This window comes from Crinia signifera, chromosome 9 (genome assembly GCF_055691185.1).
Source record: "Crinia signifera chromosome 9, ASM5569118v1, whole genome shotgun sequence".
NCBI classification, from domain to species: domain Eukaryota; kingdom Metazoa; phylum Chordata; class Amphibia; order Anura; family Myobatrachidae; genus Crinia; species Crinia signifera.
The window spans coordinates 150,126,477-150,198,565 of record NC_139225.1 but is presented as its reverse complement, the minus strand read 5'-3'; the positions used below and the strand labels follow the sequence as shown (position 1 = coordinate 150,198,565).

General features: G+C 46.2%; 4 protein-coding genes across 4 annotated transcripts; all 4 read left to right on the top strand.

Annotated features, from left to right (window-relative positions):
* The first annotated feature begins 4,350 nt into the window (after positions 1-4,350).
* On the top strand, positions 4,351-5,319 carry LOC146036982 (olfactory receptor 10C1-like). The gene has a single exon (XM_083160807.1). The coding sequence runs from the start codon at positions 4,351-4,353 to the stop codon at positions 5,317-5,319; it is 969 nt and encodes a 322-aa protein (XP_083016933.1).
* A 14,533-nt stretch (positions 5,320-19,852) lies between these two features.
* Positions 19,853-20,821, top strand: LOC146036981 (olfactory receptor 6F1-like). The gene has a single exon (XM_083160806.1). It carries the CDS (start codon positions 19,853-19,855, stop codon positions 20,819-20,821), a length of 969 nt encoding a protein of 322 aa, XP_083016932.1.
* Positions 20,822-33,902: 13,081 nt separating this feature from the next.
* Positions 33,903-34,871, top strand: LOC146036980 (olfactory receptor 5AR1-like). Its single transcript, XM_083160805.1, has one exon. The coding sequence runs from the start codon at positions 33,903-33,905 to the stop codon at positions 34,869-34,871; it is 969 nt and encodes a 322-aa protein (XP_083016931.1).
* A 30,321-nt stretch (positions 34,872-65,192) lies between these two features.
* On the top strand, positions 65,193-66,158 carry LOC146036978 (olfactory receptor 1L4-like). The gene has a single exon (XM_083160803.1). It carries the CDS (start codon positions 65,193-65,195, stop codon positions 66,156-66,158), a length of 966 nt encoding a protein of 321 aa, XP_083016929.1.
* Positions 66,159-72,089: the final 5,931 nt, after the last annotated feature.

The following is a 72,089-nucleotide window of genomic DNA, read 5'->3' as shown; positions in this document are numbered from 1 at the left end:
CGCCGGCGGAGAGGGGATCATGCGGGCGCCGGTGGAGAGGCGCTCCAGCTGTCTGAGATGCAGGTGCGTCTCAGACACTCCTGCGTCTCAGTAATTATTGCGGCAGGGTACGGCAACCCTGTCTGTGTCTGCTTCAGGGAGATGGGGATAGGGGGTTCAGTAGCATGTGCGTCTCCTGCACAAAGGGGGTTATGCGGACGCAAGTGCGTCTCATGCACAATAAAGGAGGCATTTGCCAGTGCTCCATGTTACATACCGTCAAATGCCTCCATTTGAAACCCAGACTATCCACACCAGCCTGAAGCGCGGCAAGCGCAGCAAGCCCCGCCAGGGGATGCGTTACGCGTCCTCCTGACCTTTTCATACCTCCACTATCCACGTCAGCGTAGAGTTGAATTCATAAAGTGTGGCGAGCGCAGTGAGCCACCGAGCCCAGTGAGGGGTCGCGTATTACTTTATTCCGCATCCACTCGCGGTGCTCGCTGCGCTCACCGAGCTTCTGGCTGGTGTGGATAGTGGGGGTGTTTCAGGAACACATTCACACCTGCCATATCGTACATCTGAGACAGTAATGACGACATGTGTTAACTGGTAACTGGATTTTAGTTAAGAAGAAGAAAAATAAAGCAACTTAACAAAGTATAATAATATCAAATTATCAAGAAAGAAAAAAATGAAACCGTTATTCTTCTGACTCTGCATTGACAGAAACTGCAGCAGAAGTGGATACAGTTGTGTCGGCATCTGTGTCGTCGTCTGCTTTGTCAGCCTGTGGGAGCAGAGTTAAGGCATAAAGAATACGCTGGAAAGCGTTTTCTGCGCCCACAGTCTTTGGCCAAATGAATTCCTGTAGGTAGGAACCCAGATTCTGGCGCGCGGTGCCCCTTTGACGTCTGTTACGACCCTTACACGATCCCCAAAAGCGTTCAATATTTTGGGTGTGAACCCCAGTGTCCGGATCAACAAAATTATAGTGGTGGTTCACCCGTGCATGGTGGTACCCTGCCTGCTCCAGCTGTTTGGTGTTATATGCACACCAGCAATCCAAATATATAGTTGTCCCCGGTTCTATATATTTGTTGATGGCGGCCATCAGGGTCTTTCCACCGGCGTTATGAAACAGTCACCGGTGTCTCTGGAAATGCTTCCAAACAGCCGCTGTTGAGGCAGCACTCGTCCGACATGACTTTTCCTCTGTACAAACAGACTCTCATCCACCTCCACTATTTTTCCTGGACCACCAATCCGACGTTGGGGCTACGGTGCTAAGAAATGGGATTTGACACCCCGGGAACCAATGTGCCGCACGGAGATTGACCTTCTTATGGCAGATTTTAATGCGGCAGCGCCATATCCGCTCCTTCATACTCAAGCGCATGGGGTGTCCATTAACACAGGTTTGTGTCAGTGGCAGCAAATGGTGCTGCTGAAAAAAGCCACCGACTCCTCCTCTGTCTGCGGCAGGTTAAACATCATGAGAGGTTCTGCAGCCATTCCTATATAACAGCGTCACTTCACCTCTGACTGACTGCGGTAACTGTGTAATGCTACCTCTGCAGCCTCCCCTGGTCAGGAGCCATGAGGCAGAACACTACCACCGGTTGGCCCAATTCCCACTACACCATTCCTGCATGTAACTTTCCCTCATCCTCTCTGCTCCCTGAGCCTTTGATGCACAGCTACCCCCTCTGTCAGCTGTCTCCAGGCTCTCTGTGCTTACGGAGCTTCTGAACCTTCCGCCACATCCTGTGCTGGCTTTGACCAAGAGTTTATATATTTTTTACCAACCATCCAATGTTATAGGAGACTAGTTGCTGATTAGGTGACTGTTCCATTTCCATTTTTCAATTCATTGTTATATCATTTCAATTTTCATGTTTTATTTTAATATAATGCACTTATTTATCAGTTACAATGTTTTGCGGTTTATGTCATTTCCTCAATTCTATTGTGTGGTTGTATTTATAAGCAGTATGCATAGGTTATTTTCCCTTACTGAGCCTGATTCACTACAGCTCGCTAAGCAGAGGTCGTTCGCTGCTTGGCGAGCAGCTCAATGCCTCCCACCGGAAAAAATAATGCCCTCCCCCTGCTGTCCCGTGAATCCCCTCAGAAACATGTGAATGGAAGTGTATGCTGACAATCAACTGATTCCCCCCCCCTCTCTGAATTGACTGTTAGTTGGCTCGGAAATGTCTGAGAACAAGGCAGGCACTGTCATCATGTGGCATTACCCACCCGCCCTGTGCAGGCTTTGACCCGGCTGCGTTCACATGGGGATGCCCAGCGTTTTACTGGGTGCACCCACCATTTTTGTGGGCACGTCCCCATGCACCAGCCCCCTGTCTCCCCCCTGCCTTCCCCCGTCTGTGCAAATGCCTCAGTGATGGTCGCTAAAAACATTTGCACAGGAATCCTGCACATGCGTATAATCGGCCATACGCGTGCGCAGATCCGCACCATCGATCCCCGTAGTGAATACGCCGGGACCCAATCCAACATGAATCAGGCCCTCTGTTTTTACATACTCGGGATAGTTACTGCGCTCATTGTTACTGATTGGGCAACTGGTCGCCTTTGCCGTGTATTTGGCCTATAGTCCTATATGTAATTTACAAACACCTGTTTTATTTCTTAGTTTTTGGTTTCTTTAGGTCTACCTTAAAAGCAAAAAAAGGCTCAATTAAAAAAAAGAATGCCAACTACCCCACATTTTAAAATCCCTTTTGTTGCTCCCCAGACAACGCTTTCTATTTCCAATGGACTGGGTTGAATGTTTGGTTGACATAGAAGCAAGGGCATCGAAATGTTTCGATATCTGGTTACCGTATGTTCTTTCACTTGCTGACTCTGATGAAGACCGTATTCGACCATTTGTTAGGCTCTCCACTTGGTATAACATGTCTCGCTTAGAGCAGGGATGCTCTCCCTACTGATTTCATATACACAAACCCTTTCTATGATGCTTGTTATTTCTTCTCTACTTTGTTCGGTTATCTGTTGTTCTTTATGATGTTATGTATCGATTACCCTATTATAACATGGAATGTCACATTATTACTCCCGGCTGACTCTGTAATCATATTACCCTACCATCAGAGGTGTAGCTAGGTGCCACAGTGCCCGGTACACTCCCGCTTAGTGCCCCCCCTCCATTTGTAGCAGGCCAACACACCCTCCCCCCCCCCCCCCCGCCTCCCTATTATATTATTATATATGCACCGCCGGGCTGCTCCCCCTGTATTATAATAATAATACCAACATGACCCCACAGGCTGCTCCCCCTGTATAATAACAGGACACCACAGACTGCTCCCTCTAAATAATAACAGGACCCCACAGTCTGCTCCCCCTGTATAATAACAGGACCCCACAGTCTGCTCCCCCTTTATAATAACAGGACCCCACAGGCTGCTTCCCCTGTATAATAACAGGACCCCATTGGCTGCTCCCCTGTATATTAACAGGACCCCATTGGCTGCTCCCCCTGTCTATTAACAGGACATCACAGGCTGCTCCCCCTGTCTATTAACAGGACACCACAGGCTGCTCCCCCTGTCTTTTAACAGGACACCACAGGCTGCTCCCCCTGTCTTACCTGATTCTCGACGCCAGACAGTGGAAACCAAGGCGGACAGCAGTCAAGTAGCGAAGTAGGTGGAACGCACAGGCCGGAACTAAGGTGGAAGCACAGCCTGTGTTCGACACATGCTACTTCCTGCTACCAGGGCAGGTTTGTCCTGGCCCAGCAAAACCCACCACAGTCGGAAGCCCCCTCCCTCACCTCTGCTCCGGCGTTAGTACGCTGGAGCTACCCAGCCGCCGCTGTACCTGCAGCCTTAGCCACCGGCCTGTACATTCAGCAGTGGCGTAGGCGGCAGGCTGGGGGATGTTCGCAGCGGCTCGGGAGGACTCGGGTGCCTGAGCGCTCCTGAGTCCCCCCGAGCCACCCCAAAATCCCTGAGCCTGCCGCCTACGTCATTGCTACTAAAAGTATGGTGACAGGCGGCTGGGGGAGCGGGGTTAGAAGAGCTCCGGCGTGCGATCGCTGGAGCACAGGTGATGGGAGGGTTGGGGAAATGACTGGGGGGGGGCTCTAGAGGTGCTGCGCCAGTGGTGCACACCTGGACACCCCTGGCGTGCACCTATTTCATATTTGTGGTATACCTGGAAATTTTCCGGGACAGCCCACTGCGGCAGCGCAGATGAGAAAATTTCCGTGCATATCAGTAAGGGGTTAACTAGTATATTAATATTCAGTCATGAAAGTCATTTGCACACAGGAGAATGTAGAATTTATAAGTAGAAAATATGCTGCGTTAACTACATGCTAATTGTCTTCAAGGGATAATGGTAAAAGCCAACAATGAGAGTCGCACTATTGCCTCTTCTTTTATCTTTGTGGCATTTGAAGGCCGGGGGGAGCTGGAGTTGGTCTTATTCTGCCTGTTTACAACCATGTACGTCCTCACTGTGGGAGCTAATTTTCTTGTCATTACACTGGTGGCTGTGGACCACTGCCTCCACAAACCCATGTACTTACTTCTGGCCATCTTCTCCATGCTGGAGGTCCTCTACACCACTGTGACTGTTCCAAAAATGCTAGATGTCTTATTGACCCGACGCAAAGAGATTTCTTCCCAGTCTTGTTTGGCTCAGTTTTACTTCTTCATTGGTTTTGGAGCTGCAGAAAATTGTCTCCTTACTGTGATGGCGTATGACCGCTATGTGGCCATCTGTTGGCCTCTTTATTATGCCACTGTAATGACTGGTAAAGCCTGCTTGAGCTTGGCTCTTGGAGCTTGTTTTGGAGGTTTGTTGGCCGCCTTCCCTCATTCCGTGTGGCTCTCTACCTTGACATTCTGCTTTCCCAACTTAATTGACCATTTCTTATGTGACTATGCTCCTCTCCTGAAGATCACATGCGAGGACAATTCAGCAGGAGAGTTTGCTTTTATGGTCATGTCGTGGAGTGTTATTATGGGCTGTTTTCTGCTCATCATAATCTCCTACACACTCATTATCTCTGCTGTCATAAGGATCCCATCAACAGAAGGACAGAAGAAAGCATTTAACACCTGCGCATCCCACCTTGCTGTGGTGGCCATCTATTATGGAACAGTCATTTTCATGTATATTCGCCCTAGCTCCCACATCAGGTTTTCAATGGACAAGGTGGTCTCTGTCTTCTACTGTGTGGTGACTCCACTGATGAACCCCATAATATATTGTCTTAGGAACAAAGAGGTGAAGACATCAGTAACAAAAAGTTTTCGGATCTTGGCAAGTAATGTGTATGACAAAATAATGCGAGCATAGCTGGAGGGGCGTAAAAACTTTCCAGAAAGTTCTTATTTTCTATATCAATGAAATATTCTGTGTGTATGATATCACTCTGTATATTACAAACATGGATATTCATACTGGTTAACTTAGAAACATATTGAAGTATTCTATGTGCGCACCTCAAGATAGAAATGTACCCACAAGTTGAGAGACATTATATATGCCTGTTATTGACAGCGATATTACTGCGTTTGCTGTCATTGTTTCACTTTATATTAGTAATATTGTGTATTATTTTATGTATGCAGTTGTAGCTCGTAATAATAACATTTGGGAGGCTATTGTCGTTCATGTCTTTCTTATGGGTGAGTAGTCATGCATCTTCTGCCCCCTACAAATTGTTTCCTGTCATGTTGCTGGTTTAAACACACCTGTTAAAAGGAAGAGGGTCACAACATCCTCTTAAATGTTTTCACCCAGATGTAACTTTTCTTCAGGAAACACATTAGGTGACCGAGGAAGAAAATACGTTGAAGGCCACTTGGCCTGGGTCTTGTATTACAGCCCCTTTTCATAGAAAAGCTAGAGGTGTTACTATACTGTTTCGAAAGGACCTTCAAGTATTTATTTTATCTGAAGTTATTGATCCTATAGGTAGATATATTATTTTAGATATTGAACGCTATAACACTACATACACTTTGGTCGACTTATATGCCCTTAATATCAACACCCATATGTTTATTCAAGACTTAGAATATAGAATTCAAAGTGGAGTCAACAACTCTTTGATAGCTGTGAGGATTTTAATATGGTAGAGGATTCTGCAGTTGATAGATCATGCCAAAGCCAGATTTTACAATCTGTAAGGGTCTCCTTGGTTCTGTCAGACCCATGAAGACTATCCGATAGGATGCATACACATTTATTAATGGTACATGTCTCTCTCTCTCTCTCTTGTATTGATAAAATCTTGATAGCTGAAGAGTTGATGTCTATTGTCTGTAGGGTTGACATTTATGATATTGTAGTCTTTGACCATGCACCCATTTTGATAGATCTCACTTATCTATTTATGTGTCCAATGGACAGGAGTTGGAGATTTCCCCACCATTTCCACTACCATCTTGCCTGCCGAAGTGGGGGACCGGCACTTAATAAATCTACCCCTCAAGCTGGTAAACAGTTGGCAGCTAGTTCTAGGTCACCTAGAAGGCGCCCTACAATAACTATGCTGAAACATATGATTTTTAGAACTGTCATAAGTAAATCCTCTGAGATTGCAATGCAATTTCCAACTTATTTAGAAAATGTATTTGCTTCCTCACATGTAGACTCTGAAGCTGAACGTCAATTTCTTAAGGATAAGGTACAGTATTACCACCTCTTACCCTTGACCAAAAGATGGCACTTGATGGTAAAATTACAATGGATGAGGTTAATCTGGTTTATAGACTACCTCTGGGTCCAGATGGCCTCTATGGTGAATGTTACACCATGCTGCATGCACGCAATTGCTAAAAAATGCCAAAACATCATTTATTTTTACTTTAACAGTCCAACCTTTGATAGTTTACAACACTATCACTCAAATATGCCCGTCGTCCTCTTAACTATGACATTTTCCTATAACACCTTAATTGTACATTTAGCCAGACATAACATTATTGGTATGGTATATATTTAACACAAATCAGACATCAATCATTCAATTGATAAGGATAGTATAGGGGGAAGGGTAAGACAACCTTTACATGCGTTTCGCTGATACCTAGGACCATTGGTAGGATGTGAGAACTTCATCTAACCTACAAAGGATGTTTGGGGATTTAGGGGCAAACAAATTTTTTCGATGATGTCTGGTGTAACATTCATTAAATCTGTAATTATGTATGGCTAAATCTATTCACATTTCTTGATGGAGCCAATAGGAAGATTTAAACAAAATCAACATAGATAACTATATCCTCCACCAATGAGCAGTAATCCTCTAAAGGATGTTTGCTTATCTCAAGTAACATAGATTAATAATTAGTGTAAATACCAAACGCCTATGATACCCTGTAACATATTTTTCTGTGGATCATCTGACACTAGACAGATGCAAGTGCGTGTTATTGCCAGTAACAAAAAGGGATATGGTTCAGTTTGGAAAGGATAATTACATAGCAAGTGTATCAAAGGGTCTGACATGTATCAAATCAAAGGGTATGAAAGGGTTGAGAAAAGCGTTTCTCTCCTGCACCATAGGTAGATGGGGAAGAAACCTTGTCTTTGTTGTATGCGTAACTATGCAAAGACAAAAACAATCTTCCCCTTTCATCATTGGAAACTAAAGCCTAGAGTTGTTTCTTTGCACCCTCATCCAGTTCAGGTCATCTGGTTCAGTTCATCTGCTTCTGGTCATCTGGTTCCTTTTGATCATCCTGGAGTCCATGCAGTCATCTCAGGAAATATCATCTGTCTACAGCTGGGCTGATAAAGGTCCACAGGACCGAAACGCATTGGTAGAACCAGAGTGTGAGCAGCCATATTTTTATCCAGACACTGGTCATATGTATTTTTATTGTTACATGCTTTATTTGGACTTTATTCTTATTTTTGTATTTTTTTATATAATTTCACATTTACATTTTTTTCCTTTTTTTTTGTGTTTTGCCTTACGGACTTTATTTAAGCCCAGTTTGTAAATTGGGCTTCCCCCCTTCCTTTGTGTGGAAAAGGGAACCTTTTTTAAGTATTAAACTCATTTTTGGATCAATGGTGTCTGAAAAATCCTTGGAGGAGATCATGTGGTATTGACGCAAAGAAACCTTGGGTTCTTGTGTAGTTTCACAGAGCCAGCATGGCGCCGTGATACTTCCGGGTTCTACGCTCGACAAACTATCTAAAATAAAGTAACTTAACTCCATGCCAACGTGGATAGTTCATACCCCCACTATCCACGTTGGCATGGAGTTGATTTTAGATAGTGTGGTGAGCGTAGCAAGCCACCGAGCCCGCAGCGTGGGCAAGTGAAGCGAGCCCCGCAAGGCGTCGGGAAACTACACAAGTACCAGACCTTGATATGCTTGTATACAGTCTGACTCTGTGTGAGTAATGGTATGCTCTATTGGGTATTGAATACCAGTAGATATTTGTATAATCTAAATAACGGGAATCGAGCAGAAAAAAAACCACTATATGTGTTGACCCATTATTACTTACTGTGAGTGGGGTATGATACCCAGTTTTATATCTTCCCATTGAAAGATACCTTTACATATTTGCTTATATTTTTTTCACATATTTGCCAAGCAACGCTCACAATCAAAACACTAAGACCACCAGCTATATTGTGGGGACAACGCAGGATTCCATTTTCCCTCCATCATCAGGACCAGAAAGGTTCCTTATTGCTCTTAAAATAACTTTTCACCACCGAATTTGAGAGATGTAATACTTTTTGATTCATATTTTGATGTTTTATGTTTCACATGTGTCTATTACTTTATTTTATTTATTTACAGTTTCTTATATAGCGCAGCAGATTCCGTTGCACTTTACAATTGTTTTATTCACTTATTTTAATTTGCTCCAATAGATCAAGTTGATTCCACTCTTTTTTGTATACTGTGTTGTAGATCAGGTAATATCTATTTAAGAATCGACTGATCTTAAGGCAGCTCTGCGCCCAGAACTACAGTCACTATTCCCACTTCTTTTCAATACATTTACCCGGTTTGCCTGTAAACTCATTCCTTCCTCTCCTGTTGCCACAATGCCAAATTATTTGTATATTTCACTAATTTCTTTTGAGATTTTACTTTTGATATTTCAGTTCCAACCTGATCAAACTGCCGACCTCTCATTCCAGGGTTAGTTTTTCATCCACTTGTTGCAATACTTGATTGCCACATCCCCACATCTTTTTTTTTTCCAATAAATTTTTATTCAGATTTTCACATAACAAACATTATAAACAAACAAGAAGGTAATATGAGCAGTAACAGATCTAGTGAATTAGGTCTCAGCTATAGTACTAACATATACCGCAAATAGAAAGGATCTTAAGACCTGAAGTAACGACTCTGGAAATCCAGTCATGCTGCTTTCAGACCGCAAAACTGGCTTTGACCCTGTATTTGGAAACGTTTCCAAAAACGGGTCTGCCAGGTAAAACCCCTTTCACACCGCATCTCTTAAACGGTATATTACCGTTTAAGTGCGTTTTTTTTTACACTGGCAGACCCGTTTTTGGAAACTTTCCAAAAACAGGGTCAAAGCCAGTCTTCAGCGCGCGCCGCCCCCGCCCCCCCTCCCCCGGGGGTTAACACCCCCAAATCCCCCCCACCCCAGGGCTAACACACCCCCCCCCCCCCCCTGTGCAGCCGGTACCTCCGTTGCGTGATCCGGCACTGCAGTTGGTCGGGGAAGCACTTATGAAAAAAAGCGTCTTTCAGAAAATGGCTGCCCCATAGGAAAATCAGTTTTAAAAAACTGTCTTTCGTATGGGGGCAGCCATTTTCCGAAAGTCACTTTTCTTATAAGAAAAGTGACTTTCGGAAAATGGCTGCCCCCATACGAAAGACAGTTTTTTAAAACAGGTTTTCCTATGGGGCAGCCATTTTCTGAAAGACGCTTTTTTTTCATAAGTGCTTCCGACCATACTGCACTGCCGGGATCCACAACGGAGGTACCGGCTGCACGGGGGGTGGGTCGACACGCGCGGGGGGGTCGACACACGCGCGGGGGGGTCGACACGCGCGCGGGGGGGCTCCAGTGCTGTGAATATTTAATGAGAGCTCATTAAATATTCACTGCGCTGAATTTAGGACCCAGCTCATTGGCTGGGTCCTAAATACCGTTTCAGACCCGATTTTGATCCCAAAATACCGGGTCTGAAATGGGTAGGACCCTGCATTTAAACAGGTTTGAAAAAACGGTATTTTCAAACCGGTTAATTGGATCTGCACCTTTCAGACCGCACAGATTACCGTTTTAAAACGGTAAAAAAACGGCAATATACCGTTTACAAAGTGCGGTCTGAAAGGGGCATCAGTTGCTCTTCTGAACACAGAACAAATCCTGATTGAACAGTAAAATTGTAACATGTAAGCAAATAACAGGGTACTCTTTACCTAGCACGGCGCCCACAGGTAAACGCGTCCCTTCGCGGGCTTCACAGGTATCCGCGTCCCCTCGCGGGGCTCGCTGAGCTCGCCACGCTTCGGGCTCGGTGGCTCGCTGCGCTCGCCACACTATTCTATTCTCAACTCCACGCCGACGTGGATAGTGGGGGTATGAAAAGGTCGTAGGACGCGTACCGCCGCCCCTCGTGGGCTCGCTGCGCTCGCCACGCTTCGGGTTCACGTTGATCGTGGGGTGGCGTTAACAATTGTGGGGGCCATTTCAATTTAACATTGTTCCCTATGGGAAATCGCGGGCATCGCGTCGGTCGCATCGCACCCGATTTTTTAGTGCATTCAATGCCCGCGATGGCCGCGATGGGCACCGTTTTAGGTAAAGAGTACCAATAACAGAAAAAGAAAACAAAGGAGAAAGTAGAAAGGAAAGATAAAGAGACAGGAGAGGGGGAGGGGGTTTGTGTGGCCTTCCTATGTGCCCAAAAACCAGCAAAGAGAAGTTTCTCCTCGATCCTTCATTAAACATACATCGTCTAAGTCGTATATATCAGATAATTTGGAGAGCACTTGAAATCGAGCGAGGGAAACCAGGAAGCATCCCCACATCTTTTACTCATTAAATGCGCACCAGATATCTTACTCCACGTCCTATAGTCGTCTCCAGCATGCAACATGGTCGCGTACCGCATCCTGACTAAGCCTTGATGACCCTATGTTGTGAAGTGTCTCCACCCATGACTGGAGGCCACTGCTGTACTTCCAAGTTTTCCCCCCAGGTATTTTCTAAAACCTCCGCGATATCACTAAGGCACACAGACCAAAACAGTGCCAAAGGATCTTCCAACAACCGCTCATCAGCTGGGATACAGATCAATATTCTGGATTAGCCGCTAGAAATGACTCAAGGAGGGAGTCTCACCTATTCTTCAGTGAGGCCTGTCAAACCAAGACAGGTTCCAAAATAATAAACAGAGAAACGACAGATTAGTTTCTAGGTACTGGTAAATTTACCAGACTTAGAAACAGTGTACGCAATATCTGGGTCCACAATACACAGTCCTGGAAATTAATAACAGACACTAATATAGCCCTTCCCAGAAACGCAGTAGCAGGCATGCACCACTTCAGACACAATCCCCCAAAGTCTAACAGTTTTGTAGTTTCCTCTTAATAACTGATCACTAAACTAGAATTGCTTGGACAACATGGCAACAGGAAACAAAGGAACACGTGACTATAGCTGCTGGGTTTATCAAACAAAAGGTCAAATAGAAGAATGCACCTTTTTGTTCTTATTTATGACTACGTTCAATAATTGGGATACAATGCAATTTGCAACATATTTATTTTTGTCACGTTGAACAGTACGCACCTGTGACAACTGAAATGTACTTACAAGGCTTGAAATTTCTCTTGTACCCCGCAACCAAAAACAAGGAATCTCGGTTGAAGTGCGAATGCATCCCAACCAGAAATCCGCAAGAGCTACTTACGTAATTCCTTTGTGTGATCAGGTTCTATACCACGTAAGTACAGGGTTGTCTTAACAATCTAGTGGGCCCCTGGGCAAAATAATTTTTAGGGGCCCCCCTTCTCCTCCTCCTCACGACCCCCCTCCACCCACCTATGTGCAGCAGCAGCGGAGGGTTGGGAGCTTGAAGTAGCGATCTGGGCAGTGTATGTCGTGGATCCGGGCAGCAGCTGTCAGCGGCATCCGTCCAGGCAGAGGCCGCGGTGAATCATCAGTAGCGGCGGTGATCCAGGCAGCGGGGAGGCTGGGAGAGTGTGGTGGGGATCTGGGCAGCAGCTGTCAGCGTTGTCCGTCCAGGCAGCTCGCTCAGAACTTGATGAGCAGCGCTATTTGCCGCCGGGCGGGAAGCGCTGCAGATTTTGAAAAAACTGGCCGGACACTGATTGGCTGAGCGTCCGGCCAATCAGCGTCCGGCCAGACTTTTCAAAATCAGCAGCGTTTCCCACCCGGTGGAAAGTAGCGCTACATCAAGTTCTGAGCGAGTTGCCTGGACGGACAACGCTGACAGCTGCTGTCCCGAGGATCCCCGACACATGCCGCCCAGATTGCTACATCAAGCCCCCCGCTGCCCAGATCGCCGCCATCGCCGCTGACAGCTGCTGCCCAGATCCCTGCCACATGCCGCCCACATCGCTACATCAAGATCCCAGCCCCCCGCTGGCTGGATCACCGCCGCCACCGCTGAGTCGCTGCTGACAGCCGCTGCCCGGATCCCCGCCCCCCACCGCCGTTCCCCAGGGCATTGCCGTCTTCCCCATTGGGGTGGACCCCTACAATCCTTGGGTTCAAACACACGCTCCCACCTAATAAAAATTGGACTGAAAAGGGTTAATGCAGAATATGTGCTATACATGATCAGTGTGTTGTAACCCGCCTACTTGTGCTCATGACCTATTGCGCACCATACTTTGAAATGACCCACAGTTATTATCAATAATGTGTATTTTATGCCTCCCCCGCCCTATTCCCCGTACAGCGCACATGTACTGATAATTGGTTTGTGTGGGAGATGTGCGATCCTCTGGAGTGACATGGATCTGATATATCTGCTGCTTTCCAGACTCTGTAGGAACTCGTTCTCCAGACGGATACCAGGGATCATGCGCGTGGGTCACTCATAGCTTACTGACAAACGCCACAGCAGGTGTGTGCTCGGGAATTGGGAACTTATCGTTTTATTCCTGTTTACAATAACCTGATTCCATTGTACAAAAGGTGATATTTACATGCACAGTTCCTGATCCTATTCATACAGATCTATTACAGTGCCGGCCGGGGCTGCATAGGGAGGGAGACTATTAATGTGTTTTAGGCCTTTTCAAGGTCATTACAGGAATCAGCACAGATTATTATTTGTCCCTTATATATGGAATTGTACATTTCTATAAGATACGTTAGATCTGGGTACATCGGTTGTAAATGAACATCCAGACTTATATATATATATACACTGTCTGTAAGCTGCATATCTGCCACCTGACCCAATCCAAGTTGATGAGATCTAGCACCTCTTTCCAGGGCCGGAGCTACCACTAGGCAGCATTAGGCAGCTGCCTAGGGCGCTGGCCGCTGGAGGGCGCCACTTATTTATCATTTAACCACTTAACCTACATACAATAGGTGCGCGCCAGTGGTGTCCAGGTGTGCACCACTGGCGCAGCACATCTATTGCCCACCCCCCACCACAAACCTTGTCCCCGTCCTCCCCCCGTCCTCGCCATCACCTTTGGTCTGGCGATCCCCTGCCGCCCGCCCCGCTAGCCGCCCGTCCCGCTAGCCGCCTGTCACTCATATTACAGTGATGTCGGCGGCAGGCTCGGGGATGGTCGGCGCGGCTCGGGGGGACTCGGGAGCGCTCAGGCACCCGAGTCCTTCCGAGCCGCCGCAATCATCCCCCAGTCTGCAGCCGACGTCACTGCTGAAAGTGACAGGCGCCGGCAAAGGCAAGGGGGACAGCGCAGCGGCGGCATGGAAGCTCCGGCGTACTAACGCTGGAGCAGAGGTGAGGGGGGAAGCCTACAAATTCCTGTGGTGGGTTTTGCTGGGGCAGGACAAACCTGCCCTGGTAGGTTTGTCCTGCCCCAGCAAAACTCACCACTCAAGGGGTTAACTGCCTGGGGGAGTGGGTTAAAATCTATGTGTCTATGATGTGTGTGTGTGTGTGTGTGTGCGTGCGCGCGCGCCCTCACGGAATAAATAAATAATTGGGGGGGGGGGGCGCGGCTGGCAGAGGTTTTGCCTAGGGTGCCAAGGACCCTTGCACCAGGCCCTGCCTCTTTCCTGTGTACGGGCACAAGTGCTGAATTCATTGCTAATATAAAATGCCCAGCAATGAATGCCTCGGGTAGTGTCAGACGGGTACAGAGCCACAGGTGGGGGCATATCACCCAGAGCCTCTGGCAGCGTCAGGTCGGGTTATATCACCAAATTAGTTGGCAGCAGGCTCCTCTGGCCATCTGGATGCAGTATAGTGTTACAGCAGCCGAACAACACAAGGAGGGGCCATAAGGGATCTATTTTCCCTTACATCGCTAGTATACACTGCCGGGAATTACAGCTCCTCTCATTCATTGGCAAACGCAGGATTTTTAAAGGGAGGTTTCCAAATGTTTTTATTTTTTAAGCATATATGTATATATACAACTACTCCTTGTTTGAGTCACTACACTACGTTTTCAGCGTAGGCTAAGCTACGCTGTCAGCGTAGCCCAACAGCTGCCTAGCGTAGTTAGCATACCTAGCGTAGTGACTCCGCGGCAGCCCGGCTCTGTCCCCAGCATCCATGGCTCTGTCCCCGGCGTCCATGGCTCTGTCCACGGCGTCCATGGCAAGTCTAGTGAGCGCCTCTCAAACAGCACCGGTAACCGCCAGAACCCCGCGCTGGCAGACGCCGGCGGAGAGGTGATCATGCGGGCGCCGGCGGAGAGGCGCTCCAGCTGTCTGAGATGCAGGTGCGTCTCAGACGCTCCTGCGTCTCAGTAATTATTGCGGCAGGGTACGGCAACCCTGTCTGTGTCTGCTTCAGGGAGATGGGGATAGGGGGTTCAGTAGCATGTGCGACTCCTGCACAAAGGGGGTTATGCGGACGCAAGTGCGTCTCATGCACAATAAAGGAGGCATTTGCCAGTGCTCCATGTTACATACCGTCAAATGCCTCCATTTGAAACCCAGACTATCCACACCAGCCTGAAGCGCGGCAAGCGCAGCAAGCCCCGCCAGGGGATGCGTTACGCGTCCTCCTGACCTTTTCATACCTCCACTATCCACGTCAGCGTAGAGTTGAATTCATAAAGTGTGGCGAGCGCAGTGAGCCACCGAGCCCAGTGAGGGGTCGCGTATTACTTTATTCCGCATCCACTCGCGGTGCTCGCTGCGCTCACCGAGCTTCTGGCTGGTGTGGATAGTGGGGGTGTTTCAGGAACACATTCACACCTGCCATATCGTACATCTGAGACAGTAATGACGACATGTGTTAACTGGTAACTGGATTTTAGTTAAGAAGAAGAAGAATAAAGCAACTTAACAAAGTATAATAATATCAAATTATCAAGAAAGAAAAAAATGAAACCGTTATTCTTCTGATTCTGCATTGACAGAAACTGCAGCAGAAGTGGATGCAGTTGTGTCGGCATCTGTGTCGTCGTCTGCTTTGTCAGCCTGTGGGAGCAGAGTTAAGGCATAAAGAATATGTTGGAAAGCGTTTTCTGCGCCCACAGTCTTTGGCCAAATGAATTCCTGTAGGTAGGAGTCCAGATTCTGGCGCGCGGTGCCCCTTTGACGTCTGTTACGACCCTTACACGATCCCCAAAAGCGTTCAATATTTTGGGTGTGAACCCCAGTGTCCGGATCAACAAAATTATAGTGGTGGTTCACCCGTGCATGGTGGTACCCTGCCTGCTCCAGCTGTTTGGTGTTATATGCACACCAGCAATCCAAATATATAGTTGTCCCCGGTTCTATATATTTGTTGATGGCGGCCATCAGGGTCTTTCCACCGGCGTTATGAAACAGTCACCGGTGTCTCTGGAAATGCTTCCAAACAGCCGCTGTTGAGGCAGCACTCGTCCGACATGACTTCCTCTGTACAAACAGACTCTCATCCACCTCCACTATTTTTCCTGGACCACCAATCCGACGTTGGGGGCTACGGTGCTAAGAAATGGGATTCGACACCCCGGGAACCAATGTGCCGCACGGAGATTGACCTTCTTACGGCAGATTTTAATGCGGCAGCGCCATATCCTCTCCTTCATACTCAAGCGCATGGGGTGTCCATTAACACAGGTTTGTGTCAGTGGCAGCAAATGGTGCTGCTGAAAAAAGCCACCGACTCCTCCTCTGTCTGCGGCAGGTTAAACATCATGAGAGGTTCTGCAGCCATTCCTATATAACAGCGTCAGAAATAATGCAGTCACTTCACCTCTGACTGACTGCGGTAACTGTGTAATGCTACCTCTGCAGCCTCCCCTGGTCAGGAGCCATGAGGCAGAACACTACCACCGGTTGGCCCAATTCCCACTACACCATTCCTGCATGTAACTTTCCCTCATCCTCTCTGCTCCCTGAGCCTTTGATGCACAGCTACCCCCTCTGTCAGCTGTCTCCAGGCTCTCTGTGCTTACGGAGCTTCTTAACCTTCCACCACATCCTGTGCTGGCTTTGACCAAGAGTTTATATATTTTTACCAACCATCCAATGTTATAGGAGACTAGTTGCTGATTAGGTGACTGTCCCATTTCCATTTTTCAATTCATTGTTATATAATTTCATTTTTCATGTTTTATTTTAATATAATGCACTTATTTATGAGTTACAATGTTTTGCGGTTTATGTCATTTCCTCAATTCTATTGTGTGGTTGTATTTATAAGCAGTATGCATGGGTTATTTTCCCTTACTGAGCCTGATTCACTACAGCTCGCTAAGCAGAGGTCGTTCGCTGCTTGGCGAGCAGGTCAATGCCTCCCACCGGAAAAAATAATGCCCTCCCCCTGCTGTCCCGTGAATCCCCTCAGAAACATGTGAATAGAAGTGTACGCTGACAATCAACTGATTCCCCCCCCTCTCTGAATTGACTGTTAGTTGGCTCGTAAATGTCTGAGAACAAGGCAGGCACTGACATCATGTGACATTACCCACCCACCCTGTGCAGGCTTTGACCCGGCTGCGTTCACATGGGGATGCCCAGCGTTTTACTGGGTGCATCCACCATTTTTGTGGGCACGTCCCCATGCACCAGCCCCCAGTCTCCCCCCTGCCTTCCCCCGTCTGTGCAAATGCCTCTGTGATGGTCGCTGAAAACATTCGCACAGGAATCCTGCACATGCGTATAATCGGCCATACGCGTGCGCAGAGCCGCGCCATCGATCCCCGTAGTGAATACGCCGGGACCCAATCCAACATGAATCAGGCCCTTTGCCGTGCATTTGTCCTATAGTCCTATATGTCATTTACAAACACCTGTTTTATTTCTTCGTTTTTGGTTTCTTTAGGTCTACCTTAAAAGCAAAAAAAGGCTCAATTCAAAAAAAGAATGCTAACTACCCCACATTTTAAAATCCCTTTTGTTGCTCCCCAGACAACACTTTCTATTTCCAATGGACTGGGTTGAATGTTCGGTTGACATAGAAGCAAGGGCATCGAAATGTTTCGATATCTGGTTACCGTATGTTCTTTCACTTGCTGACTCTGATGAAGACCGTATTGGACAATTTGTTAGGCTCTCCACTTGGTATAACACGTCTCGCTTAGAGCAGGGATGCCCTCCCTACTGAATTCATATACACAAACCCTTTCTATGATGCTTGTTATTTCTTCTCTACTTTGTTCGGTTATCTGTTGTTCTTTATGATGTTATGTACCGATTACCCTATTATAACATGGAATGTCACATTATTACTCCCGGCTGACTCTGTAATCATATTACCCTACCATCAGAGGTGTAGCTAGGTGCCACAGTGCCCGGTACACTCCCGCTTAGTGCCCCTCCCCCCTCCATTTGTAGCAGGCCAACACACCCTCACCCCCCCCCCCCCCCGCCTCCCTATTACATTATTATATATGCACTGCCGGGCTGCTCCCCCTGTATTATAATAATACCAACATGACCCCACAGGCTGCTCCCCCTGTATAATAACAGGACCCCACAGGCTGCTCCCCCTGTATAATAACAGGACACCACAGACTGCTACCTCTAAATAATAATAGGACCCCACAGTCTGCTCCCCCTGTATAATAACAGGACCCCACAGTCTGCTCCCCCTGTATAATAACAGGACCCCACAGGCTGCTTCCCCTGTATAATAACAGGACCCCATTGGCTACTCCCCCTGTCTATTAACAGGACACCACAGGCTGCTCCCCCTGTCTATTAACAGGACACCACAGGCTGCTCCCCCTGTCTTACCTGATTCTCGACGCCGGACAGTGGAAACCAAGGCGGGCAGCAGTCAAGTAGCGAAGTAGGTGGAACGCACAGGCCAGAACTAAGGTGGAAGCACAGCCTGTGTTCGACACAGGCTACTTCCTACTAGCATCTGGCCCGCAACCCCACTACCCCACCCTCTGTACCGGCCTCCTGCACTAGACATGTCCTCAGTGCAGGAGGCCGGCAGCCATTTTTCTGTAGATTGTGTCCTTTAGACTCTGACTTCTGAGTAACTCAGAAGAAAGATGGCGGGCAGTATACAGCAGGGCAGGGATGCCGTTTGCGGTGCATGGCTCTGGCGCCCTGTCAACTTTCAGCACCCGGAGCTCACGCTCCACCGGCTCCGCCCTAGCTACGCCTCTGCCTACCATACATGTATCTGCCTTGTTAACATTTATTACTGTTTGTGTAAAATTTCGCTTTTTCAATAAAAATATATTTTTAAAAAATCTCTTTTGTTATCTCAAATTTAATTGTCAGATTTAGACACGTGTGTAAATATGGTGTAAAAATGTTTATATTGAAACTTGACACATTTACCACTGGTTTTGATTCTAAACCACTTTTGTGGCTCTGTATATGTGTCTCATTCGAAAGTCATGAGGCCCATGTCCATTTTACTATATATAAAAAGCTAAATTCTCCTCACCTTTTTGAGGTGAAGTACTGCCAGTGACCACTAGAAGCCACTCAATGGACCAAATTACTCCTTAACAAAAAGTGAAACCAAAATTATATGTTTCAAACTTCCTGAATATGGAGAGAGGGAGCTGTGAAGACTGGAGGTAGGGGCAGATAGGGACCATGCCGTCATTTTGATGGACTATTAACCCCTTGAGTGGTAGGTTTTGCTGGAGCAGGACAAACCTACCAGGGCAGGTTTGTCCTGGCCCAGCAAAGCCCCCTCCCTCACCTCTGCTCCGGCGTTAGTACGCTGGAGCTTTCCTGCCGCCGCTGTACCTGCAGCCTTAGCCACCGGCCTGTACATTCAGCAGTGACGTCGGCGGCAGGCTGGGGGATGTTCGCAGCGGCTCGGGAGGACTCGGGTGCCTGAGCGCTCCTGAGTCCCCCCGAGCCGCCCCAAAATCCCTGAGCCTGCCGCCTACGTCATTGCTACTAAAAGTATGGCGACAGGCGGCTGGGGGAGCGGGGTTAGAAGAGCTACGGCGTGCGATCGCTGGAGCACAGGTGATGGGAGGGTTGGGGAAATGACTGGGGGGGGGGGTCTCTAGAGGTGCTGCGCCAGTGGTGCACACCTGGACACCCCTGGCGTGCACCTATTTCATATTTGTGGTATACCCGGAAATTTTCCAGGACAGCCCACTGCGGCAGCGCAGATGAGAAAATTTCCGTGCATACCACTCAAGGGGTTAACTAGTATATTAATATTCAGTCATGAAAGTCATTTGCACACAGGAGAATGTAGAATTTATAAGTAGAAAATATGCTGCGCTAACTACATGCTAATTGTCTTCAAGGGATAATGGTAAAAGCCAACAATGAGAGTCGCACTATTGCCTCTTCTTTTATCTTTGTGGCGTTTGAAGGCCAGCGGGAGCTGGAGTTGGTCTTATTCTGCCTGTTTACAACCATGTACGTCCTCACTGTGGGAGCAAATTTTCTTGTCATTACACTGGTGGCTGTGGACCACTGCCTCCACAAACCCATGTACTTACTTCTGGCCATTTTCTCCATGCTGGAGGTCCTCTACACCACTGTGACTGTTCCAAAAATGCTAGATGTCTTATTGACCCGACGCAAAGAGATTTCTTCCCGGTCTTGTTTGGCTCAGTTTTACTTCTTCTTTGGTTTTGGAGCTGCAGAAAATTGTCTCCTTACTGTGATGGCGTATGACCGCTATGTGGCCATCTGTTGGCCTCTTCATTATGCCACTGTAATGACTGGTAAAGCTTGTTTGAGCTTTGCTCTTGGAGCTTGTTTTGGAGGTTTGTTGGCCGCCTTCCCTCCTTCCGTGTGGCTCTCTACCTTGACATTCTGCTTTCCCAACTTAATTGACCATTTCTTATGTGACTATGCTCCTCTCCTGAAGATCACCTGTGAGGACAATTCAGCAGGAGAGTTTGCTTTTATGGTTATGTCGTGGAGTGTAATTTTGGGCTGTTTTCTGCTCATCATAATCTCGTACACACTCATTATCTCTGCTGTCATAAGGATCCCATCAACAGAAGGACAAAAGAAAGCATTTAACACCTGCGCATCCCACCTTGCTGTGGTGGCCATCTATTATGGAACAGTCATTTTCATGTATATTCGCCCTAGCTCCCACATCAGGTTTTCAATGGACAAGGTGGTCTCTGTCTTCTACTGTGTGGTGACTCCACTGATGAACCCCATAATATATTGTCTTAGGAACAAAGAGGTGAAGACATCAGTAACAAAAAGTTTTCGGATCTTGGCAAGTAATGTGTATGACAAAATAATGCGAGCATAGCTGGAGCGGCGTAAAAACTATCCAGAACATAGGAAGTTCTTATTTTCTGTATCAATGAAAAATACTGTGTATATATGATATCACTGTATATAATACAGACATGGATATTTATGCTTGTTAACTTAGAAACATACTGAAGTATTCTATGTGGAGACCTCAAGATAGAAATTGTACCCACGATTGTTTTGGTCTATAGGAAAATATTATTAAAAGAAGTTGAGAGACATTATATATGCCTGTTTTTGACAGCGATATTACTGCGTTTGCTGTCATTGTTTCACTTTATATTAGTAATATTGTGCATTATTTTATGTATGCAGTTGTAACTCATAATAATAACATTTGGGAGGCTATTGTCCTTCATGTCTTTCTTATGGGTGAGTAGTCATGCATCTTCTGCCCCCTACAAATTGGTTCCTGTCATGTTGCTGGTTTAAACACACCTGTTAAAAGGAAGAGGGTAACAACACCCTCTTAAATGTTTTCACCCAGATCTAACTTTTCTTCAGGAAACACATTAGGTGACCGAGGAAGAAAATACGTTGAAGGCCACTTGGCCTGGCTCTTGTATTACAGCCCCTTTTCATAGAAAAGCTAGAGGTGTTACCATACTTTTTTGAAAGGACCTTCAAGTATTTATTTTATCTGAAGTTATTGATCCTATAGGTAGATATATTATTTTAGATATTGAACGCTATAACACATAACACTACATACACTTTGGTCGACTTATATGCCCTTAATATCAACACCAATATGTTTATTCAAGACTTAGAATATAGAATTCAAAGTAGAGTCAACAACTCTTTGATAGCTGTGGGGATTTTAATATGGTAGAGGATTCTGCAGTTGATAGATCACGCCAAAGCCAGATTTTACAATCTGTAAGGGTCTCCTTGGTTCTGTCAGACCCATGAAGACTATCCAATAGGATGCATACACATTTATTAATGGTACATGTCTCTTTCTCTCTCTTGTATTGATAAAATCTTGATAGCTGAAGAGTTGATGTCTATTGTCTGTAGGGTTGACATTTATGATATTGTAGTCTTTGACCATGCGCCCATTTTGATAGATCTCACTTATCTATTTATGTGTCCGATGGACAGGAGTTGGAGATTTCCCCACCATTTCCACTACCATCTTGCCTGCCGAAGTGGGGGAGCGCTAACTCCCCCTCCAGCGATACCTCCTCCTGCTGACAGTGCATCAGTTAACATTGACGCGTCTCTTTTCCCCTGGCCGGCTGGACTGGGCATGTGCGGGATCTCATTACTCATGCGAGATTCCCAGCGTAGCTCAGAGCCAGCAGCAGGGACAACTGCAGCTGTCAAAGTTCATACATTGCATAGGAGGCAGGTGCGCAGTATAAAATATCGACCCTGTGCTATGCCTCCTGCCCTGCACCACCGCACGTTAGATACCCACCCAGCGGGTGTCATAGATCAGGGGAAGCGCTATCCCCTGCCATAACGTACGGGGATAAGGCATTTTCCCCTGACCGGCACTTAATAAATCTACCCCTCAAGCTGGTAAACAGTTGGCAGCTAGTTCTAGGTCACCTAGAAGGCGCCCTACAATAACTATGCTAAAACATACGATTACGAACTGTCATAAGTAAATCCTCTGAGATTGCAATGCAATTTCCAACTTATTTAGAATATGTATTTGCTTCCTCACATGTAGACTCTGAAGCTGAACGTCAATTTCTTATGGATAAGGTACAGTATTACCACCTCTTACCCTTGACCAAAAGATGGCACTTGATGGTAAAATTACAATGGATGAGGTTAATCTGGTTTATAGACTACCTCTGGGTCCAGATGGCCTCTATGGTGAATGTTACACCATGCTGCATGTACGCAATTGCTAAAAAAATGCAAAAACATCATTTATTTTTACTTTAACAGTCCAACCTTTGATAGTTTACAACACTATCACTCAAACATGCCCGTCGTCCTCTTAACTATGACATTTTCCTATAACACCTTTATTGTACATTTAGCCAGACATAACATTATTGGTATGGTATATATTTAACACAAATCAGACATCAATCATTCAATTGATAAGGATAGTATCGGGGGAAGGGTAAGACAACCTTTACATGCGTTTCGCTGATACCTAGGACCATTGGTAGAATGTGAGAACTTCATCTAACCTACAAAGGATGTTTGGGGATTTAGGGGCAAACAAATTTTTTCGATGATGTCTGGTGTAACATTCATTGAATCTGTAATTATGTATGGCTAAATCTATTCACATTTCTTGATGGAGCCAATAGGAAGATTTAAACAAAATCAACATAGATAACTATATCCTCCACCAATGAGCAGTAATCCTCTAAAGGATAATTGCTTATCTCAAGTAACATAGATTAATAATTAGTGTAAATACCAAACGCCTATGATACCCTGTAACATATTTTTCTGTGGATCATCTGACACAAGACAGATGCAAGTGCGTGTTATTGCCAGTAACAAAAAGGGATATGGTTCAGTTTGGAAAGGATAATAACATAGCAAGTTGCATAGTTCAGAATCAAAGGGTATGAAAGGGTTGAGAAAAGCGTTTCTCTCCTGCACCATAGGTAGATGGGGAAGAAACCTTGTCTTTGTTGTATGCGTAACTATGCAAAGACAAAAACAATCTTCCCCTTTCATCATTAGAAACTAAAGCCTTTTTCTTTGCACCCTCATCCAGTTCAGGTCATCTGGTTCAGTTCATCTGCTTCTGGTCATCTGGTTCCTTTTGATCATCCTGGAGTCCATGCAGTCATCTCAGGAAATATCATCTGTCTACAGCTGGGCTTATGCGTTTCAGTCCTGTGGACCTTTATCAAGGCTTGATAAAGGTCCACAGGACCGAAATGCATTGGTAGAACCAGTGTGTGAGCAGCCATATTTTTATCTAGACACTGGTCATATGTATTTTTATTGTTACATACTTTATTTGGACTTTATTCTTATTTTTGTATTTTTGTATATAATTTAACATTTACATTTTTTTCCTTTTTTTTGTATTTTGTATTGGATGTTTTCTTTTGCCTTACGGACTTTATTTAAGCCCAGTTTGTAAATTGGGCTTCCCCCTTCCTTTGTGTGGAAAAGGGAACCATTTTTAAGTATTAAACTCATTTTTGGATCAATGGTGTCTGAAAAATCCTTGGAGGAGATCATGTGGTATTGACGCAAAGAAACCTTGGGTTCTTGTGTAGTTTCACAGCGCCAGCAAGGCGCCGTGCTACTTCCGTGTTCTACGCTCGCCAAACTATGTAAAATAAAGTAACTTAACTCCATGTCAACGTGGATAGTTCATACCCCCATTATCCACGTTGGCATGGAGTTGATTTCAGATAGTGTGGCGAGCGCAGCGAGCCACCGAGCCCGCAGCGTGGGCGAGTGAAGCGAGCCCCGAAAGGGGACTCAGACACACGGCGCCATGCTGGCGCCGTGAAACTACACAAGTACCAAACCTTGATATGCTTGTATACAGCCTGACTCTGTGTGAGTAATGGTATGCTCTATTGGGTATTGAATACCAGTAGATATTTGTATAATCGAAATAACGGGAATCGAGCAGAAAATAAACCACTATATGTGTTGACCCATTATTACTTACTGTGAGTGGGGTATGATACCCAGTTTTATATCTTTCCATTGAAAGATACCTTTACATATTTGCTTATATTTTTTTTCACATATTTGCCAAGCAACGCTCACAATCAAAACACTAAGACCACCAGCTATATTGTGGGGACAATGCAGGATTCCATTTTCCCTCCATCATCAGGACCAGAAAGGTTCCTAATTGCTCTTAAAATAACTTTTCACCACCGAATTTGAGAGATGTAATACTTTTTGATTCATATTTTGATGTTTTATGTTTCACATGTGTCTATTACTTTATTTGGTACTTGTTTCCTAGCACGGCCACAACGATTTAGATCGTTGTGGTCGTAAGATAAAAAATCGGATCGATCGCATCGCATGCGATTTGGTCGCATACGATGCGACCGATCCGACCGACCGATTTTTCACCCGATTTTTTTTTTTTTTTCACCAGATTTGTTTCAATTGCCCCCCCAAATGTTACTAAGTGGGCTAGACCCCACGATAGACGTCAACCCGAAGCGTGGCGAGCGCAGCGAGCCCGCGAGGGGCGGCGGTGCGCGTCCTCCGACCTTTTCATTCCCCTACTATCCACGTCGGCGTGGAGTTGAGAATATATAGTGTGGCGAGCGCAGCGAGCCACCGAGCCCGAAGCGTGGCGAGCGCAGCGAGCCCCGCGAGGGGACGCGTATAACTTCACAGGTATACGCGTCCCCTCGCGGGGCTCGCTGCGCTCGCCACGCTTCGGGCTCGGTGGCTCGCTGCGCTCGCCACACTATATATTCTCAACTCCACGCCGACGTGGATAGTAGGGGAATGAAAAGGTCGGAGGACGCGTACCGCCGCCCCTCGCGGGCTCGCTGCGCTCGCCACGCTTCGGGTTGACGTCTATCGTGGGGTCATGGCGGGCACATAAAAAATGTGAAATGGGTCATATTGGCCCATTTCACCTTTTTTATCATTTTTCCCTATGTGAGATGGACTTAATCAAGTCCATCTAATCTTGTGCCATTATAATGGCACAAGACCGACGCGATCCTCCCGATTTCAATGTTAAAAGATTTTTTAACATTGAAGTCTATGGAAAAATCGGGTGAATCGGTCGGTCGCATCGCGGCCGATTTTAATTGGTCGCGACCGACCGATTGACCCGATTTCTGTCATTCAAAGTGAAAAAATTGTAAAAAATCGGCCACATCGTGAGGATCGTGTCCCTTAATTAAGAGCCACGATCACTTACGATTGTGGCCGTTCTAGGAAACAAGTACCCTTTATTTTATTTATTTACAGTTTCTTATATAGCGCAGCAGATTCCGTTGCACTTTACAATTGTTTTATTCACTTATTTTAATTTGCGCCAATAGATCAAGTTGATTCCACTCTTTTTTGTATACTGTGTTATAGATCAGGTGATATCTATTTAAGAATCGACTGATCTTAAGGCAGCTCTGCGCCCAGAACTACAGTCACTATTCCCCCTTCTTTTCAATACATTTACCCGGTTTGCCTGTAAACTCATTCCTTCCTCTCCTGTTGCCACAATGCCAAATTATTTGTGTATTTCACTCATTTATTATGAGATTTTACTTTTGATATTTCAGTTCCAACCTGATCAAACTGCCGACCTCTCATTCCAGGGTTAGTTTTTCATCCACTTGTTGCAATACTTGATTGCCACATCCCCACATCTTTTTTTTTTTTCAATAAATTTTTATTCAGATTTTCACATAACAAACATTATAAACAAACAAGCAGGTAATATGAGAGGTAACAGATCTAGTGAATTAGGTCTCAGCTATAGTACTAACATATACCGCAAATAGAAAGGATCTTAAGACCTGAAGTAACGACTCAGGAAATCCAGTCAGTTGCTCTTCTGAACACAGAACAAATCCTGATTGAACAGTAAAATTGTAACATGTAAGCAAATAACAGAAAAAGAAAACAAAGGAGTAAGTAGAAAGGAAAGATAAAGAGACAGGAGAGGGGGAGGAGGTTTGTGTGGCCTTCCTATGTGCCCAAAAACGAGAAGTTTATCCTCGATCCTTCATTAAACATACAACGTCTAAGTCGTATATATCAGGTATTTTGGAGAGCACTTGAAATCGAGCCAGGGAAACCAGGAAGCATCCCCACATCTTTTACTCATTACATGCGCACCAGATGTCTTACTCCACGTCCTATAGTCGTCTCCAGCATGCGACATGGTCGCATACCGCATCCTGACTAAGCTTTGATGACTCTATGTTGTGAAGTGTCTCCACCCATGACTGGAGGCCACTGCTGTACTTCCAAGTTTTCCCCCCAGGTATTTTCTAAAACCTCCGTGATATCACTAAGGCACACAGACCAAAACAGTGCCAAAGGATCTTCCAACAACCGCTCATCAGCTGGGATACAGATCAATATTCTGGATTAGCTGCTAGAATTGACTCAAGGAGGGAGTCTCACCTATTCTTCAGTGAGGCCTGTCAAACCATGACAGGTTCCAAAATAATAAACAGAGAAACGACAGATTAGTTTCTAGGTACCGGTAAATTAAAAGGTACTTGTTTCCTATCTGGGCGCCCAGGTTTTCTACGTACGGAAATCGCATCGCATCGGATTCGGTACTCGATGATGTACGATGGCATACGATGCTATCCGATCCGATTTCATTTTAAATCGGCAGATAAAAAATCGGGTCGGTCGCATCGCATGCGTGCTAAAAAATCGTATGCGATGCTCCCGACGCGATGCCCCCGATTTCCCATAGGGAACAATGTTAAATGCCTCAATTTACCCAATTCAACAGGGAACAATGTGAAATGGTCCATAAACCCCCCAAAACACCCCTGAACATAAAAATGTCCTCCCAAAAGTACTATACGCCACCCCGCGATCAACATGAACCCGAAGCGTGGCGAGCGCAGCGAGCCCGCGAGGGGCGGCGGTACACGTCCTCCGACCTTTTCATGCCCTACTATCCACTAGGGCGTGGAGTTGAGAATAGAATAGTGTGGCGAGCGCAGCGAGCCACCGAGCCCGAAGCGTGGCGAGCGCAGCGAGCCCCGCGAGGGGACGCGGATACCTGTGAAGGCCGCGAAGGGACGCGTTTACCTGTGAAGGTATCCGCGTCCCCTCGCGGGGCTCGCTGCGCTCGCCACGCTTCGGGCTCGGTGGCTCGCCACACTATTCTATTCTCAACTCCACGCCCTAGTGGATAGTAGGGCATGAAAAGGTCGGAGGACGCGTACCGCCGCCCCTCGCGGGCTCGCTGCGCTCGCCACGCTTCGGGTTCACGTTGATTGCGGGGTGGCGTCAACTACTTTTGGGGTTTCTGGCCCATTTACCATTGTTCCCTATGCTGATTTGGGTAAATTGATCCATTTAACATTGTTTCCTATGGGAAATCGGGTCATCGCAGGTAAATCGCATCGCATCGCATCGTTCAATATCGTGTATATAGCATGGTGCGCAATTAACGTAGCGGGCGCCCAGATAGGAAACAAGTACCAATTAAAAACAGTTAGAAACAGTGTACGCAATATCTGGGTGCACAATACACTGGAAATTAATAACAGACACTAATATAGCCCTTCCCAGAAACGCAGTAGCAGGCATGCACCACTTCAGACACAATCCCCCAAAGTCTAACAGTTTTGTAGTTTCCTTTTAATAACTGATCACTAAACTAGAATTGCTTGGACAAGATGGCAACAGGAAACAAAGGAACACCTGACTATAGCTGCTGGGTTTATCGAACAAAAGGTCAAATAGAAGAATGCACCTTTTTGTTCTTATTTATGACTACGTTCAATAATTGGGATACAATGCAATTTGCGACATATTTATTTTTGTCACGTTGAACAGTATGCACCTGTGACAACTGAAATGTACTTACAAGGCTTGAAATTTCTCTTGTACCCCGCAACCAAAAACAAGGAATCTCGGTTGAAGTGCGAATGCATCCCAACCAGAAATCCGCAAGAGCTACTTTTGTAATTCCTTTGTGTGATCAGGTTCTATACCACCTAAGTACAGGGCCGTCTTAACAATCTAGTGGGCCCCTGGGCAAAATAATTTTTAGGGGCCCCCCCTCTCCTCCTCCTCACGACCCCCCTCCACCCACCTATGTGCAGCAGCAGCGGAGGGCTGGGAGCTTGAAGTAGCGATCTGGGCAGCGTATGTCGGGGATCCAGGCAGCAGCTGTCAGCGGCATCCGTCCAGGCAAAGGCGACTCATCAGTAGCGGCGGTGATCCAGGCAGCGGGGAGGCTGGGAGCTTGATGTAGCAGAGTGTGGTGGGGATCTGGGCAGCAGCTGTCAGCGTTGTCCGTCCAGGCAGCTCGCTCAGAACTTGATGAGTAGCGCTATTTGCCGCCGGGCGGGAAGCGCTGCAGATTTTGAAAAGACTGGCCGGACACTGATTGGCTGAGCGTCCGGCCAATCAGCATCCGGCCAGACTTTTCAAAATCAGCAGCGTTTCCCACCCGGCGGAAAGTAGCGCTACATCAAGTTCTGAGCGAGTTGCCTGGACGGACAACGCTGACAGCTGCTGTCCCGAGGATCCCCGACACATGCCGCCCAGATTGCTACATCAAGCCCCCCGCTGCCCAGATCACCGCCATCGCCGCTGACAGCTGCTGCCCAGATCCCTGCCACATGCCGCCCGGATCGCTACATCAAGATCCCAGCCCCCCGCTGGCTGGATTACCGCCGCCACCGCTGAGTCGCTGCTGACAGCCGCTGCCCGGATCCCCGCCCCCCACCGCCGTTCCCCAGGGCATTGCCGTCTTCCCCATTGGGGTGGACCCCTACAATCCTTGGGTTCAAACACACGCTCCCACCTAATAAAAATTGGACTGAAAAGGGTGGTACTTGTTTCCTAGCACGGCCACAACGATCATGATCGTGGGCATCGTGAGTAAAAATCGGGGGCATCGCGGCCATCGCATGCACTAAAAAATCGGGTGCGATGGTACCGATGCCCGCGATTTCCCATAGGGAACAATGTTAAATGCCTCAATTTACCCGCGATGCCCCCGATTTCCCATAGGAAACAATGTTAAATGGCTCAATTTACCCAAATCATCATAGGGAACAATGGTAAATGGGCCAGAAACCCCCAAAAACACCCCTGAACAGTGAAATGTCCCCCCAAAAGTAGTTTACGCCACCCCACGATCAACGTGAACCCGAAGCGTGGCGAGCGCAGCGAGCCCCGAGGGGCGGCGGTACGTGTCCTCCGACCTTTTCATACCCCCACTATCCACGTCGGCGTGGAGTTGAGAATAGAATAGTGTGGCGAGCGTAGCGAGCCACCGCACCCGAAGTGTGGCGAGCGCAGCGAGCCACCGCACCCGAAGCGTGGCGAGCGCAGCGGATACATTCGTATCCGCGTCCCCTCGCGGGGCTCGCTGCGCTTGCCACGCTTCGGGCTCGGTGGCTCGCTGCGCTCGCCACACTATTCTGTTCTCAACTCCACGCCAATGTGGATAGTGGGGGTATTAAAAGGTCGGAGGATGCGTACCGCCGCCCCTCGCGGGCTCGCTGCGCTCGCCACGCTTCGGGTTTGCGTTGATCGTAGGGTGGCGTAAACTACTTTTGGGGGGACATTTCACTGTTCAGGGGTGTTTTTGGGGGTTTCTGGCCCATTTACCATTGTTCCCTATGATGATTTGGTGAAATTGAGGCATTTAACATTGTTTCCTATGGGAAATCGGGGGCATCGCGGGTAAATTGAGGCATTTAACATTGTTTCCTATGGGAAATCGGGGGCATCGCGTTTGGACCATTTAAGCCTTTTTTAGCCGCATACGACACGACCGACGCGATTTTGACTTTTTTCAATGCATTTCAATAGGAAAATCGGGGGCATTGCGTCGGTCGCGTCGCAGACCACTAAAAATTACACCCGATGCCCGCGATTGTGGCCGTGCTAGGAAACAAGTACCAAAAGGGTTAATGCAGAATATGTGCTATACATGATCAGTGTGTTGTAACCCGCCTACATGTGCTCATGACCTATTGCGCACACTTTGAAATGACCCACAGTTATTATCAATAATGTGTATTTTATGCCTCCCCCGCCCTATTCCCCGTACAGCGCACATGTACTGATAATTGGTTTGTGTGGGAGATGTGCGATCCTCTGGAGTGACACGGATCTGATATATCTGCTGCTTTCCAGACTCTGTAGGAACTCGTTCTCCAGACGGAATACCAGGGATCATGCACGTGGGTCACTCATAGCTTACCGGCACACGCCACAGCAGGTGTGTGCTCGGGAATTGGGAATTTATCGTTTTATTCCTGGGTACAATAACCTGCTTCCATTGTACAAAAGGTGATATTTACATGCACAGTTCCTGATCCTATTCATACAGATCTATTACAGTGCCGGCCGGGGCTGCATAGGGAGGGAGACTATTAATGTGTTTTAGGACTTTTCAAGGTCTTTACAGGAATCAGCACAGATTATATTTGTCCCTTATATATGGAATTGTACATTTCTATAGCATACGTTAGGTCTGGGTACATTGGTTATAAATTAACCTCCAGACATACAGTATATACACCCAGGGCAGCCGAGAGGAATGCCGGGCCCCGGTAAAATGTTGGGGGTGTGGTCTAAGTGTGGGAGGTGTGACCACCTCCCTCATTTAGGCTAGGCCCCCAAAATGTTTACAGGGGTGAAAGAAAACTCTAAAAACTCTAAACTCAGCAGCAGCACACACCTACAGCATGTGCTGTGCTGACAGCAGGCTCAGCATGAGCTATCATGCTGTCACTGAGACGTTCATGCTGAGCCTGTTATCAGCACAGCACATGCTGAAGGTGTGTGCTGCTGCTTCTGCCTGGGAGGGATGGAGGGGGAAGGGAGGGGGTCGGACCAGGGCCCCTGCTGGGCCCCTCCAGCAAGCCTGGGCCAAAGTAATTAGTACCCTCTCCCCCCCCCCCTCCCTCTAGGCTGCCCTGTATACACCGTCTGTAAGCTGCACATATGCCACCCGACCCAATCCAAGTTGATGAGTTCTAGCACCTCTTTCCTGCGTACGGGCACAAGTGCCAAATCAGTTGCCAGTATAAAATGCCCAGCAATGAATGACTCGGGTAGTGTCAGACTGGGTACAGAGCCACAGGTGGGGGCATCTCACCCAGAACCTCTGGCAGCGTCAGGTCGGGTTATATCACCAAATTAGTTCCTCTGGCCATCTGGATGCAGTTTAGGGTTGTACCAGCCACACCACACAAGGAGGGGTCTATTTTCCCTTACATCGCTAATATACACTGCCGGGAATTACAGCTCCTTTCATTTATACAATATGAAGAACCGACAGGTGTCTTCGGTGGGGATTGTAGGATAATGGGAACTATAAGGCTGATACCTGGGTTATACAACAAGAACAAAGGAAAATCTCAGAGCTTAGTCTATAACACATTCAGCCCAGGGTGACACACATAGAGCCTTCACCAATTTTGGTCTAATAGTATACCAAAAAGCAAAGAAATGGTGACACCCACTGGCGAAAAGTTACATAACATGTAATAAACTTACACAATGGTAACGTTGGACAGTTTTTGGTCTTTAGACACCACAAAGTTTTGAGCTATCTAAAAGGAGTCCAAACATAAAAGAACATAGGGCCTTATTCTAGTTCACTCTTTCTGACAAAATCCTTCTTAGATGGACAAAACCATGGCCCTTATTCTGAATCGTGCGGCCAGAGCCGCACACGGGGCTCCGGCCGCACAAACCAATCCCCGCCCACGATACGGATCGCCACGGCCGTCCGTACACGGACGGCTGGCGATCCGCAAGAAAATGGTGGGGCGTACGCCTCCACCATGGTGGGAGCTGCCCCCTGCATTCGATGGTCGTCGACCATCGAAGGCAGGGCCGCACGCCCCACCAGGTCCCGCAAGCTGAGACCACACGGACAATCGTCCGTGTGATAGCTTGTATGGGGCCGGAGAACTGACATCCGGCGACGTCAGCTTTCCGCCCCCATCACTGGCGTCATACCCTCATTAGCATGCATACGCCCCGCGTTTGCATGGGAACGCCCATGAAACGCGGGGCGTATGCATAGGGAAATGAGGGTATGAAGCCCCTCACGCCCCTATACGCCCCCTTTGCGGCGGACGAACTACGTCTGCGGCGAATTGGGCTGCACATGCGCAGATTGACCTCTGCGCATGTGCAGACTGAAAACATCGGCGGTACGGCCGCACGCGGGCCGTACCGCACGATGCAGAATAAGGGCCCATGTGCACTGCAGGTGGGGCAGATGTTACTTGTGCAGAGAGAATTAGATTTGGGTGGGGTTTTTCTTCAAAGTGAGATCTATATTGCAGTGTAAAAATAAAGCAGCCAGTATTTACCCTGCACAGAAACAAAATAACTCACCCAAATCTAATTCTCTCTGCACATTTTACATCTGCCCACCTGCAGTGCACATGCTTTTGTCCATCTAAGAAGGATTTTGTCAGAAAGAGTGAACTAGAATAAGGCCCATAGTGCAAAACTGTATAAAAAAACAGTAGAGTTTTTATTAATAGGTTCCACTCACAAATGATCAGGTTATTGCGCATATAAAATTGCAGAAATCTTTCAGAAGCGGATTTCCATTAGTTCCTTCAAACCTAAACAGGACTTGATAGAAACAGACAAAGGGCAAATACCGTTTTGTGTAACAAATAGATAAAAACAGCTGGCTGTCCTGGAGATTTTTTGGGCATATCACTATGTAGTAGGTGCGCGCCAGCGGTGCCTCCATCGGAGCACCACTGGCGCATTACCTTTACGGGGGCCCCCCTCCTTTACGCCCCCCCTCCTGTTGGTCCCCCCATCCCGTCCCTCCGCTCCGGCGTACCCGGCGATCATACGCCAGAGCTCCCCCACCACCAGCCGCCAATCACATACTATGGTGACGTAGGCGGCAGACTCTGGGATGTTCGGGCGGCTCGGGGGGACTTGGGAGAGTACAGGCACTGAGTCCTCCTGAGCCGCCGGAAAACATCCCCAAGCCTGCCGCCTGTGTGATGACTAACAGGCGGCTGGGGCAGCGGTGGCAGGGAAGCTCCGGCGTACTAACGCCGTAATGAAGGTGGGGGGCGGCGGCTTCCTATGATCTGTGGTGGGTTTTGCTGGGGCAGGACAAACCTGCCCTTGTAGGTTTGACCTGCCCCAGCAAAACCCACCACTCAAGGGGTTAAAGGCTAAATTCTCTTCACCTTTTAGAATTGAAGTACCACCAGTGACCACTAGAGGCCACTCAATGGACCAAATTACTCCTTAACAAAAAGTGAAAATGTTTCAAAGCTGCTGGATTTGGAGAGACTCGGGAGCTGTGAAGACAGAGATTGGAGGTAGGAGCAAATAGGGACTAAGACATAATTTTGATCTGAAACAGGAATAAACAACGTAGAACATTTATGTACCGAATATGTTGCGCGCTAACTACATGCTAATTGTCTTCCAGGATAATGGTAAAAGCCAACAATGAGAGTCGCACTATTGCCTCTTCTTTTATCATTGTGGGGTTTGAAACCCTTCGGGAGCTGGAGTTGGTCTTATTTTGCCTGTTTACAACCATGTACGTCCTCACTGTGGGGGCACATTTCCTTGTCATTACACTGGTGGCTGTGGACCACTGCCTTCACAAACCCATGTACTTACTTTTGGCCAACTTCTCCATGCTGGAGGTCCTCTACACCACTGTGACTGTTCCAAAAATGCTAGATGCCTTATTGACCCGACACAAAGAGATTTCGTCACCGTCTTGTTTGGCTCAGTTTTACTTCTTCTTTGGTTTTGGAGCTGCAGAAAACTGTCTCCTTACTGTGATGGCGTATGACCGCTATGTGGCCATCTGCCGCCCCCTGCATTATGCCACTGTAATGACTGGTAAAGCTTGCTTGTGCTTGGCTCTTGGAGCTTGTTTTGGAGGTTTGTTAGCCGCCTTCCCTCCTTCCGTGTGGCTCTCTACCTTGACATTCTGCTTTCCCAACTTAATTGACCATTTCTTTTGTGACTATGCTCCTCTCCTGAAGATCACCTGTGAGGACAATTCAGCAGGAGAGTTTGCTTTTATGGTCATGTCGTGGAGTGTTATTATGGGCTGTTTTATGCTCATCATGATCTCCTACACACTCATTATCTCTGCTGTCATAAGGATCCCATCAACAGAAGGACAGAAGAAAGCATTTAACACCTGCGCATCCCACCTTGCTGTGGTGTCCATCTTTTACGGAACAATCATTTTCATGTATATTCGCCCCACCTCCCACATCAGGTTTTCAAAGGACAAGGTGGTCTCTGTCTTCTACTGTGTGGTGACTCCACTGATGAACCCCATAATATATTGTCTTAGGAACAAAGAGGTGAAGACATCAGTAACAAAAAGTTTTCGGATCTTGGCAAGCAATGTGTATGACAAAATAATGCGAGCATAGCTGGAGGGGCGTAAAAACTTTCCAGAAAATAGGAAGTTCTTATTTTCTGTATCAATGAAATATTGTATGATATCACTCTGTATATTACAAACATGGATATTCATACTGGTTAACTACTGGTTAACATAGTGAATCATTCTATATGCAGACTGCGAAATTGAAAAAGATAGAAAAAGAAGTTGAGACTAGATGGGCCAGGTGGTTCTTATCTGCCGTCAAATTCTATGTTTCTGTGTATCTGTTATGGACGCTTGTTATTGACTGCCGCAAAATTTACTGATTTTTTTTCTGTCATTGTTACACTTTATATTTGTATTTTTGTCTATTATCGTATGTATGGAGTTGTGGCGTTAGGATATTTTCGGTGCCCTAAATTAAAACAATTGGGAGACTATCGACCGTCATGTCTTTCTTGTGGGTGAGTAGTCATGCCATGTTCTGCCCATTCTGAAACCCTACCCCCAAAATCCCTACAAATTGTTTCTGGAATGTTGGTGATTTAAATACAACTGTAAAAAATGAAGAGGGTCACAGCCCATATTAAACGCTTTCCCTCAGTTGTAACTTTTCTCCAGGAAACGTATCGGGGCAATGAGGAAAAACATATGTTAATGATGGCTTGGATTGGGTCTTCTATCACAGCCTCTTTTCATCGGAAAGCTAAAGGTGTGTCCCTACTATTTCAAAAAGACCTACCAGTATCTATTTTATCGGAAGTTATTGATCCTGAAGGTAGATATATTATTATAGATAATAGTAGGATGAGGTGGTGCTCACCTAGCAGGGATATGGTGTCCTAAAAGCTGCTGGTCTACAAAGAGGGAGCTACCCTCTCTATACAAAGATATGAACACAAGGGGTTCATATTAATATTATTTTAGATATTGAACTATATAATACTACATACACTTTTGTCAATTTATATGCCCCTAATGGCAACACCCATATGTTTATTTAACTTACTTAGAATATATAATTCAAAGTAGAGTCAACCACTCTTTGATTGTGGGTGGGGATTTTAATATGGTAGAGGATTCCACTGTTGATAGATCACCGCCAGGGCCGCTGACAGGGGGGTGCTGTGGGTACAGCTGTCCCAGGCCCCAGCCTCTGGAGGGGCCCGGGCAGCTGCCCACAGTGACACCCCTCACCCCCGCACACCGCCTCCCCCACCCGGCGGCCTCCCAGCCAGGCATGCATGATACACAGTGCAGCCTGCAGAGCACCGAGCCTAGGACACAGAGGGGCTCGGCGCTCTGCAGGCTGCACTGTGCCTGTGTTGTGTGTTCACGAGAGGTCAGCTGAGGGGAGTTCTGGGGAAGGGGGGGCACGGGTGTGGGGGGGGGGGAGGGCCCGGACTGAAGGTCAGTCCCGGGCCCCAAAATTACTAGTGGTGGCCCTGATCACCGCCAATATGTAAGGGTCACCTTGGGTCTGACGTGGAGACTATTGAATTCCTCCAATAGGATGCATGCGCATTTATCAATGGTACATGGCTCTCTTTCTTGTAACAATAAAATCTTGATAGCTGAATAGTGGATGTCTAATGTCTGAGGGGATGGCATAATATTGTAGTCTCTCATCATGTACCCGTTTGATAGCTCAGATTGGAGATTTTCCTAATTTCTATATACTTCTGAAGACATTAAGTCATATCTTACCTATCATTGGACAAATGATGTAAATGAAAATATATAATATAGGGACTACTGGAAATGTTTTGGGAGGCCTGTAAGGCCGTACTACAAGGAAACACAATTAATTATGTGTTAAAAAAAAAAAAAGATGACAGCTCAAAAACAAGCTAGGCAGTTATTGGAGACTTCCTTAGTGACCCAGACGAAACATTTATATAGTTACACCAAATAATATCTAATTACACTTTACATTAAAACTAGATTTCCACATACTGTATAAAGATAGATAGATAGATAGATAGATAGATAGATAGATAGATAGATAGATAGATCGATCGATCTGTGGGTGGGATGTATCAAGCACTGTACACCTTACACCCATTGCGCTGATACTAATTGCATATGTACTAACATATGCGGTTAGTAACATAAAGGGCAACTATCCCTACAAGAGCTGCCCTCTGCACGGTGCTCCGGTGCCTGAGGAGGCCCAATGGGGAGGTTGACACCATGAGTCCCTACACCGGGTGACATCAACCATGGTGACACCTCTGCTCCAAGACAGCAATTTTTCAGGGTATAAAAACAGGTAGTCACAAGAAAATCTCGTTGGCTTGTGCCATTGCCATTCTTCTTTATATAGCTAACCCTGAGCATTCCTTTCATCAATTTTTTTACAAAAACTTTGCTTGGTTCTATTCCTGGATTTAGTATTAATATGGATAAATCTAAGTATTTAGTATTAATATGGATAAATCTATGCTGCTTTATGGTTATAATACACACCAGTTATGGAGCTCTCAATTTCCATTCAACTGAAACCATTACGCATATCCCTTATTTAGGAATGACGATTCCCCGTATTCCCTCAAAGTTATATAAACTTAATGTGAGTCGGGCTATTGTCACTTTGACCAATGATGTGAAAAGATGGGAATGTCTCCCATTGTCATACTTGGGTAGAGTTAATCTACTTAAGATGGTGACTATTCCGTGACTATGCCATTACAAGTGCTCCCAATTTTATTAACAAAAACAGATGTACTAGTACTGATTACTGCACGTTTTCGCAGATTTGGAAAGTTGGACGTGGTCGCATAGTGCTTCAAAACTTGTTCAACCAGTATTTAATGGAGGCATAATTCCCTGATATTGTAATTAATATTAATTCTGCTCTTTTGAGACACTTACGGGATTGGCTATATAATAGTTCTGTTTACACTAACGTAGTATTAGACCAAGGTTTTCTAGGTAATATAAATTTCACATGTTTTCTCCACCAACACGACCAGGAAATACCCGATTCTTTGAAATCAAACCCTTGTTTATGGTCCACAAGGAAGGTTTGGCACATCCTACGCCATGCAACAGGCCTTAATCAATTAAGTTCCTTGCCCTTAATTAATAATCCTGATTTTCTGGATGGCATGACTGTTCACCCCTTCACGATGTGGAGGTTGGTGGGGATCAATACCGTACGGTCTCTAGTTTCTATAGAGGATAAACGTAAAATTTTCGGAGGTATCTTCTGAATATGCCATGGTTGGACAATACCCAATAGCAATTTTACAAACCAGATTTTATACTACCCATGTTTTCGGAAAGACTCTCTTGACTCATTCAGTACTTCATGGTAAAGCTATATCGGTTCTTGATACTTTAAAAAAAAAAAATTTAAACCATGATGAAATAACAGGAGGTATGTCTCAATGGCTGGTACATTTCCCCAATCTGACTATGCAAATATTAGACAAAGCCCTTTTATTTTCTTGAAAGGTTCTCAAAGCTAGTATGTATTGTAACAAGTTTGCCATTCAGATAGGACACAGTAGGCAGTTTTTAGCATTTGTGCGTGTATTTAATGACATGCAAGCCACAAATCCACTTACAGCAAACAAGGCTTCATAGAAACAATCACAGCCTGTGGGTGAATACCCACATCATTCGATGCATATCTGCCAACATGCTCTGTTCCTGGACTTCCCTGACAGTGGCAGTTAGAGGTGGGGCTCCAGCACAGTCCAATATTCAAAGAGGGGGGTTACATCAACTGTTAGTGATGTTTGGGGTGGCAGTAGGTGTGGCTCCCCTTTTTTGAATATTGGACTGTGCTGCAGGCTCACATCTGTAACTGCCACTGGCAGGGAAGTCCAGAAACAGAGCATTTTGTTCCTAATGGAATGGGCCACGTTGGAGGGTATGCCATCAGACCCCTTGCGAACAAAGGGGTCTGAATAAACGGACCTAAAAAAGGTCCTGAATGTTTTACAAAACACAATTTAATATAGTATTAAAATAAATATATTTTTTTTAAAAGGCAATATTATAACAAATAAACGTAAGTGACTGCGTCGTTTCACTGCATAATAGGGATTAAATACTCAGTCTTTTATATATCATGATAAATAATTTAATTATATTCACCCATGGGTGTTGGTATTTGGTGTCCGTTCCTAGTGATACCTCACTGTGAAAGCACCCCCCCCCCCCCCGGTATATTGATGCTGACCTGTCTATGTGGCATTATGGAGACGGCATCCTCCTTTACTTCTGTAGCCTGATTGAATTGACAGTCTGCTGGGTGGTGCAGGTCTCGTTATCCCAAGTTGTTTCAAGTATTTAATGGGCTGGTCAGGTCAAACCTGTGGGAATATGGTATCCAAAAGATGGTACGTTGGAAATAGTATGCAGTCCTTACAGGTAACACCAACGCATTTTGTTGCATTAGCAACTTTTTCAAGGTGAGAGGTAGAGGCGTCACTAGGAACGGCCCCAATTACCAACAGGTTTAAAGACCCATGGGTGAATATAATTAAATTATATATCATGATATATAAAAGAGTATTTAACCACAAATATGTCACCTACTCATGTTTATTTGTTATAATCAGTGTCGGACTGGCCCACAGGGGTACAGGGGAAACCCCCGGTGGGCCCCACTGCCTGGGGCCCCACCTCCAATTATAGGGATCGGGTTCCAGACTGTGCACATGAATTATACATTATACAAATGTTACATTATACTGGAAAGGACTATGGTATATCTTCTTACGAGCACTGTTGTGACTAATGTGGTACATTATCATGCATGCACAAGCAAAATGTACTATACTATTTACTTTAAAGGTTTGCCAAACTTCTGTGACAGCTGGCCACACCTCTCTGGAGACTGGCCACAGCCCTAAAATGGGCCCATATAACAACATTCCCTGGTGGGCCCTTTATGCCCTAGTCCGACACTGGTTATAATATTGCCTTTTTTTAATATTTACTATATTAAATTGGGTTTTTTTAAAACATTCAGTACGTTGTCACACGATATTTTTAGCACAGTCACCTATATCTTTTGTTTGCTTTATTATATACTGGAGTGACATCCCGGTCCTATGTATTGCAGCTTGGCACAGCAGCTCGATCATCAGCACCCAAATAGATACTCGATATCTTTCCATTTTTGCACTTACACGCTGTCCGCTATTCCGTCTGATGTGGCTGTTCTGGTGCGGCTTCTTGGAGGTGGCGCATTGGGAGGTGGCACATTGGAGTCTTTCTTTCTGCCTGGCTGTCCGCTACTCGGTCTGGTGCGGCTGCTGTAGTCAGGGCCGGCGCCACCACTAGGCAGTGTTAGGCATTTTCCTAGGGCGCCGGGGGGGCGGTAGTTGGGAGCAGGGCAGGAGGGAGAGCTGGAGGTCTGGCTTAGCGGACAGGAGGGAGGGCTTGTTGCGCTGTGTTCAGTCCCGGACCCCGGTGCATGTTAACTGACATTTTCCTTCACCCGCACCGCGTACAGCCGCTCAGCCGGGCAGCGTCTGAGGGTGAGCCAAGTGCTCAGCGCTGCCCGGCTGAGCGGCTGTACACAGTGCAGGTGGAGAAAGTCAGGAAGATATCAGTCACACTGCGCCGGGACTGAACTGCGAGGCCTCCCTCCTGCCCGCTAAGCTCTCCAGCTCTCCCTCCCGCCCGCTGAGCTAGACCCGAGCGCCTCACCTCCTGAAGGGTGAGTAATATATACACCGGATCCCCCCCCTCCCGGAGCAGCACGGCGGCTTATTCCTCCCCACCTCCACCCGTGGAGTGGGTGAGCGCCGGGGCGCCCCCCCACCTGGGGCGCTCCGGCGCCTTGCACCGGCTGTAGTACATCTGGGATGGGACTTCCGGGATGCGGCGTGATGGTAACAGTCGGCGGTTTGGTGCATGGGTCCTTCTCTTTTCTTGAATAAATAAATATCCAGTGGTGGAGCCCTTCATGGGTGACAGTGTAATGGGTGTTTGCAGTGCTGCACAGTGCCAGGTCATTCTGGCACTTGTAGTGCCACAGTAATAACAGAGCCCGGCAAAGCTCTATCAACTAGCGTGGAATAAGCTTCTACATGTAGACAGGAGGCTGTGTGAGTTGGGGGAGTCTGGATTTAGTCAGGTATAGGGGTGCTTAGGGGTGACGTCTTTATTGGGTGCAGCTAGGGAGATGGAGGGATCCCAGTGGTGGAGCCCTTCATGGGTGACAGTGTAATGGGTGTTTGCAGTGCTGCACAGTGCCAGGTCATTCTGGCACTTGTAGTGCCACAGTAATAACAGAGCCCGGCAAAGCGCTATCAACTAGCGTGGAATAAGCTTCTACATGTAGACGGGAGGCTGTGTGACTCTATGGGGAGACTTGGGGAGTCTGCATTTAGGCGGCAATAGGTGTGCCGTATTTAATGGGTGCAGCTAGGGAGATGGAGGGATCCCAGGGGTGGAGAGCTTCATGGGTGACAGTGTAATGGGTGTTTGCAGCGCTGAGCAGTGCCAGGTCATTGTGGTACTTGTGGTGCCACAAGGGCCGGTATAAGTCTTCTTAGGCACCAAAGTAGGGAAGTATGCCTCTAGGGAAAGTGTGGGGGAGGTCTCAGAGGTTCCACAGCAGCCTGCTGCATTAAGTACAACAGGGATCCTCCAAAGAAATCCTGGAATATTTGATAGGCAGACTTTAGCGCCCCCCCGAGATCCCGGCACCCTGGGCAGCTGCCTACTGGGTGCCGCAGTCATGATAGGGCCCGGCAATGCGCTAGAGTGGAGTTGAGCTTCTAAATGTAGACGGGAGGCTGTGTGACTCTATGGGGAGACTTGGGGAGTCTGCATTTAGCCAGCAATAGGTGTGCTGTATTTAATGGGTGCAGCTAGTGAGATGGAAGGTTCCCAGGGGTGTAGAGCTTCATGGGTGATGGTGTAATGGGGGTGGGCAGCGCTAAGCAGTGCCAGGTCATTGTGGCACTTGTGGTGCCACGTCAGAATACTGCTGTACAACGTGGTTTATGTGTCAACCTATTAACGGTGAACCTTGTGTAAGGCGTCCTAAATGTGCTCAAATTATAAACAGTTGACTTTGCACTTGTTGACCTTATAGCGGGCCACCTATTGTTGATCTTATAGCGGGCCACCTATTGTTGATCGACCTTGTAATTTTCGACATGGAAACGGTCGACATATTTAACGGTCAACCTAATAGCGGACGACCTAGCAATTAACGACCTCGTACTTGTCGATAAAAATGCGGTCGACCTAGATACAGGTCGACATAATAGCGGTCTACCTTTCTGCCGTAAGAACTTGCATATTTCGATCTAACTATGATGGACCATATGCTACTGTCTATCTATACACTTTCGATAAAACCGTACAGTCTGACTAACGGCTTTGTCCAAAACACCGTCGATCTAATACTCGGCGACCATATATATTACTATTAAGTTGTGTTCATTATTTGCAGTTTAAAAGTGTGTGAAAAGTGCAGCATATATGTGTGTGTTTAGTAATGTTCCATTTAAGCTGCAATGGTTCCAATTGAAGCAGTGACAAGCGTGTAATTAACAAGGAATGAGTAAAGGAGTGGATTGTATTGTGTTCACCTGACAATGGTTTCAGTGATTAGGTGTTCCGAATGCCTAGCGCATGACCGAGTGGTGTCCGCAAAGCAATACTAGCCTTTTGGACACCGCACATTTCTTCCCTTTTTGTTCGCGTGCATTCGGTGTGCTGTCCGAATGCACGCCTACCAAAATAAGTGCCCATGTTTCCGCCCAGTTTAGCCCACTTTGAAACTACGCCCCTGTGTCATAATGACGCCCATAATACGCCCATATTTCACGAGTGATTGCGGTGCACATTTCTGTGGGGTATTAGTGAGAACAAGTACGGCGACCATGCGTGGCTAAAAAACGGCATCCGAAAGTATACGGAAAGTTACGCACCAACCAGAATAAGGGCCTGGGAGAGGAATATCTGGTACATTATTAAAGCACATAAGCAGAACTACCACCACTGAAAATTGGAGGAGGCCCAATACACATAAATGAACCCTATGATCATCTGAGTCCGGTGATGAGCTGTGAACACTGATGCACACTCCTGCGTCATCGGCTATTTTAAGGGCACACTGAACTACTTTCCACAGTCTCCTTCTGTGGAAAGTGGTTTACTGCCTGTGAAAATTGCTGGGCTGGGTGAAAATCGTGTGTATGCACTGAGCGATTTTACACCCATCCTATTTTCACATCATCCTTCCTCATACACACTGGGGGGAAAAAACACCCAGAGTGTATAAGGTTTTAGACCATCCGACACTTTGATACTCTACTGATCATCTGTCACTTTGATGTTCTACTCTTTGACCACCCATAACTTTGATGTTCTACTCTTAAACCATCTGAAACTTTGATGTTCTACTCTTAGACCACTCTTCACTATAATGTTGTACTTTTAGACCACCCGTCACTTTGATGTTCTACTCTTAGACCACCCGACTGATGTTATATTCTTAGACAACCCATCACTTTGATGTTCTACTCTTAGACCACCCGACTGATGTTATATTCTTAGACAACCCATCACTTTGATGTTCTACTCTTAGACCATCCGTCACTTTGATGTTCCACTGTTAGACCATCTGACACTATAATAATCGGATTCAGTATTAAATCCCGGCGGTCGGGATCCCGGCGTTCAGAATCCCGACGCTGCAATTCCGATCGCCGAAATCCTGACAAGGGGGGACGTGGATGGCCCCCCCTTGCGGGCTCGCTGCGCTCGCCACGCAGCGGGCCCGGTGCCTCGCTACGCTCGGCACACTAATTTATTCTCCCTCCAGGGGTGTCGTGGACACTCCCGGAGGGAGAAAGTGTCGGGATTTCGGCGATTGGGATTCCAGCGTCGGGATTCTGAATGCCGGGATCCCGACCGCCAGGATTTACACTGCATCCCTAATAATCTACTGTAAGACCACCTGTTACTAAGATGTTTTACTCTTAGAACATCCAACGCTTTGATGTTCTACTCTTACACCATCCGTCAATTTGATGTTCTACTGTTAAACTATTTGCCACTTTGATGTTCTACACTTAGACATCTGTCACTTTGATTTTCAGCTCTTAGAACATCCAAGCCTTTGATGTTCTACTCTTTTAGACCATCTGATACTTTATCCATGCTTGAGTCCAGATGCAGATCAAATTGACTGAGGTGCTAATAATATAATTAATCTCAGCATGGATATCCTTAAAACCTGCACTGTGATGTTGGAACTTAGTAAAATCTGCCCTATATGATGAAGAACTATCCAAAATGCAAATGCTTAAGTCATTTCACATTCCAAAAATTCTCTAATGCTCCAATTCAGTGGCATAACAATGCCACTGCAACCCAAGCAGTGGCCGGGGGGGTTATAGTAATTTAGGTTGAAAAGAAGACGTTAGTCCATTGAGTTCAACCTATTTGTGTTGTAACTACTGACCTGAGTAAGTCCTATTTATAGGATTCCCTTAGTGCCCAAGAATTTATCTAGTTTTGACAGTAGGTGCCATAACTACTCCCACCGGCAATAAGTTCCAGAATGTTACTGCTCTAGTGGTGAAGAATCCTCTTCTTAATTTGTTAATTCAGTACGAATTTTATTCACCTTGAGCCTCATTACCTGTCCTATGTATAGGCCTGTTAGTGAACAAATCATCTCCCAGATCTCGCATGGAATCTGGGGAAAATATCCTACTGGACCTCTAGCATGTGTCAGGGAAGTGCAGCACGAATAATGCTACCTGGAAGTGCTGGATTCAGGGATCGCTGGTGCACCTGCATGCATGAAACCCTGGCAAGGAGCATGAAATACTTGGCAAGGAGAAAACGCCTGGCAATGAGCAAAATTCCTTGGCAACAAGCATGAAACCCCTAGCAATGAGCATGAAACCCCAGGCAATGAGCATGTAACTTCTGGTAAGGAGCATGTCACACCTACTGTAGCAATGAGCAAGAAATCCTGGCAATGAGCATGTAACCCCTGGCAATGAGCATGCAACTCCTGGAAAAGAGCATGTAACCCCTGGCAATAAGCATGTAACTCCTGGTAAGGAGCATGTAACCCCTGGCAACAAGCAAGAAATCCCTGGCAATAAGCATGTAACTCCTGGTAAGGAGCATGTAACCCCTGGCAACAAGTAAGAAACCCCTAGCAATGAACATGAAACCCCTGGCAATGAGCATGTAACATCTGGTAAGGAGCATGTTACTCCTAGCAATGAGCAAGAAACCCTGGCAATGAGCATGTAACCCCTGGCAAAGAGCATGTAACTCCTGGCAAAGAGCATGTAACCCCTGGCAATGAGCATGAAATCCCTGTGAACGAGCAAGAAATCCCTGGCAATGAGCATATAACTCCTGGTAAGAAGCATGTAACCCCTGGGAACAAGAAAGAAACCCCTAGCAATGAGCAAGAAACCCCTGGCAACAAGTATGTAACCCCTGCCAGAGAGCATGAAACCTCTGGCAACGAGTACGTAGGTAAAACATTTATAATTAATGTACTGGGGGCATAAGAAACTTTTGTTGGCAAGGAGGCACAACATATCAACAAATGCTGCCGTCAATGACCAAAACAGATGTGTAGATGTGTAGGACGCTTGTGTTTGACCAATGCTTAGTAAACATTGTAACCCACCCTATACTTACCGACTGTTAAAGCTGTTAAAGCAGGGATAAGGCTGATGTCAAAAAGCTCTGCCCATAATCCACACAAACTCCGTGATTGGCGGGTCCGCGGGGAGGGGCGGGGCTAAAATGATGCAAAATGAAAGTATTTGCATCATTATAGTCCCAACCCCCTCCATGAGGACCCACCAATTCAGGAATTTGTTTTAGCGGCTCTGGGGGGGGAGGGGGGTAAGGGGGCTTTGGGGAGCATGCAGGAGACTTTACCACCTTCCTGGGGGGCCAGGAGGGGACCTGATTTTTGGGAACGTCCTGGCCAATCCGGGAGCGTGGGCAAGTATGACCCATCCACTTTTGCTGAATGAGACGCAGTGCTTGTATACTTTACATAAATGACATTTGTTATCAGTTTTGATTATTTAATGCCCCAGTTGCTCTATTCCCCGTACAGCGCACATGTACTGATAATTGGTTTGTGTGGGAGATGTGCGATCCTCTGGAGTGACACGGATCTGATATATCTGCTGCTTTCCAGACTCTGTAGGAACTCGTTCTCCAGACAGAAATATCAGGGATCATGCATGTGGGTCTCTCATAGCTTACCGGCACATTGCATGGCAGGTTTGTACATAATCCCATTCATAAACATCTATGACACTGCTGGAAGGGGCTTCACAATCAGGGGTGGCAGCTGGAGGGGGGGCCAGAAATGTATTTCATGTCTTTTCAGAGTTACATGTCTATGGCTCTAACACTGAGGAGGGACAAATGTAATGTGGTGTGAGAGATTTGGAGAGGTGTTCTATTTTTTAAAGCGGCAATCATTTACATGGGAAAATCAGCCTGGTTTTGCAGTGTAAATGATTGCTGCTTTAAAAAAAAAAAAATTACATTTGGCCCTGGGTTGGCCAAACCGGTCCTCGAGATAGATAGATACAACCCACCCCATAGGCAAGCGCAAAGGGGGGGTTTCTGATTGCCCGGAAACCCCCCTCCTCTTGGCAAGTGCCTTAAATTCTGACAAAAATAGCACTGGTATATAATATGATCAATAGAGCTGCCACCACACCAGTGGCGTAGCTACCGCTCCGCAGCCCCAGCGGTGGCGGGGGGGAGCAGGCGCCACAGGCACGCAGGGTCACGGAGGCTGTCAGATGCCACGCCAGGAGTCTGCAGAGGATGTACTAAAAGGAATGACAGTCCCGTCTGCAGCAACAGCCATTAAAAATATATGGATGCAGACTTCTCTCCTCGGCTGTCTGTGTGAGGACGCTCAATGACCCGCCCCATGAAACGCCCATGGGGCGGGTCACTGAGCGTCCGCACACAGACAGCCAGAGAGCTCTTTCCTGGCTTCCACCCTACCTGCCGCTCCGCCTTCCACCGTGGCCGACCACCGCTCCCAGCAGGACACTGCTTCTTGTAGAGAAGAGGTTCAGATGCCCTGCTTCCGGACAGATAAAAGCAGAGCAGGTACTGTTTATTCTGTACTTGCGCTGTCCCTGTGTGGGGGTGGGGGGCGCCAAATTTCTTTTTGGCAGGGGGAGCTGTATTTCTAGTTACGCTGCTGCACCACACCACGCAGTGTAAGGGACAGAATGAGCTGCTGCACATGCCCAGTGTACCGACTTCTTCTACCACATTTACTGCATGTGTGGATCTGAGCACTTAAACATCACAATGGACCAGAGAGCAGCTGCCAGGAGGAAGAGACAGGAGCCTTACCATGAAGTGGAAGACCGTGAGCTTAGAAAGTGCAGTACTGGTTCTATTATGTTTGTGTATTTATTCATTATATGTTTACACATTTCCTGACCATTATCTTATTTAAATGTTTAAAACAGGCTGTACTATAGACCATCTGTACTGTTCAATATTAATACTGTATTCCATACAGTATCCAGTGTATAAAAATATGAATTTTCAGGGCTGTTACCGCTCCGCCAGACTCCAATGCACTGCAGAATGGGAGATTTGGATTACATTTGGAAACCCCCCTCTGAAAATCCTGCATTTGCCACTGTACCCAGAGACCCCTGCAGGGTATTACACAGGTTAGGTGTCCTCACCAAATTACTGATCATCACCTGGGCAGATGTAACAGGTGCAGAGAGAGTTACATTTGGGTGGGTTGTGTTCAAACTGAAATCTAAATTGCAGTGTAAAAATAAAGCAGCCAGTATTTACCCTGCACAGAAACAAAATAACTCACCCAAATCTAACTCAATAACTATATTCTCTGCACCTGGCATGTGCAAATGTTTTTTTGCCTAATGTAGGATTGCTGAATTCAGAGGACATTTTCTCTATCACATTAATTAAATACACACAGATATAAAATTCTCACGTATTCATTTATAACATACTAATAAAATAACAAAGACGCTTAAAAACCGCAGAAATTTCTAACAATCCCAATCTCTAGAGATAGTTTATCGGTCTGGCATAGAACAAAAGTGCTTAAGATCGACCAACAGCGAATATACCCCTAGGTGGGTATCAGGGTTTAATGTGTATGTGTTGGGGGGAACGGAATAATGGTAGGCAGTGGCGGTTTTTACCTATGGGCTGCAGGGGTGCAGCCCCCCCCCAGGTAAAATCTGCCACTGTAGTGAAGCCAGATGCAGTCTGTGAGACTGCACTGGCTTCACTGTGACTGGCAGTGGCTTTCTATTGGAAGTCCGACCTGCCAGTCAATAAGGCAGTCCCACTGTGTGCACGCAGTACCTACATCGGTATTGTGCACACACCGGTCCCAGTGCCTGTCATTTGTATTGTACAGGCGCCGGGACCATGATTACTTCTATGGGCTGTTGCCAAAGCAGCCCATAGAAGCTGGCCTCATGGGCAGTACAGATGTTTGTACTGCACATGCGCCAGTCCCAACGCCTGTCATCATTGCACAGGCGCCGGGAACTCTTTGGGGACCAGGAGGAGAGGCGGCGGCGGTGTCAGGGATCCGGTATGTAATCCTGGCGTTCAAAATCCCGATGCCGGAATCCTGACCGTCGAAATCCAGAAAAGGGGGGACGTGGATCCCCCCCCCCCCTTGTGGGTTCGCTGCGCTCGGCACACAGCGGGCCCGGTGCCTTGCTTTGCTCGGCACACTAATTTATTCTCCCTCTATGGGTGTCGTGGACACCCACAGAGGGACAAGGTACCGGGATTTCGCCAGTCGGGATTCCGGCATCGGGATTTTGACCACCTGGAAACTGACTGCAACCCCCCAAAAGGTACGAGCCGCCACTGATGGTAGGGGAACTAATAATGGTAGGGGGAACTAGTTCCCCCTTCACCACTGCCCTGCACAGTAATTCCAATAGAAAGTCTGTCCCAGTGTCTTCCCTTTCTGGCATGGCATCAGTGATGAAGTAAAGAAGAGCCACTAAGGCTCTGTACATGCTGAAGAAAAAGTGAGAGGGGTCTGGAGGGACACAGGGAGGCTGGGAAGCTGATGGAGGGGCACAGGGTATGGAACTGCTGGTGCGTTAAAGGCAGAAATGTGTATAAGGGGCACTACTATGGGCATTATGTGTATAAGGGGCACTACTACTATGGGCATTATGTGTATAAGGGACACCACAGTGGGCATTATGTGTAAGGGGCACTATTACTGTGGACATTTTGGTGTAAGGGGTATTGCTGCTGTGGGCATTATGTGTAAGAGGCACTAGTAGTAGTGAGAGTTGTGTATAAGTGACACTTCTGTGTGGCATACATGTATGAGGAGTACTAATACAGCTAGAGCTGGTGTAACCTCCACAGCCACGCCCACTGGGAGGGGCTTCAGTGCATTTGAAAATGTGGTAAAAATCCACAAAACAGGGATGTTACTGCATTTTATTTAGTACATCCCGCCCAGAATTTACTGGACTTCTTATTTATTTAGCACCTTCAAGATAATGATAGTAGCTGATTGGTTGCCAATAGCAACATCCTATGTGAAATAGAACTCTCTTACTATCTAAATTTCCCCAGACGCTACTGAAGACCCAGATAAAAGTCTGCACCGTGGTCAAAACAAAAACCATAAATTATTATTGTCTCTTCCATAATTGCAACACATTTTTACTTTTAAATTTAGTTACCATATATACTCGAGTATAAGCCTACTTTTTCAGAACATTTTTTATGCTGAAAAAGCCCCCCTCGGCTTATACTCGAGTGAGGGTCCCACTTGGGTCAATAAGTTTTCCCAGTTTTTTGTTGTAAAATCAGGTCCCTCGGCTTATATTCGGGTCGACTTATACTCGAGTATATACGGTAATACCCCTTTCACACCGCACTTTTAAAACGGTATATTGCCGTTTTTTTTCCATTTTAAAACGTTTAAGGCTGCAATGTGAAGGTGCCAGAGTTGAGAATCACCAAAAATGTACCAAATCTATTTCTATCTGCACATGTTACATCTGCCCCCCTGCAGTGCACATGGTTTTGTCCATCTAAGAAGGATTTTGTCAGAAAGAGTGAACTCGAATAAGGCCCTTAGTGATGTGTGTATATATGTCCCATTTGTTTATTTGAATGTTTTATTCCATTGGTATGTGTAAGCAAAAAAACAAAAATAATGCTACCGATATGTAACAAGTCCCAGCCGCTTCAATGAAGTGTCTGACTAATTGGTCAGCTGCTTGGGAAAAGGAAATTGTCCATTCCTATAAATATAACACACAAATGCACAGACGTACTGAAGCAGCGATCAGAATAATTGCTCAAATCATTTCAGAGGGATTATCTGTATAAACACTTCAAAATTAAACATTTATTGCATAAAATGAATGAATATGTTCATAAAAGCTTAAGTCACATAATACATAACCACAGATTTAATATATTAAAGGCCTTGATCCATTAGTGATTTCTGGGATATAGGAAACCAGTCCCAATAGATGCTTGTTGGGAGTCAGCAAAATAGAATGGGGCTCATTATGGTTTAAACACAAAGCTCTCACCGCTGGAGGTAGGTCTACTGTGCAAGTTCCTTTTGATGGTCCATGGGTCCTCTGTATGCTACGGTGGAGGTGAAGATGGCACGTCACCCGATAAATACCACTGGAGGAATATTAGTGGACTGTTTAGCTGGCTGGGTCCATGCAATGAAATCCTCACTGTGAGAAATGCTGAGACTATATTTGCTGATTCGGGTCTCGTAATTAAAATGGGATCCAGATAGGAATGGTCTTGTAGGGCTGACGCGTTTCGCTGCTTAACTGCAGCTTTTTCAAGGTGTTTTTACCAATGTGACTATACGGGTATTTATACCTGTATCATACTTGCTAATTAACAACACATTTGTGTCAGACAATCAATATATATATAAAAATTGAGATAGAAGTCGAATCTATATTGGGGCAGATGTATTAAGTCTTAAAAAGAGATAAATACAAGGGTGATAAAGAGAGATAAATGTCCAGCCAATCAGCTCCTTACCGACTTTTTTCAAACACAGCCTGTAACATGGCAGTTAGGAGGTGATTGGCTGGACGTGTATCTCTCTTTATCACCCTTGCATTTATCTCTTGTTAAGGCTTAATACATCTGCCCCAATTTAATATCACTAAAAACTATGTTAATGGAACGTACTAGCCATTTACATTAATGTATATAGACATCTAGAAATCTGATGGATTTTTATGCGCTCATGCCTATAACCCACATTATGTGGAACGCAATGCCTATCAAGGAATTCCCTCTATCTTAATGGCAAGATTGTATATATTAAACCTGGGGCGCATACAGTACAGTATGCGTTCCAACTGTTTTCCGCATTTATTAAACAATAGAAACAGGCAATGGGCTCCTTCTACGGTGCAAATAAAAAATGAAAACAATACACTCTATAACATTATGACATATGGAGGAAATATAATATTTCTATCGTCATCGGATTTTCGTTATTAAAACATTATAGCAAGAATACCAAAAGGGCATATAAAACTGTATTGCTGATAGGAAATTGTACATATTCATTTTAAACATTTATAGGAGCCTCGATCTTATTCATTCTAAAACATATTTCTATTAATACATAATAACAAAGACAATGTAAATTACATTATATTTAAAAGAATGTATTAATATGAAATAAAAAATTAATAATATTAATTATAATTAATAGTCTCAAGCCTATATCACATTGTTAAGTTCCACAGCTTCATTCATAGCGTTAAATAGAATTAATTTTAAACATCCAGAGGGTTTCTTGAATCGGTCTCCACCCGTTTAGTGGCTGCAATGTTCTACACCAGTCACTATAAGGAGTTTGGGATCACCATTATGACATACGGAAAAATGTTTGGAAAAGCTGAGTTTGTACATCTCTTATATATTTGGCTACATCTCTTACTCAGTGGGAGGTTATTCTGATCGGAGCGGCCAAACGTGCGTACGTTCACAATTACCGCACGCTAGCCGTACGCGGCCGTTAGGGTTAAGTCCACCCACAAATCAGCCGCTTACGTACGGCCAGAAATACCGTAGAAGGGGAGTGGTGTACAAATGAGCGTACGGCAACGTACGCGGACGGGCCAGCCCTTGCACTCCGACAACAGGCGTACAACTGAGCGTACGGCGCCGTCTACGGCCGTCTTTCCTCCGTCTCCCCACCGCCTTCTTGCGGCGATCTGAGCGTACGCCAGCTTGCACGGACGGGTCCCTATTGTTTTCAATGGAAAACTCAGCTTATGTCACCGCTCGTGAGAGTGAGCGTACGTCCGTGCACGCTGGCATACCCTTCACATATATGGACCTGCAAATCTTGCCTCTCAACTACTAATCTGACAATTGATTAATTAATCTATTTGTTATTCAATTATTGTTTTCTATTAACTCAATTGTCTACCTTAATAAAGACCTAATAAAACTACATTTTAAACCACATTACATGTATATTTGTTATGTTCTAATGTGGCATTTTAATCACTATCTATGTGTCCCCATATTGCTGTTACTTTTAAATCAAGTTATGTTGGTGTTTCTGTATATGTACTAAATTATGTCCATAATTAGTTTGTCCAAAATGTGTAACATGTATACCTACCCTGATGTTATGTGTGATGTTTTAATCGAAAAACATTAAACATTCATGCATTTTCACTATGTGTTATTTTACTCAAAAACACACACATTTACACATCAATCATTACCCCTCACCTCAAATTACTAATATAACTTACATTACACATCTGTATGTACCTACCCTTACAAGCCCTCTAACATATTTATTATTAAAAACACAGGCAATTTATAACACAATATAAACTTTTATTTATAACAAACATAATAAGGGGGGGGGGGGGGGGGGGATAAAAATAAATTAAATGCGGGCCTCCAGAAGTTGCAAATAAAAAAGGGTCAGGAAGATCTCCCGAATAAGGGCTGCCACCTCCTCCTGCTGCTGTTCAGTGTCTGTAGTGAAGGGATAAAAAAAAAAATTAATATATAACATACACAAATGTTTGTTGTATTTGTACATAATAAAAAGTTGTGAGTTATGTGTGAAGGCCACATACATTTTTAAACTACATTGAAGATGGGTCTGCTGTAAACACAGTACTAAAAAAAAATATGTTAACACACACATACTGTACATAGTAAATAACATTAATTCAATTACTCCTTCATCAATGAATGTATGCTGTATCCCAATTGGTACTTTGTTTTTGGGGGACTGTCCTCTAACCTCACAATTAGCCTGTGCTAATGGCTAATGGTGTAATGGTTAGCATTACTGCCTCACAGCGCTGAGGTCATGGGTTCAATCCCCACCATGGCTCTAACTGTGCGGAGTTTGTATATTCTCCCCGTGCTTGCGTGGGTTTACTCCGGGTACTCCGGTTTCCTCCCACTATCCAAAAATATACAGATAGGTTAATTGGCTTCCAACAAAAATTAACCCTAGAATGTCTGTGTGTGCATGTACATGTGGTAGGTAATATAGATTGTAAGCTCCACTGGGGCAGGGACTGTGAATGTTCAAATATTCTCTGTAAAGCGCTGCGTAATATGTATGCGCTATATAAGAAACTGTTAATAAATAATAAATAATAAATAATTGTTGTGGCTTAAGCACTCCTTACTATTTTAAATTTAGGACATTGCTGTACAAATTATAGGCCTACAGCTATGTTTGTAAAGCATGCATCCGCATGGCCTCACACACTATTACCAAAACAATCTCTACATTTAAGTTGCACCAGTGGCAGATTAAGCCTTTGGGGGGCCCGGGGTACTTTAGAGCGGGGGGCCCCCTTGCACTTGTCATTACTGGCCGCACACTGCATGGCCGAATATTATACTGTCAAAACATAGAGTAAAGGCAGAATAAACTTGGTCAATGGTTACCTGCAGGGGATATATATATATATATATATATATATATATATATATATATATATATATATATATATATATAGACAGGGGGTTGGCGGCACTCGGAATAATAATAGACACCATATATATATATATATATACACACACCACATGAAAAGCCTGTGTTTGTCCCTCTGCCCCTTACTCTGGAGGAGACCTCACAGTCCTAGTGCTGCCTCTGATTAAAAACCCTCCTATGACTAAGCTGCTGCTGCTGTTCTCCATGGACCTGAGAAGTATGTAATGAGCTCCACCAATCAGAGCTCAGCACAAACTTCTCAGCCTCTGTCCTCTGGTGCAAAGTGTCATGTGAGTCAACTCCCAGAAATGCACTGCACACTTGTGCAATCAGTGTGCCTTGCCTCCCGATGCTCAGCACCATAAATCATTGTCACATTGGCAGATAGGTGAAGCTGCAGCACTACCCCACCCATGCACAAAACATTTAGCTAAAAAAAAAAAACATAACTTAAACATTGTCTTTTTAAAAAAAAAAATGACAACCACAGGGGGCCCCTAGCTAGAGGGGGTCCCAGGGGCACTGACCCCTTGCGCCTCCATTATAATCTGGCCCTGTGTTGCACATCATGCTGGGAACTGGAGTTACCCAACACCTGGAGCCACATAACTACCACACCACTAATGTCGGATATCTCATTGGATGTACTGTTATGTCAATTATTCAAGGGGTGAGGCATGGCCACACTCAAAAAAACCACCAAGGGGACCCTTGTTCCTGGAGAAGGACAGGACACACCTCATGGTCGCCCTGCAGTGATATGTTGCAACTAATGTTGATGTTGGATACACATATGTGGTTGTTGTGATTGTTTATGTGTAGAAATGTGTAGGTCAACATTAGACACATTATTTACTTACGGCTACTTGAGCCATCCTGGGCGCCGCTGGTTGGCTGTGGAGTGGTTGGGGAAGGCAGGAGCAAGGAGGATGGTCCTGGTGTTTGGCCCGAGGTACTGGGTGTTACTGGGGAGTGGAGAGGTTTGGGGGTGGGTGGTGGAGAGGTGTAGGGGGGTTGGAAATGGGGTGGGGAGGGGGGGGGGTGGGGGTTGTGGAGGGGGTGGGGGTTGTGGAGGGGGTGGGGGTTGTGGAGGGGGGGTTGTGGAGGGGGTGGGGGTTGTGGAGGGGGTGGGGGATGGGGAAATTGTGTGGGTGAAAACTGCACCCTGGGTCTCCTCTTCTTCCTCCTCCTCTTCTTCCTCCTCCTCTTCTTCCTCCTCCTCCTCTTCCTCCTCCTCTTTCTTCTCCTCCTCCTCCTCCTCCTCTTCCTCCTCCTCCTCTTCCTCTTCCTCTTCTTCCTCCTCCTCTTCCTCCTCCTCCTCGGCTGCCTGGTCCCGGGCTGCCTGCTCCCGGGCTTCAATGCGTGCCCTTGCCCGTGCTGAAATGTTCATGTTGATGGCATAGAAATCGAAGATTGGGTTTCATAAAAAAGGGGGAAAGAAAAATTCACATTAGTCATGCTCATAACCTTCAAAATTATCATTGCTGTGAAATTTCAGACATTTATCATGCAAACTATTTGATATCCTACACCCAAAAACTGATCAACTACTTAAACCCCCCCCTATACACCCCCATATACACCCCCTATACACCCATATACACCCCCTATACACCCATATACACCCCCTATACACCCATATACACCCCCATATACACCCCTATACACCCCCATATACACCCATATACACCCCCTATACACCCCCTATACACCCATATACACCCCCATATACACCCCCTATACACCCCCTATACACCCATATACACCCCCTATACACCCCTATACACCCCCATATACACCCCCTATACACCCATATACACCCCCATATACACCCCCATATACACCCATATACACCCCCATATACACCCACATACTCAGGGACACATTTATAAAAAGTACAGAAAACATTTGCAAAATAACGCAGGCATACTAGTAAATAAAAACTTACATCGGGCAATATGGCGGCGAAGTGTGCTGAGCAACACTGGCTGCCGCCGGCGCAGGTCCGACCAGCGCCGCTCCAGTTGAGCCAGGCTCCTGTCCACGCCGGTCCTGGCGAAAATTAGCCGGCGGGCAGCATTGTATGCCCGCCGCTTTTCCATATTGGATACATAAGGGCCCCTGGGCCCCAGGCGGCGGTCCATGACCTCAACCAAGGCCAATAGCTCCTGGGTAGAAAACGCCCTAGCCCTGGTTGAAGTCATGGTGGCAATGGCGCAGTTATTAATTGCAGGTACATATATCACTTTTGGTGCTTGCTGATTGGTGTAAAAAATTGTTTGTTTGGTATTAACTTTATTAATCCTTCTTACATTAACAAACTGGATGCGAATAGAAACTTACGCGGACCGTTCCGATATACACACCACAACCAACAGCATGCATTCAATGAAGAGAGAAGTACTGTATTTACAGTGTGCGGAAAATAATACACGCACCCCGTCTACTCCTAACTACGCTGCTTAAAGGGGGCTCAATACACCGATTGCCATGAAGAGAAGTACTGTATATATAGTATGCGGAAATTAATACACGCAACCGTCTACTTATAACTACGCTGCTTAAAGGGGGCACGATACAGCGATATGCATGGGGAGGAGTACTGTATATACAGTAGGCGGAAAATAATACACGCAACCCTCTACTTAGAACTACGCTGCCTAAAGGGCCACAATGCAACATGTTGCTGTATGACAATTTCATACACATTACATATGTAAGGAAAGCATTATAACGTGATGTTTTGAAATGTGACTCACAAAGCATACACGAACTCCAACAGATACCAGCTGACAACACTCATCATTGGAATGACAGGTGCACACATTTCACGATGTAGCCCACAATGCTCCACAACCTGTGTATATACTATCGGCGGGAAATATCGGCGTAAATTTGCATCTACCTTGCGGGGAAAAATATACGCCCCCTTGTTCGTGGCGGGAGATTAACATATAAATATTCAGTCAGATGCAGCCCACAATTGCTGCAAACATGTCTGACTCTGACGATTCAGCAGCAGAGGACGCTCTGCAGAGAGCACAAGCCGAATCCCTGCTTCAAGCATTACAGAAGAGGGAAGAGGAGCGGAGAAGGAGGGCCCAAGAGAGGAGTCGCCTGCAAGATCAAGCGGGCCCCTCAGTAACAGGCCCTGGTGAACCTCCACCAGCTCCACAAGGGCCAAGCAACCAGCCAGAACAAGAGGTTGCATCTCTCCAAACAGGTGTGACCCAGCAGCAGGGCCGGTGCAAGGCACCGGAGCGCCCCAGGCGAGTCGGGTTGGGGGCGCCCCGGTGCCCGGGGGTGTTACCTGTATTGCCCGTCCCTGCAGTGCTGGAGCGGGCAGGGGTGTCCTGCGGCACTGTCCACTGCGCTGTCACTCTGTGATAAAGCTGCTGCTTTCGGCGGTGGCGGCGGGATCCCTGGAGTGTCCGTGCGGCGCTGTCCTGTGCAAAGCTGCTGCTGGCGGCGGCGGGATCCATGGAGTGTCCGTGCGGCGCTCTCCTATGTAAAGCTAATGCTGGCGGCGGCGGGATCCATGGAGTGTTCGTGCGGCGCTCTCCTATGTAAAGCTGCTGCTGGCGGCGGCGGGATCCCTGGAGTGTCCGTGCCGCAGGGGTACCTGCGGCGCTGTCCTGTGTATAAAGCTGCCGCAGCTTTATACACAGGACAGCGCCGCAGGTACCCCTGCGGCACGGACACCCCGGGCAGCTATATGCACATGGGGGTCAGGTGAGGGGCGAACTGCCGCCCTCCAGGTGCCGGCGCCCTAGGCAAATGCCTAGAGCTGCCTAGTGGTGGCGCCGGCCCTGCCCAGCAGGTGCATGGTGAGAGAGCTGGGGCCACCAGAAAACGTGCTGCAACATCTAGGGTGATGACTGAGCAGGATACCACCACCAGAAGGAGAAACCCTGCATTTGTAGAGGCCGAAATGCGAATTCTCGTGCCCAGGGCACGCGAATGGATTGAATTGGCAACCAGGAAGCCAGGTGCCAGTGCAAGGAGAAACCTTTGGGACAAGATCACAGAGGAAGTGAACCAGGTGTCACCAGTGGTCAGAACTTGGGACGCGGTGAAGAAAAGGTTAGTGTGTTTGTCAGGGCAATTTTTCAGCAGTCTCCAGCAGGAACTGAGGCCCTTATTCTAGTTCACTCTTTCTGGCCAAATATTTCTTAGATGGACAAAACCATGTGCACTGCAGGTGAGGCAGGTGTTACTTGTGCAGAGATAATCAGATTTGGGTGGGGTTTTACACCTGCCTCACCTGCAGTGCACATGGTTTTGTCCATCAAAGAATTATTTGGCCACACATGGCAAAAAAACATAAGATCACCCACACTAGGAAATGTCACGTAGCTAGGGGTACCACCTAGTCCCTTTAATTCCGGACACATATTAATTACACAGGTTCTGTGGCTGGCTGACTTCAAGACTCCACTTCACCTAATTTTAAACTGCCACAGAACCTGTGTAAGTAAGATGTGTCCGGAATTAAAGGGACTAGGTGGTAACCCTACACGTAGCACAGTGGTGCACATATCTCATGGTGATATTTGTATTTTTAAACTTGTAGGTGGACTGACTTCAAAAGTGCCCTGAAGAGGAAGATGACTGACCGGTACAACCACAGCATGTCCACCGGGAGCGGTCCTATGCCTGACCATTTGGAGTTTACCCCCCTGGAGCTGGACTCCTGTGACGTGATCGATGTGGGGGAGATCAGGGGGATCTCCAATATGGACAGTGAGCTCCCGGTGGAGGTCTTTGCTGCTGCTTTTGATGGTAAGTCACAGTAATGCATTGTATTTAGAAAGATATTTTTTATTGCGTATGTGATGGTGACATTGTTTTCAATTCTTATCCTAGCAGAAGCAGAAAGTCAGGATGTACCGGCAGCATCGGCCTCTGCAGAGCCACAGGTGGAGCAGGTGGTCCAGCCTCCACCAAGACGTCGCCCCCAGCCCCAGCCTCAGGAGACATTGAGTGAGAGCCTGTTGGTGACGCTGGAGAGGATCGAGCAGCAAGGGGTGGATGCTGCGATCCGTCAGCAGCAGGTGGCGGATTTTCTGGCGGAGTGGAAGGCCACAAACCAGCTGCAGGTTGAGGCGTTGAACCGCATTAATGAAACTCTGGCGGCTGGCATGCTAAGCATTGGCCAACACCTCAGCCGCCAGAATGAACTTATTGCGGAGCAGCTGTCCACCGCCAGGTCCCTAAGGGACAATCCCCCATCTGCTGCCCCACCCCAAGCTGCTCCCCAACCTTCCACCTCGGCTGACCCTCCTGTGGCGACTAGGGGAAGACGCCGAAAGCCAGCTGACCCAAAGGCCCCTGTCCCCAAGGCCCCATCTAAAAGGGGCAAAAAAGGGCCCAAATGAGACCTGGTTCACTTCCTCTGTGGTTGGAGGCCAAAGGTTTAAATTGCACTGGACATCCGCTTCCTGAGTTGCCCATCGATCCATTTGCGTGCCATGGGCATGAAAGTTCGTATTTTGACCTCTACAAATGCAGGATATTTTTTTTTGGTGGTGTGTATCTTGCTTAGTATTCACCCTGGTTGTTGCAGTACGTATTCTGGTGTCCCCATTTCTTTCACCATTGCATTTGCAGGGTAACACATGTTTGGAGATATGCAACCTCTTGTTCTGGCTGTTTTATTATTTGTGTGTCTATTTTATTTGTTTTTTTTGATTTCTCACATTAAAGTGTCAAGCTGTGATGCTGAACAGCAAATAAATTTATTTTACAAATTAAATCAAAATTGTGGTATGTGTCATTTCTTGTGTGAAACAAATACTAGATTTATGTGTACTTACTGACCAGGGTATTTTTTAACATTTGTTGAAGTGTGGTGGAAGTTTCCCATGTGTAACCCTCTCCATGGCCATTCCCATGTTCCTATCCAACTTTTCCCTGCTAATTAGTTTGTGTCAGCACATGTGCAGAGCAACTTAATAGGTGAGAAAGCAGTTTGTGTGCAGGTGAGGTAGCTCCTACAGTAGTAGGTAAAAGCAGGTCCAGAACAATGCTTTCCTCATGGAGTGGGTGAGGCAGACAAACAAGGGTGAAAAGGTACATTTGTGTAGGAATTCATATGTGTCCTCCCTGTTTGGCCCATTCACACAAAAAGATGTGTGAATGGGCCAAACATGATAAATTAGCTTGTGAACAAACATGCATAACTTTTAAAATATATATGATTTGACAGTGTCATAAGCAGATGTAGGAATCCTTTGTTAGAGAGATGAGAGTGCAATAATGTGATTGGTGGCATCTTACATCCAGAGTGTAGTGAAATCCAAATCATAGCAGATGAGATAGTGGTACAGGTCATAATTTGGGGTACTATACAAAGATTGTGTGGAAAATAGTGGTCATGGGTTTCAAACATTGCAGAAACATCGTTTGTAGGTGTTAGATGTGGTTTATGTTAGTGTATCCTAAATACAAAACCTATGTTAGTATTAGAGTGAAGCCGTTGACACATGTCGACTTGTGTAGATTGAGTGTGCTACTGCGTAAAGTCTATGAAAGCAGGTAGTGAATGTGTCTGTTTATCAAATACCTACCTTAGCGTATAAAAAGATTCTTACCTTAAATTAAACAAACCTTTAAATGTGGAGAAGTATAGAAACATAAGCTTCCAATGTGTTTGCGTGCTGCATGTGTGGCTTGCAGGCAGTGAAATCATGGTTTGTAGTTAATAGACTGCAGCATTGCTTATTACATTCAGGTGTATGTGTTTGAGTAGTAATCAGCGTTAATTAGCCAACTCAGACGCACGCTGGCAAGCGGTATCTGTAGGGGTGGTTTTAGCTGGCGGTTGGCGGCCGCCTGTTTGGCGTCCGAAACGAACGGTGCCTTAGTCGATCGTGCGGTAGTAGCACCGCTCATTTTGGGTGCACACCCCCGTGTACGCCCATATTTACGCCCATTTTCCCTCATTATTTCGGCCGCTCCCATCAACACGCCCCTATGCCGCCCCATTACCCGTACGCTCGCGTACAGGTTTTTTCGCACGTTGAGAGCCCGGCCGTAAGCGTTGTGGAGTGTTCGCGCCGGCGCATTAGCGTATCTGCACATGCGCAGATCGTAAAAAACCCCGGGACGTACGCGTACGGCCCGGACGCTCCAAGCAGAATAAGGCCCAGTGTGTGAGTGTGTCTGTAACGCTGGGTGGAGCCTCTGACTCACATGACTGACTCACTCACATGACAGAGAACCAGCCCAGTGAGCCTACAGTGCCAGACACCCTCTGCCTCCCCATGCTGCCCCCGGCAAAGATACTGCTACTCCATTCATTCGATTCGTGGCAAAACACCCCCCCGCGACCCCGCGCGATTCACGGCACCCACCACCCACCCACGAACCCCCCTCCCGCGATTTGTGGCACCCCTCCCCTCGGGCCCTCCCTCCCGCGATTTGCGGCACACACACCCCCCCTCCCGCAATTCGCGATTTTTTCCAGGGCCAACTTTGTGCACGTCAACCTAGACATCATCAACCAAGACGTTGTATAATATACAACACCTGTTCTGTTTTACTGTAGGTGTTTTAAGTCAGATCTTTTACTGACACTATTACTGTTTATGTAAATGCATTCTGTATGACAGCAACATCCTACCATCCTGCTACAAGAATATATAACCAACTAGGTGATTCATCGAGCCCTGTGCCCCCCCCCTCCCGCAATTCGTGGACCCCCCGCGCCCCCTCCCGCGATTCACGCCCGCCCTCCCACAATTCACGGCACCCCCGCGACCCCCCTCCTGCAATTCGCAACCCCCCTCGCATGATTCACGCCCCCCTCCCACGCTTTGCGGACCCCCTCCCGCGAGTCGCGGACACCTGCGCCCCCCCCTTCCCGCAATTCTGCCCCCCTCCCTCCCTTGTTTCACGGCACTACATGCGCCCCTCCCGCAATTCACGTTACCCCTGCACCCCTCTTGAGTCCCCCGTATGCCTACACACCCCTATCACTACCCAGCTTCCTGCTCTCCTGAACCGTAACTTCCACCACTGGGGAGTCGCTGATGCTGTGTTGCCCACATACCCCTATCATGCCTCATAGCCAAGCTTCCTGCTCTCATGCACCCTAACTCCCACCCAGTAGGAAGAGACACTGACTCAGGGCCACCGTCCTGTACTCCTGTGCCACGCTGGACCCTCACCCACTGGCAGAAGCTGCACAGTGTCTCCCACCCTCCTCTTTAGTACCCCTTATGCCCACACACCCCTATCACTACCCAGCCTCCTATTTTCCTGTGTCGTGACCTCCGCCAGTGGGGAGCCGCTGACTCAAAAACACCCTACTATACTATTGCACACACACACATCTAAACAACATGCACACATAGCCCCCCCCCCCCCACATACACCCACAAATGTCACTGTACCTACACTATCAATGTACATCTTACTCTGTAACCGCTTTTTAATTAAACAAAACAATACACCCCCCCTTCCAAATCATATGCTCTCTATTTAACACACTTCACCTATAACTCAAGTTGCAATACAGACATCTTTCATACAATTCTAACCATATTTCTCACAATACAAACATTCACAAATTAAGGGGGCGCAGCCCCTTACGACGGTGTGAAGAGCGCCCGTAGGGCACGATGAATCACCTAGTTATTTAATATGTTTCTGCAATGCTCTAGGAAGAATTGTGTAAAGGATGGGTAGTTCTTCCTATATATATTAGACTGCATGCCTTAGATGTCTATAAAATGTTTTGTTCTGTATATAGTTACATGTGAGGCATCTGTTCTTGCCACATTTGTAACAACCCAATATTTTCGTATTGTTATTGTGTGACCAATTGGAAGGCAATCCAGAGTCTTGTGGAGCTTTATCAGCTTCAAGAGTGCGCGAGCTCTGTTCTTACGCAAAATAAAAAATAGGTTCTTGTGGTATTCGATTACACAATACATGATCCTATTTTAAAACATTGTCTATTTTTTTTTTGGAACTGGTCTCATATATCCCAGAAATTACTATCTTATCAAGGCCTTTAATATAATAAATCCACGATTATGTATTACTGTATGACTTTTATGAACATATTCATTTAATTTTATGCAATAAATGTTTAATTTTTAAGTGTTTATACAGACAATCCCTCGGAAATTATTTTAGCAATTGATCTGAGTGTGGCTTCAGTACTTCTGTGTATACATGTGTTCTATTTAAAGAGGAATTGAATATTCCCATTTCCCAAGTAGCTGCTCGATTAGGCACCTCATTGAAGCACCTGGGACTTGTTACCTATTGGTAGCATTATTTTTGTTTTTAGCCCGGGCATCAACTATGAGTTGTTTCTCTAATTACAAATAAAGGCAGAAGACAATGATTAAATACAGTGCTTACAATACATGGGTGCATTAGGATCTGAATTAACATTCAAAACAATAATGTATAATAATATTCTTTTATTAAAAAAAATTCACCTTGTTTGGGTCCAAACCTTTTTTTTTTTTGATTCTTTAAATTAGGTGGCCACCTGTAATTTATATATCATTTTCATAAAAACTTTTTTAAATAAAAGAATATTATTATACATTATTGTTTTAAACGTTAATTCAGATCCTAATTATTTGCGCAGTATTTAATCATTGTCCAGGTTCTTTATAATTGTTGACCCGCTCTATGCTGGTGTCACCAATTTATTAGGGTTGATTACACAGCCACACCCTAAGGCTGCTGCTACTATTTAATTAAGCATCATACAATTATTTTTAATTAATATTGTATTATATTTTTTCTTTGATATATTCAGCGCCTAATTTTTTGAGGGTGACCTAAAGTTTGGGGTTTTTTGAGTAGAAGACAAACCTATTTCTCAAAATGGGAAAAACGGTTGGTGATAGATATACACTAGATGGATTCCTTACATTAGGAGATCTTCTTAAAACAGAACTGAAGCATTGGCTAGACCAGGGCTGGGCAACACCGGCCCTCCAGATGTTAATGAACTACACATCCCAGCATGCCTTGCATCAGTTTCAGCATGGCCACATAGCAAAACTAATGCAAAGCATCCTGGGATGTGTAGTTCATTAACATCTGGAGGGCCGGTGTTGCCCAGCCCTGGGCTAGACGGTGCTAACCGACAAAAATATATTAAACAAAAAAATGATACCTAGAGGGGCTTTGGATGTTTAAAACACCTATTTTATTTTCCAGGATGTCCCAGAGTTCCAAGATAAATGGGAATCGATCTTAAATAATTGTTTGTTTGCTCTAATGGAATTAGCGGTAGAATTTAGAAACAAGAAAACCCAGACTCTAAAGAAAGAGATCGAATTGATCAAAGGTAAACTAGAACCTTATAATCAAACACAGGAATTCAAGGAGAGGGGCAGAACCCTTACAGATACAATAATGAAGTTTGAACAACTGGTTATAGATAATAAAGGAAAGAAATTCCAACAAGATCACCGGGATCTCTTCAGCGATCACTGCACAGAGTAAAGCAGTGGTGATCTTGTCTTCCCTCAACAAACCCCCCCCCCTCCCCGCCCGTGGGACATTGCCAGCCGCAGGTGGGACAGCGTGACAGTCTCCAAACAGCAGGACAGTTGCTGTAATGGGGACATGTGGGCATTTAGTGGTGATAATATTACTGGCACATTTTTGTATTACAGGAAACATTTACCAGCCAACTGCCAGGTAGGTGTTTTTTTGATAATGGGGTCCTGCAAAGCTTATCAATGGAGATAATAGGTACATTTACTAAAATGTGATTTCTATGGAAGATGGAATGTTGTCCATAGCAACCAATCAGATTCTATCTATTATGTTGTAGCGGGTGCTTAATAAATAAGTAGAATTTGATAGATTGCTATGGGCAACTTCCCTTATTTAATATAATTCCCATCTTAGTAAATTTACCCCAATATTTGCAATCTGTAATTTTTCATCCTTATACTGAGCAACATCATGGCCTTCCTCATGTGTCTGAATCTTATTTATCTAGGTTCTCATTAATCCGCTTCATTAATGGAGTCTGAGACCCAGAATGTCACCTTATCCACTTTGCAAATTATCTTTGCCATGGAGGTTATATTGTGTACCCTGGATTTCTATCATTTTGTTTCAAAGAGGTTTTAAAATAATGAACTATGACGATCTGCTTTGGATTTGTTGGAGTATCTGGCCTTGAGCTGGAGATATCGTACTTTGACTTAACTCATGGGTAATTTTCTATACTACTTGATCTTCCTCGTGGTCCCCAGATGGTCTATAGTATTATTCCTGTGCTCCTACAGCTAGGCTCTTGGTTATGACGTTCTGTGGGTCTTATTATGATTTATGAAACCCATTATTCCCGCAAATATGGATGTGAAGAATCAGACCTTCATTACCTTCACTCTACTGGGTCTCTCGGAGAAGCCTCACCTTCGCTTGCCCCTTTTCTCTTTCTTTTTGGTGGCATACGTTCTCTGCATTGTGGGGAACAGTTTAATCGTTACACTTATCTCAACTCAGCCTCAACTCCACACCCCGATGTACACGTTGTTGGGAAACCTTTCTGTTGTCGATGTCTGTCTCACTTCTATCACCATCCCCAAGGCTCTTTATAACCTCTTCTCAGGGAACATGTCCATTTCATTCCATGGCTGCTTCCTGCAACTCTTTCTGTTCCACATGGTGGGGAACATGGACAGCTTCCTGTTGGCTGTCATGGCCTTGGACCGGTATGCCGCTGTTTGTCAGCCATTACATTACTCCACTATTATGAGCAAGCGGACATGTGTTTGTTTGGTGACTTCTTCATGGGTTATTGTTGGCCTCCATTCCACTCTATTCACGGCCATGACGTCTACTATACAATACTGTGGTTGGATCATTCACCACTACTTCTGTGATGTCCCCGCCATGTTACTGCTCTCCTGCACAGACACCACTGTTCAGCAGCATGTTGTCTTCATTGAGGGCTCCCTAATTGTCATGGGCCCCATGCTGTTCATTCTAGGCTCCTACATCCTAATCATAAGGGCAGTTTTAAAGCTACGGTCCTCCAAAGGCAGAAGACAAACCTTCTCCACGTGTTCCTCTCACCTAACCGTGGTCATCTTGTTTTATAGCTCAATTATATTCATGTACTTTCGCCCAAGCTCTTTGTATTCATTGTCCTATGATCGGGTGATCAGTGTGGTGTACAGCGTTATCACGCCCATGCTGAACCCATTTATTTATAGTCTGAGGAACAAGGAGGTGAAATGTGCCGTGAAGAGAATGGCTCAATGTGGTAGGGGACGTGGCCAAAAGTGGATGGAAGAGATAGATGAAAAAGACTAAGGTATGTGTTTTTTCCATTTTTTTGCTCCTAACTGGCATCCACCCTATCACCAAAATTGATGATTTTGATCACGAAGGGATAAATGGGGCACGATGTCCATTATTTTCTTTCTCCTCCTCTCCTCCATCTCCAACTTGTTTTCTGTGCTCATTTTTTCTAAAAAAGTGTTACTTATTGCAATGTATTATGATTTACAGTTTTTTTATTGCCCCTGATGAAGTCATGGTTTTGACGAAACACGTTGGGCTTTCCGTTTTTACTGAATCCAGCAACCTACCAGAATTGATACTGTACTGATTCATCATGTATTTGTAAAATTCAATTTACATTTGTCACACCTCAAAGGGTGATTTCGTATGTTACTGGGCATTTCATATTATATTATGTATATGTAAACAATTTTATGTACATCTGTCACACCTCAAAGGGTGAATTTTATGTTATTTTATCAAATGGTGTAATAAATATTACATGTGATTTCCAGTTGTGTATCTCAGCGCCCTCTGAAACCCCATTTTTTCCTGTCATATCTGTTTTCTGGATCCTGCCTAACAGAGGATTCTTCAGAGGTGCTGCTCTTTGAAATCAGAGCGCAGATAGGGGACCCTTGCATATATATATATATATATATATATATATATATATATCTTTTATTTTTTAGGATCCGCCTCCTATAGCAAATTAATAAGTAATAAATGAATTGGCTAATTATAAGATTAGCTTTTTTTATCACATAGATTGTTTATCTCTTACATATTTGGCTACATCTGTCACTCAAAGTGTGTGAGTGTGTGTATAACAGGAGGGACACATTGCTCTGTTTCTGGACTTCTCCCTTAATTAATGATTGCCAGCACCTGTGTTGAAGCACCTTTCTAATCAATTAATAACATGTGTGAAACAGGTGATGGCAATCATACATTATGAGGGAAGTCCAGAAACAGAGCAATGTGTCCCTCCTGGAGAGGGTCATGTTGGGAGGTATGTGACTGACTCACATGACAGAGAACCAGCCCAGTGAGCCCACAGTGCCAGACATCCTCTGCCTCCCCATGTTGCCCAACAAAGACACTGCACCAGGTGAGCGCCCCCCGCCGCCCCACCCACGATTCGTGCCCCCCCTGTGACCCCCCTCCCGCGATTCGTGGCAAAACACCCCCCTCCCCGCAACCAACCCCCCTCCCGCGATTCGAGGCACCCCCCCGCGCCCCCCTCCCGTGGTTCGCGGCAAACCCTCCCCGCGATTCGCGGCGCCCCCCGCAATTCACGGCACCCCCGCGACCCCCCGCGATTCGCGGCAAAACCCCCCCCCCTCCCCATTGCTATGGTCGACAATGAAAAAGGTTGACATGAGATTTTGAGATTTGTTTTTCATTTTTTGAATGTTCTCATATTCATTCTCATGTGTCGACATGGACACCAATGAAATGCCACACTTATGTCAACATTTACATGTGTTGACCTTTCTGTGTTGATTTTTTCTTGTGCCGATTCTCGGCACCCCCCCCCCGCGACCCCTCCCGCGATTCACGGCACCCACCCTGCGACCACCCCCTCCCGTGATTCGCAGCACCACCCCACCCTGTGACCCCCCCTCCCACGATTCGTGGCAACCCCCGCGACCCACCCCTCCCGCGATTCGCGGCAACCCCCTGCGCCCTCCCTCCTGTGATTCGCGGCAACCCCCTGCCCCCGCGACCCCCCCTCCTGCAATTCGCTGCAACCCCCCGTGCCCCCCCTCCCGCGATTCGCGGCACCCACCCCCCAACCCCCGCGACCCCCCCTCCCGCAATTCACGGCGACCCCCCCTCCCGCAATTCGCAACCCCCCTTGCGCAATTCACGCCCCACTCCTGCGCTTTGCGGACCCCCGCCCCCTCCCGAGATTCACCGACACCTGCGCCCCCCCTCCCGCAATTCTGCCCCCTCCCTCGATTCACGGCACCCCCCGCTCCCCTCCCACAATTCACGGCACCCCAGCTCCCCTCTTTAGTCCCCCGTATGCCCACACACCCCTATCACTACCCAGCTTCCTGCTCTCCTGAACAATAACTTCCACCACTGGGGAGTCGCTGACGCTGTGTTGCCCACATACCCCTATCATGCCTCATAGCCCAGCCTCCTGCTCTCATGCACCCTAACTCCCACCCAGTAGGAAGAGACAATGGCTCAGGGCCACCGTCCTGTACTCCTGTACTACCACGCTGGACCCTCACCCACTGGCAGAAGCTGCACTGTGTCTCCCACCCTCCTCTTTAGTCCCCCTTATGCCCACACACCCCTATCACTACCCAGCCTCCTGTTTTCCTGTGTCGTGACCTCCGCCAGTGGGGAGCCACTGACTCAAAAACACCCTACTATACTATTGCACACACACACACACACACCCACAAATGTCACTGTACCATCCACACTATCAATGTACATCTTACTCTGTAACTGCTTTTTAATTAAACGAAACAATACACACACACACACACACACACACACACACACACCCCTTCCACATCATATGCTCTCTATTTAACACATTTCACCTATAACTCAAGTTGCAATACAGGCATCTTTCATACAATTCTAACCATATTTCTCACAATACAAACGATCACAAATTAAGGGGGCGCAGCCCCTTACGACAGTGTGAAGAGCGCCCGTAGGGCGCGATGAATCACCTAGTATGTACATATATGTAGATATTTATATTGCTTATATATATTTTGTATGTGTTGTGGAACAACACATATTAAATTTGTTTGACAAATGTGTTTGTTTGACCGGACATTCTAAGATATATAGAATACATATAATATACACTAAACATCGACACTCACCTTTGATAAAGCCACCTGGAGTGGCGAAACGCGTCAGGGAGCTGTTTGGATAACCCCATTTACTGACCCATACCGGATAGAAGTCTGAACCAACCTCTGGGACCCTTCCAACAAATTTTAAGGAACTTTTGCATTGCATTACATCCATTGCAGTTGTTATCTGCTAAACCATCTCTGCGTCCACGGACCTGTGGACTGGACTCAATTACCCCCTCACAGCCATCGGTGATTTGTGCCATCTTGGACCGAGCAAGGACTGTTGGAGGACTTCTGTACCCTCTAAAAGGGTGGTAATTATCCTTTCCAATATTTTATCCCAGAAGTATACTAGGAACGGACTCTCCGGTGCCTAATACACAATTTTGGGGTGTTCATGTATGTTTTATCAAATCCTTTTATGATATATGTAATTTTTAACTCATAATTAATTGTTAATAAATCTATCTTATTTAAGATCATCCAATCTGAAATCATTTTTCATTTTACTTTCAAGGCTGTGCGCTGCTACACTTGTTTACTTGTATTTCTTTTTCTACGGGATTAACTATCTCTACCAACAAGCAGCTGCAGGAAATTGCACTCTAGGTGAGCGCCCCCCAGCTCTGTCCCCCAGGGCCAGTTCTAAATAATTGGCACTCACCTTTCCTACTTTTGGGGTGCCCTATGGCTTGTGACCACATTGTTTAAACAGAAATTGTAGGGGCTCTGCACTTACTACATTAACATGATATTAATAAACAGTGGAGATTTAGTTCATGAATTGATCAATGCATTTAAGCCTGCAGCCCCCTTCACGGGACCCCACTTTTCTGCAGGTCCTAACACTATTGATTCTAGGCATGCTATCTGGTCTAAAGCTCACCGCAGACTATGCTTTTAAAGGTGAGCAGTTACCAACACACCTGTCACTAACAGGGCCGCCGACAGGGGGGGTGCCCTGGGTACAGCTGTCCCAGGCCCCGGCCTCTGGAGGGGCCCGGGCAGCTGCCCACAGCGGTGCCAAACCTCCCCACTGAGCACCCGCCTCCCCCTCCCAGCACCGGCGCCCCCCCAGCCAGGCACGCACAGTGCAGCCTGCAGAGCACCGAACCTAGGACACAGAGGGGCTCGGCGCTCTGCAGGCTGCACAGCACTGTGCAGTGTGCGCAATGATGTTCCAGAGTCCGGACCTGACCTGACCGACGGTGGAGGGAGGCTGATGGAGTGATGCCGTGTGATGGTAAGTGATGGGGTAGGGGGAGGCGAGGTGCTGGCAGGCACGGGCGGGCGCGCGGGGGGGGGGGGGGTTCCGGATGGTAATGTAGGGCTCTGTGCCGCTGGGGGCCCGGACTGTAGGTCAGTCCCGGGCCCCAACAATTTTAGTTGCAGCCCTGGTCACTAATCATCTATATAATAGGAAAAGTGAGTATACAATCAATAAAGCGCTCTCCAATATCACCATGTGAAAAAAACACATAAATAAAAGAACAATGATACTGTCCCTTTAAGTGGTCTCCTCAATTTTCAGGTCGACATATATAATCTGTATAGAAAAACTTGGCTTTTATGCAGCCATTTAAGCAAGCATTTTGGCCAAAAGAAAAGACACCACAATTTAAGTGCAGACTGTAAATGCGGATTTTAAGTGAGTTTAAAATACAGATGGACACTCACAAGCAGGCTGTATGTTTAAAGCATTCAGAATCTCCCTCTGGCAAAACAGCAACTCTTCTTTCAGAAGTATAGGGAAATCAGGAGAAGAACAAAACAATAGTGCAGATCAATTTGATAAAAAGCACCTTTTAATCTAAGATAAAACTCACATAGGTAGACAAAGTAAAAGCATATAAGGAATCCCCAACGCAAAGCTGGAACCAGGAGTCACAGATCTGTCTCTGAATAGAATGGTATTCACTGACCCTCCGGAAGGGTCAGGCTCAGGAAACAGACAGGAGCATCCAGGTAGTTCAGCGATGAGGGTCCACAGGTCCTAGTTAGCGCCAAACGCGTTTCGGTATTCACCTTTTTCAATGGCATAGCTAGGAGACGTCCATATGCGCATATTTATGCGCCATGTAATTCCTGTTCATCTGCGGCACCTGCCGCTGTTCGCGCATGCGCAGTTCATTTGCCAAGATGGCGGTGCGTTCCAAATACCCGGAAGTTCCGGGTTTTTGCGTTTCACTCATTCAAAAGTGCTTGGTATAGTGCACTGAGCCATCTAGGTAGAAAATGTGTAGGATCAGAAGCATGCTGAACATATTACATCTAATACAATACAAATCTGTGGATCTTGATACTATTAATTGAGGATAAATCCCATATAGATGAATAATATAAACACTTAATGGTAAAAACATAATAAAATCCTTAATAAAAAGAACTTTATTTATTTAATAATATATATTAAAATATTAAAAATATGTATATTATAAGAGTATACAAGAACCACAAAAATGTTTACAGGGATATTTAAAATAGGGCATATGTATCTCTGGGAGCATCGATGTTGATATAGTATCCCTGCTTCTCAGGTCACATATGCCCATCACGCACAGTGTAAAACAGAGATTTAGAGAAGGAAGAGTATAACGAGTGACATTTAGTGTATACAACCAATAAAATACAGAGGATCACGTAAGAAAGTGCTTAAGCTCAAAGTCACCGTTGAGCCCCTTTGGGACAAGGGTGCCCAAACGGTGAATCCACCTCATTTCATTTTGCGCGAGTCTTTTTTCAATATCTCTGGTTTTCCACTTGGGTGTAATCTGCTGGATACCCCAGAAATTAATAATATTGATTTCTTTGGACTCGTGGTGGGTTTTAAAGTGCGCTGGTACTGTATGGGTCAATAACCCCTTCCTTATATTATAGACATGTTCCGCCATACGTACTTTTAATTGTCTAGATGTTCTTCCCACATAGAACATCCCACATGCACATTCTAATACGTATATAATGTTTTTAGAGTGACATGTTATAAAGTTCCAAATCTTGTAGTCCTTCCCTTTAACATTAAAGTGCGTAAGTTTTCTCTCTTTGCTTTTTACCGTCTTGCACATTAGACATGAGCCACAGCGGTGAAATCCGTTTGTGCGCTCACTATGTCTAATTTCAACTT

Coding starts and splice junctions, on each gene's coding strand:
- LOC146036982 (XM_083160807.1), top strand. CDS start 4,351: ATGGTAAAAGCCAACAATGAGAGTCGCACTATTGCCTCTTCTTTTATC.
- LOC146036981 (XM_083160806.1), top strand. CDS start 19,853: ATGGTAAAAGCCAACAATGAGAGTCGCACTATTGCCTCTTCTTTTATC.
- LOC146036980 (XM_083160805.1), top strand. CDS start 33,903: ATGGTAAAAGCCAACAATGAGAGTCGCACTATTGCCTCTTCTTTTATC.
- LOC146036978 (XM_083160803.1), top strand. CDS start 65,193: ATGGATGTGAAGAATCAGACCTTCATTACCTTCACTCTACTGGGTCTC.